General features: G+C 38.7%; 1 protein-coding gene and 2 pseudogenes across 1 annotated transcript; 2 read left to right on the top strand and 1 right to left on the bottom strand.

Moving 5' to 3' along the window:
- Positions 1-16,494: 16,494 nt before the first annotated feature.
- On the bottom strand, positions 16,495-17,793 carry LOC105541670 (annotated as a pseudogene).
- Positions 17,794-27,504: 9,711 nt separating this feature from the next.
- On the top strand, positions 27,505-50,594 carry LOC105541713 (annotated as a pseudogene).
- On the top strand, positions 49,935-50,417 carry LOC105541669 (60S ribosomal protein L36a-like). Its single transcript, XM_011982813.1, has one exon. It carries the CDS (start codon positions 49,984-49,986, stop codon positions 50,302-50,304), a length of 321 nt encoding a protein of 106 aa, XP_011838203.1. The 5' UTR covers positions 49,935-49,983; the 3' UTR covers positions 50,305-50,417.
- Positions 50,595-72,089: the final 21,495 nt, after the last annotated feature.

The raw sequence follows: 72,089 nt of genomic DNA, 5'->3' as shown, positions 1-72,089 counted from the left end.
GACAGTACATTTACTCTTCAGTCTATGGATCAAGAAGTAATTTTGACTATCAAGTCTTATTATTTAAAAGCTACGTTTTATAAGGCGATAGCTGCTTCTGATTCTCTGATCTGGCAAAGTAAGTTGAAAAACTTCTGGAAATAATTCACCATTCTATTATCACATGAGAGTTGGAATTAACTTCTTTCAAACTCCTGTTAATATGATGTTAACTCCTGATATTAAATATCAGGAGTTAATATCTTCCTGTGTATTTTTTAGAGTCACATATAAGTACTGGTGGGCATGGTGGTTTGTGCCTATAATCCCAGCACTTTGGGAGGCCGAGGTGGGCGTATCACCTGAAGTCAGGAGTTTGTGACCAGCTTGGCCAACACAGTGAAAACCTGTCTCTACTAAAAATACAAAAATTAGCCAGACATGGTGGTGGGTGCCTGTAATCCCAGTGACTTGGGAGGCTGTGGCAGGAGAACCGCTTGAGCCCGGGAGGTGGAGGTAGCAGTGAGCCACTGCACTTCAGCCTGGGCGACGAGAGTGAAACTCTGCTTCAAAAAAAATAAAAAATAAAAAAATTACAGAGGACTTGTATGCTGAAAAAAACAAAATGCTGATAAAAGAAATGGCAGTAGACATATATAAATGGAGAGACATGTCATGTTAATGTATAGGAAAACTTAATAAAAATATAAGTTTTATTAGAAGGATGGTTACCAGAGGCTGGGAAGGGTTGTGGGGAGGGGCAGTGGGGGGAGGTGGGGATGGTTAATGGATACCAAAAAAAAGAAAGAATGAATAAGACCTAGTATTTGATAGCACAACAGAGAGACTGTAGTCAATAATTATTTAATTGTACATTTAAAAATAACTAAGCATATCACTATATTGTTTGTAACACAAAGGATAAATGCTTGAGGTCATAGATACCCAATTTTCCATGATGAGATTATTATTCATTGCATGCTTGTACTAAAATATCTCATGTACCTCATGAGATATTTTGTGGGTTCTATGTACCCTCAAAAACTTAAAAAATTAAATGTCAGTTCTGCTTAAATTGATATATAGATTTAATATCATTCTTATGAAAGTCTCACAAGATTTTTTTCTAGATACAGACAATAATATTCTAAAATGTATATGGAAATGTAAATGAACTGCAGTGACTAAAATTTTCAAAAAAAAAAAGAAAAAAAAGAAATAAAGTTGGAGAAAACAGTCTACCTGACTTTAAGACTTATCACCTAGCTATACAGTAATCAAGACTGTGTGGTATTGGTAAAGGGACAGACAGAGAACAGCAGAATAGAGCAGAGAATCCAGAAACAGAGCCACACAAATACACCCAACTGACTTATGACAAAGGTGCAAAAGTAATTCAATGGAGGAATGAGAGCCTTTTCAACAAATGTTGCTGGAGCAGGTGGACAACCATAAGCAAAAAAGATTAACCTCAACCTAAATCTCACACCTTATACAAAAATTAACTCAAAGTAAATCAGTAATTAAATGTAAAATACAAAATTATAAAACTTTTAGAACAAAGTAGGAGAAAATTTGGGGGATCTGGGGCTAGAAAATACTTCTTTTTTGTTTGAGACTGAATCTTACTCCATTGCCCAGGCTGGAGTGCAGTGGTGCCATCTCCACTCACTGCAGCCTCTGCCTCCCAGGTTCAAGCAATTCTCATGTCTCAGCTTCTGAAGTAGCTGGGATTACAGGCGTGCGCCACCATATCAGGCTAATTTTTGTATTTTTAGTAGAGATGGGGTTTTGCCATGCTGGCCAGGCTGGTCTCAAACTCCCGCCTGCCTAGGCCTCCCAAAGTTCTGGGATTACAGGCATGAGCCACCACACCTGGCCTAGCAAAGAGTTGTTAGAGATTGATGCCAAAAGAACAAGCCACAAAAGGAAAAACTGATAAATTGGCATTCATCAAAATTTAAAACTTTTGCTTTGTGAAAGACCCTTTAAGAGGATAAAACAAGCTATGGACTGGGAGAAAATATGTGCAAACCACATATGCAATAGAGGAGTTGTATCTCAAATATATAAAGAAATCACAACACTCAACAGTAAAAAAGGAAAGACAACTCTTAACAACTGGGCAAAAGATATGAAGAGACATTTTACCAAAGAGGATATCCAGATGGCTAATGAGCAAATAAAATGCTATTTCAACATCAATAGCCATTAAAGAAATGTAAATTAAAACCATAATGAGATATTCCTATATACCTATCAAAATGGCAAAAATAAGAAATAGCGACACCACCAACTGCTGATAAGAATGTGGAAAAACAGGTTCATGCGTACATTGCTGGTAGAAATGTAAGATGGTACGATCCTTCTGAAAATAGTTTGGCAGTTTCTTAAAAAAAAATACATGCAGTTACCATATTACCTAAATAAATGACAACTTATATTCACACAAAAACCTGTACACAAATGTTCATAGCAGCTTTATTCATAATAGCCCAAAACTGGAACCAGCCTATATGTCTTTCAACAGGTGAATGGTTAAACAAACTATGGTATATCCATACCATGGACTACTACTCAGCAATCAAAAGGAAAGAACTATTGATATATATAACTATGCTAATGAATCTCCAGGAAATTATGCTGAGTAAAAAATGATTAATCTCAAAAGGTTACACACTATATAAATCCATTTATTTACCTTTTTGAAATGACAACATTTTAGAAATGAAGAACAGATTAACATTTACCAGAGGCTGGAGACATTGAGGGAGAGGATGAAAGTGAGTATGGTTATAAAAGGATAACATGAGAGATATTTATAGTGCTGGAATTGTTCTGTATCTTGACAGTGGTGGTGGATACATGAAACTACATAGATGATATAATTGTGTAGAATGTAATACTAATATTAATTCATGTTTCTAATACATAGAAACACCACACACACACATACACACACACACACACAGACAAATGGCTACCAGAAGTGGAGAAAATTGAATCAGGACTACATTGTATCACTGTCAATATCTTGGTTGTGTTATTATACTTTGTTTTGCAAAATATTATCATTGGATGAAACTTAATAAAGTACACAAAGATTATTGTATTTTTTATTACAACTGCATATGAATCAATTAATATCACAATAGCAGTTTAGTTAAAAAGTGAGATTGACAGTAGGATCCCAATTTTGTGATCTGCTAACAGTGATTATTTTGGAGTTGTGGAATTATAGATGATGGTTTTTTCCCTTTGTATTATGCTGGATTCTCAAAAATATTCATAATGAGCATCCAAAGATGGTACTGTGAGAAAAATAAACTATCTGGAGGACTGAAGCAAGATGGCTGAATAGAAGTCTCCACTGATCTCCCCACAGGGACACCAATTTAACAGCTATCTACACAAATAAAGCACTTTCGTAAGAATCAAAAGTCACGTGAACACTCACAGTACCTGGGTTTCACTTCATGTCACTGAAAGAGGTGCCAAAGAGGTAGGAAAAACAGTCTTGAATCACTGGTGCCACTCCTCTCCCATTCCCTAGCAGCAGTGGTGTGGTGGGGAGAATGGTTCTGTGCCCTGGGGAGAGAGGGACAGCTGCCAATTGTGAGGTATTGAACTCAGTGCTGCCCTTGTTATAGCAGAAAGCAAAACCTGACTAAACTCAGCTGATGCCCACCCACAAAGGGAACATTTAAACCAGCCCTAGCCAGAGGCAATTGCTGATCCCAGTGACGGGAACTTGAGTTCTGGCAAAACTTGCCACTGTGGGCTTAAGTGCTCTGAGGCCCCAAATAAACTTGAAAGGCAGTCTAGGCCACAATAACTGCTGCATCAAAGTGAGTCCTAGGGCTGAATTGGGCCCAGAGACAATGGATGGGTCGGGGAGGGGCAGGGAGAGAAGATGACCTACTGAGACACCAGCAAGGGCAGCAAAGAAAGTGTTGGCATCACCCCTCTCCTAACCCCAGGCTGCACATCTCATAGCTACAAAAGAGACTCCTTCTTTCCACTTGAGGAGAGGAGAGGAGAGACAGGGGAGGACTTTCCCTTGCATGTTGGATACCAGCTTAGTCACAGCAGGATAGGGCACTAGTCAGAGTCGTGAGGCCCCCTTTCCAGGCCCTAGCTCCTGGATAACATTTCTAGACACACTCTGGGCCAGAAGGGAACCTGCTTCCTTAAAGGAAGGGCCCAGTCCTGGCAGGATTCATCACCTGTTAACAGAAGAGCAGTTGGGTCCTGAATAAACAGCAGTGACACTAAAGTACTACGTTGAGGGCTTTGGATGAGACTCAGATTTGCAGGCAGGTGAGACTCAGCACATTCCCAGTTATGGTGGCTACAGATCAAGACTCCCACTGCTTGAGACAAGCAGAGGGAAAAGGGGACTCTGTCTTGCACCTTAGGTACAAGTTTTGCCACCAAGCAGGCTCTTGGGGACCCTGATTCGAGGAATTCAAGAATCACAAAATGGGTACACAAAAAATAAAAAAAACAAGAAACTAAATCATATCATCAGAGAAAACCACCTTTGCTAAAAGGAAAACAAGAAGGAAGAAAAGACCAAAAACAACCAGAAAGCAAATAACAAAATGGCAGGAGTCTTTACTTGCTACTAGTAAAATTGGATGTAAGTGGACTAAACTCTTCAATCAAAAGACATGGAGTGGTTGAATGGATGAAAAAACAAGACCTATTGATCTGCTGCCTATAAGAAACACACTTCACCTATAAAGACACAAGTGGACTGAAAATAAAGGAATTGCAAAAGATATTCCATGCCAATGGAAACCAAAAAAGGAGTAGGAATAGCTATACTTACATCAGACAAAATAGATTTCATGACAAAAACTATTACAAGAGAAAAAGAAGGTCATTATATAATGATAAATGGGTCAATTCAGCAAAGGGATATAACAATTTTAAATAAACATGTACCCAACACTGGAGCACCCAGATATATAAATAAAATATTATTAGAGCTAAAGAGAGAGGCCCCAATACAATAGCAGCTAGAGAATTCAAACCCCACTTTCAGCATTGAACAGTTCTTACATTGGACAGAAAATCAACAAAGAAGCATCAGACTTAACCTGCACTATAGATTAAATGAATCTAATAGATATTTACAGAACATTTCATCCAATGGCTGCAGAAAACACATTCTTTTCCTCAGCACATGGATGATTCTCAAGAATAGATCATATGTTATGTCACAAAACAAGTCTTAAAGCATTAAAAAAAATTGAATACCAAGCATCTTCTCTGAATACAAGGAAATAAAACTAGGCATTAATAACAAGAGAAATTTTGAAAACTATACAAATTTATGGAAATTAAACAATATGCTCCTGAATGAGCAGTGGGTCAATGAAGAAATTAAGAAGGAATTTGAAAAAATTTTAAACAAATGTTAATAGAAACACAGCATACCAAAACTTATGGGATACAGCAAAAGTAGTACTAAGAGAGAAGTTCATAGTTATAAGTCCCCACATCAAAAAAGAGGAAAAAAATGTCAGTGAGAAATCTGATGACACATCCCAAAGAACTAGAAAAGCAAGAGCAAAACAAACTCAAAATTAGTAGGAGAAAAATAATAAAAACTAGACAGAAATGAATGAACTTGAAATAAAGAAAACAATACAAAAGCTTGAGCTTGTTTTTGAAAGGTTAAACAAAATTGACAAACCTTTATTCAGACTAGGAACAAAAGAGAGAAGATCCAAATATATAAAATTGGAAATGAAAAAAGAGACATTACCAAACATTTAAAGAAGAACTAGTACCAATCCTATTCAAACTATTCCCAAAAAATAGAGAAGGAAATACCCAAACTTACTCTATGAGGCCAGTGTGACCCCGATATCAAAACCAGACAAAGACACGTAAAAACAAAAAGGAAACTACAGGCCAATATCTGTGATGAACATTGATGCAAAACTCCTCAACAAAATATTAGTAAACTGAATTCAACAATACATTAGAAAGATCATTCATCATGACCAAGTGGGATTTATCCCTGGGATGCAAGGAAGGTTCAACATAGGCAAATCCATCAATGAGATACATCATACCAACAGAATGAAGAACAAAAATCATATGATTATTTCAATTGATGCTAAAAAAGTATTTGATAAAATTCAACAACTCTTCATGATAAAAACCCTCAAAAAACTAGGTATAAAACAAACATACCTCAACATAATAAAAACCATACAAAACAGACCCATGGCTAGCATCATACTGAATGGGCAAAAACTGAAAGTCTTTCCTCTAATATCTGGAACACTACAAGGATGTAGTGAACACCCACTTTCACCGCTGTTATTCAACATAGTGCTAGAAGTCCTAGCTAGAGCAATTAGACATGAGAAAGAAATAAAAGGCATCCAAATTGGAAAGGAAGAGGTCAAATTATTCTTGTTTGCAGATGATATGATCTTATATTTGGAAAAATCTGAAGACTCTATGAAAAATCTATTCAAACTGATAAATTCAGTAAAGTTGAAGGATACAAAATCAACATACAAAAATCAGTTGCATTTCTGTATGCCAACAGTGAACAATCTAAAAAAGAAATCTAAGTAGTCTCATTTACAAAAGCCACACATAAAATTAAATATCTAAGAATTAACCACAGAAGTGAAAGATCTCTATAATGAAAACTATAAAACACTGATGAAAGAAATTGAAAAAGGTACCAAAAAATTGAAAGACATTCCATGTTCATGGATTGGAAGAATCAATATTGTTAAAAATTCCATACTACCAAAAACAATCTATGTATTCAATGCAATCTCTATTAAGATACCAAAGACATTCTTCACATAGCTAGAAAAAACAATCCTGAAATTTATATGGAACTACAAAAGGCTCAATACAGCCAAAGCTATCCTAAGCAGAAAGAACAAAACTGGAGAAATCACATTACCTGACTTCAAATTATACTACAGAGCTATAGTAACCCAAACAGCATGGTACTGGCATAGAAACAGACACATAAACCAATGTAACAGAATAGAGAATGCAGAAACAAATCCATACACCTACAGTGAACTAATTTTTGACATTAATAATCAGTAATCAATACATGATGCTGGGAAAACTGGACATCCATATACAGAAGAATGAAACCAGTCCCCATCTCTCACCATATGCAAAAATGAAATCAATAGATTAAAGACTTAAATCAAAGACCTCAAACTATGAAACTACTATAAGAAAATACTGGGGAAACTCCCTAGGATATTGGTCTGGGCAAAGATTTCTTGAGCAATACCCCAGGAGCACAGGCAACCTAAGCAAAAATGGATAAATGAGATCACAAGTTAAAAAGCTTCTGCACATAAAAGGAAGCAATCAACAAAGTGATGAGATAACCTACAGAATGAAAGAAAATATTTGCAAACTACCCATCTGACAAAGGATTAATAACCAGAATATATCAATAGCTCAAAAAAAACTCTATAGGAAAAAATCTAATAATCTGATTTAAAAAAGTGGGGAAAATGTTTGAATAGGTATTTCTCAAAAGAAGACATACAGATGGCAAACAGGCATATGAAAAGGTGCTCAACATCATTGATCATCAGAGTAATGCAAATCAAAACTACAATGAGATGTTATCTCACCCTATTTAAAATAACTCATCCAAAAGACAGGCATTAAATGCTGGCAAGTACGTGGAAAAAGGGAATAGTCATACACTGTTGGTAGGAATGTAAACTAGTACAACCACCATGGAGAACAGTTTGGAGGTTCCACAAAAAAACTGAAAATTGAGCTACCATAAAATCCAGCAATCTCACTGCTGGGTATCTATCCAAAAGAAAGGAAATCGGTATATTGAAGAGATATCTGCACTCCCATGTTTGTTGCAGCTCTGTTCATGATAGCCAAGATTTGGAAGCAATGTAAGTGTCCATCAACAGATGAATTGATAAAGAAATACAATGGAGTACTATTCAACCATAAAATATAATGAGATCCAGTCATTTGCAACAATATGGATGGAATTGGAGGTCATTATGTTAAGTGAAATAAGCCAGGTACAGAAAGACAAACATTGCATATTCTCACTTATTTATGGGATGTAAAAACCAAAACAATTGAACCCATGGAAGTAGAGAGTAGAAGGATGGTTACCAGAGGCTGGGAAGAGTAGTGGGGGTGTTTGGGGAGACGTGGGTTAATGAGTGCAGAAAAATAGAATGAACGAATGAATAAAGCCTAGCATTTTACGCACAGTAGGGTGACTATAGTCAATAATAATTTAATTGTACATTTTAATACAACTGAAAGAGTATAATTGGATTGTTTGTAACACAAAGGATAAGTTCTTGAGGAGATGGGTATCCCATTTTCCATTATATGATTACTATGCATTGTGTGCCTGTATCAAAACATCTAATGTATCCCATAAGTATATACACGTGCTATGTAGCCACAAAAATTAAAAATAGAAAACATAATTTTAAAAATAAAAGCTAAAATAAAGTATTTGATCTGACCATCATTGTAACAATGTTTTGGAGCAGTATAGAAAAAGTAAGACTGAGGCTAGGGAGACCAATTGATTCTAGTAATACCTCTATTTCAGCAAAGATGGACAAGAAAGAATTTTGAACTTCCAATGTCATTTCTGCCACTATGTAGGTCTGTGTTCTTTCCTGGTTTCACAGTTTTTAAAGACACCTTCTCTACTGAGTAGAAGGCATAATTCACTAGGTCATACTGTTAAACAGTTTAGCTTTTGAAACGAGATTACAATTGAGCTTTAACAGCATGGATTTGAGCTGCACAGGTCTACTTACATGTGGATTTTTTCCACCTCTGCCATCCCTGAGATAGCAAGACGAACTCCTTCTCTTCCTCCTCCTCCTCCTCAGCCTACTCAACATGATGACAATGAAGATGAAGACTTTCATGACGATCCACTTCCACTTAATGAACAGTAAATATGTTTTCTCTTTATTATGATTTTCTTAATAACATTTTCCTTTCTCTAGCTTACTTTACTGTAAGAATACAGGGTACAATCATATAACACAAAGTGTGAGTTAACTGTATTATCAGTAATGCTTCCAGTCAACAGTAGGCTATTAGTAGTTATGTTCTGGGGGAATCAAAAGTTATATCTGGATTTTCAACTGTGCAGGGGGGTCAGTGTCCCAACCCCCATGTTGTTCAAGGACCAGTTGTATTTGTGAACCTACATTTCTAAAATATATTCTTGTTTGAAGTACAAGTAAAGGAATACTAAAGAGATAGAGCCTACATATGTTATTTAGCAGGAGGAGGAATGGTAGAATGGAGTTTGAAAAGTGTGACCAGTAGCCCAGGTAAAAGGTAATGAGAGCCTGATATGTGTAAGGCAGTCGCTGTAAGAGGTGGACAGGAGGGAACAGCCGTAAGATGTGTTAAAGAACAGAGATTTGACTGTATCTGTAAGGAGATTTAATGCAGAGAGTTGGTTACACAAGTGAGAGAGGAGGTGGGAGTAAAACAGAGCTCAGTGAAGGACTCCAGAGACTGGCAATAGTAAGAAGCTTCCACCAGCCTTCAACTGATGAAACAAGGGCTTCAGCCACACTACTGAAGCCAGGATTGCCCAGAGGAAGCTGGAAGTACAGTAGCTTTCCTGGCAAGAGCTAAAGCCACAGATGTAGCCCCAACTGGAAAATCTGCCGACATCAGAGAGAAAGGGTGAAAGCACCCTAGGTTCTTTCTCCTTCTAGTGCTCCAGTCTCCTACCAATGCCAAGTTCAGTTGAGGTCAGATGACTTGAGAGCCTGGGAAATGGAAATGTAGCCCCTAAGACACAGAGTAGAGCTGGAGAAGGGCATGAAACAAATCTGATGGCAAACATGCCCAACACTGACATAGTCCATCTATTTCACTACTCAGCATTCATTCTTACCTCATATCCATGTCTAACAAATTCACGTCTTTGCCAGACATGAGACAACTATCCATGACACAACTCACCAGCTCTCTGCAACAAGGGGAGGAACAAAGTCTGATTTGTCATTTTTCTATCTCAAGTCCAGATCTCCAGGCATTATGGAATTCCTCCTGTAAATAGCAAGTGTGGCTCCCTGTAGTCTGGTGACTTATAAATTAAATTACCAAGTGCTTATTATTAACACTCCTTATACAAAATAGTAGGAAAAAGGTTGTTGATTAACACACACATAGTAAAATATGCCTGGTAGTTACAATTCTTGTTCTACAACTGGTCATGTGGCCATAGTATATACATATGACTTTCTTCTTCCACCACATGTTTTGTTTCTTCTTGCCCTTGTAACCAGCATGTTGGTTGCCATTCTTTGCTCAGTGGGGTAATCCAACCCTTTATTCTTACAAAGTCTGAATCTTCGGTGGTCCTGTACTTAATTGGGTTGCTGTAGATTTTAATTGACTTTGACTATCAGACATGGAAGTACTAAAAGATGCACCCATATATCTCCTGGATTTCAGCCATAGTCTTTATGCTCTTATTGTGTAGCAGCAAACCAATTTCCCATTATTAATCATGACCAATCACTTCAACCAATATAATTCGCCCTTCCTTTGCTTGTTGGTTCAGTGGTATAAGGAGCTCCAAATGCCAGGTGAGAGCCTCAACTTCTAGTTTATAACGAGGCTGGGTGGAAAAAATTTCTTCACTGGGAACAAAGATTTCTAGACTAGTAGAGCTGAAAGTTGTGGACAGGAAGTGAAAATTCTGCAAGTGGATTATTAGATATAATAGTGAGAAAAGCCATTCCCATTCCTGCCCCTTAATTCCTGAACCCATGCATTCTACATAAGGGAGAGACATACCATATATTCATCACTGGTTCAAAGCATGTGCTCCATCCTGGGGGATGTATACAAGCTCCACAGAATGTGACCTCCCAGGTGATACCATAAGCCATTTCACCATTTAATCAGGTCAGCAGCTCCTGAGTAACGGGGTGCATGCTAAGATCAGCAAATTTTCATGGCATGGTTTACTACTGTATTTTCTTTGTAACAAAATATGTCCCTTGGACAGAAGCATTGTTATGTGTGATAACATGGTGGTGGATTAGGCATTCTATAAGCCCATAGATGGTGGTTTTGAGAAGACATATCCACACCCATAATAGTAACAACAAACGGTGGCTCCTCCATGACAGGAAAGGGTCAAATGTAATCAACTTGTTACCAAGTGACTGGTTGGTTCCCCAAGAGAATGGTGCCAAGTTAAGAGCTTTAATGTTGACCTCTGATTTGGTGGGCTGGGCACTCAGTAGCAGAGTGGCAGAACATTATTGGTTAAAAAAAAAGTCCACATGCTTGAGTCTTGCTAGTCTCTAGCAGCAGGGTTTCTCATTGGATAAAACTAGCCACAGGCTGACACAAGAAACTGAAGGATGCAGCCTGCAGGGGATTAAATACTTTTGAGTAGAGCAGAGGATTGGCAGGGAGCAGTTCTGAAAGAAAATAGGCCTGGTTTTCTGAATGCAGAGTAAGAGAGAAAGTGGCTTCCCTATTTTCTATCTTGGGTGACTAGGTGGATAGTAATTCACTAAGCTGAGCACATAGAAATTTGGGAACGTGTTGAGTTTAAGGTGCCTGTGGGATGTTGTGGTAGAGCTGCCCAGGATGCAGTCTGAAGTTGAGGAGAGAAGTCTGTGATAAAGATATATAACCAGGTGTCAACAGAAAGTAAACAGTCATGCAAAATTATGGGAGTGAGTGAATTCACTCAGGGTCGATGTAGGATGATCAGAGACCAGAAACAAAGGTTAGCTATCACCAACATTTGAGTGAATGGTGATGAAAAAGACGGCGGTGAAGGAGAAGTTAGAGTGATGTTTCAGAAACTAAGGGAGACAGGGCCATCAAGAAAAAGTGGGTGATCAAAAAGGTCAAACTCATCTGCGAGGTCAAGTAAAATAAGCCTGAATATAATCAAGAGCAATAAGAGGCCACTGATGACCATTGCCTGGCTGAAATAGAAATGAATTATCTGAACCAAATCCTTGATTTTGCCTCTTTTCTTTACTTCTCAGAGCATCTGTCCTGAAAGTTTTATCAATTTGAGGGAAAATAACTTCCAATTCAAGGTTTAAGTGTACACCTCTGAGCAAGAACTCTGATGCTCTTGGTGGGGAGTCTGGGCAGGGCATGTAACAGGGAGAGAAGGGGATGGAGGCAAGAATCCCTCTCACCAATCTCTTTGCTGCCTACTGGAGAATGGAAAAGGTCAAACAAGCAATTAATTCCCTGTCCCTCCTGGGAGCTGTGAGAATTGTGGTCCTATTGTTCTAGCAACAATTTTCTTCTTAGGAAGAGTGCACGGAATGCACTTACTCCATCTTATTGAAAAGTTAAGATAATAACAATTTTTTTTTTAGTTTTTTAAAAGAATTTTTAAAGCTCCAAATCCCACCACAATACCATTATTTTTAAAATATGTTCTTGCATAAGTATACTTTGTACATGGTTGTAATCATAGCATGTGATTTTTTCCCCCAAATTAGAGTCATAACATAAAGAAAAAAATCTTTAGAATTTTGAACCATCTCCTTGAAATCCTTAGAACTAGGAAATCTTGCCTTTGAAAACTGAGAGTATGTTAAATTTTTAGTCCTTAGAAATCTGAAAGAAACTTTAGAGATGATCTTACCCAATCCTTTGTTTTAGAAATGATTTGATTGAGACGCAGAGTGGGAGAGTGGACTGATTTAAGGTCAGAAAGTAATTGATGGTAGGATCTTCTCTAGGACCTTGGTCTTTAGAGTCCAGTTTCCAGCACTCTTGCCACCATCACAGCTCGGACTCCAGCAGCAGTTTTGTTTAGCGCAATTGTGATTAAAGTGCCATGTATCACATGTACACCTCTTCTTGGAGATAGCAAAATTAGCCACAATAGTCTGTAGCTTTTACCTTCAAGAAATAGGATCTACTTACCCATCCTTTGAATCTTGTGACTTGCTTTGGAAGTAATATTACGGAAGTGATGTATAATTGTTAGCCTAAGTCTTAAGAAGGTTTGCGGCTTCTTCCCTCACACTCTTAGAACCCTAGGATCAACTCAGGGCTAGCCTGCTGAATCATGAGTCATCATTGTTGCCCTGCCAAACACCAACTATGTGAGTGAGTCTGTCCTAGATCATCCAGCCTCCAGCCAACCTGCCAGCAGAGATTAGTAGAGCCTGCCCAGACCAGAAAAACTCTTCCATCAACCTGTAGAATCAAGAGTGAAATAATTGGTTGTTTTAAAGCACTATGTTTTGAGGTGGGTTTTTTTGTTTTGTTTTGTTTTGTTTTTTTACATTGCAAAAGCCAACTGATGCATAGGTTTCTTCATTGTGCTGATAACCCACTCCATTAGAGTAAATCATACTTCATGTCTCATGGTTTCTTGAATCAGGAGGTGAGGAAATGTATTTTTTCCTGCCTTAATTTTTGTTTTATTATTTTCATTTAGATATCTAAGTTTCAAAAGACAATTTATAGAATAATGTTTTTGGACATGCAAGTCTATGTTCAGCTCCTTGCAAGCCATCTGCTTTGAAAAGAACGGTTGGTAGAGTCCTTTATTTTTACCAACAATCTCCCCTTCTCCTGCCCACATCTCAAGACATTCAACAAAGATCTGTACATATGGATCAAGGTGGGACTAAAAGGGGGAAGGAGGAGGAAGGTAGCTTTACTGTGAGTTAGGACACAGCAGGGATTTTTTTTCTTAGTTTGAATCTAGCCTGAAGCTTCTAAATAAACACTGCAGAAGTATCTCCCCAAGTGGTGCACTGAGGAAAACAAAACAGAATGCATATATTCCTGATCTGGAGCATGGCAGATGAACAGACTGGAAACTCCTACTCCTGTCAAAGGCTTTAGGGATTTATTACTCATAGCTCTTCATTTCCATGGTATCTCTAATTTGATACAAACTAACTCTTTATAAAAACCAGCTTATAGAAAATGTCCATATTTGGTGGACTAAGTAATGAAGTTCATGTACTTTCAACATTCAGTGATTCAATCTTGTAATCAAGTTTGATATTTAGTTCAATGAGATTGTACCAAGAACTGAGCCTGGGCTCTGCAGCACAGCAAAACATTAAGCTGGATGATATTTGAGTGTTGCAATTACACGCCTACACTCTTTCCCAGAAAGGAGAGGTGGAGGGGGGCAGAGGATTATTATCTTTTATACATTTAGTCCCTGTAATCACACTCTGGTTAGTAGAGATGTTTTCTTTTTATCATTTAAATACACTTCAAAGATAAATCAAAAGTCTTTAGACTACAAAGTTTGCAGTGAGCTGTTTCACCTCTTTCTTGGTTTCTGGTTCCACTTATCTCCTCTTTACTTCCACCAAGTTCCTCTAACAAGAAATAAGAAATGAAAAATGATGAGTGAGATGACAGATCACGTTGGTTAGCTTGACTTAGTCAGTTCACAATGTATACATCTATCAAAACATCATGTTGTACACTGTCAGTATGTATTATTTTTATTCGTCAAGTACACCTTAATAAAGCTGGGGGGAGACAAAAAATAATAAATGTTGTTGCTATATCAAAAAAAGAAAGAAAATAGTCACATTCAATGACACAGAATCTAATTAATGATAATCATTAAAGATCCCTCTTGCCACACTCAAGCTCTAAGCAGAGGTTCAGAAAACAAGAAAAACGACGAGTGTCCACCTTTTAGGAACCATCATTTATTCAATGGTTTATTGAGCACACGATCGTGTGCCAGATCAGGCATGATGCAAGATTATGAAGATTTAGAGGTGAACAAAAAAGATCCTTATCTCACTCCTAGGGAATAGTCGAGTTTTCCTTGCATCAACCTGATTTCCATAGTTCTTCCAGTTACATCTTTAGCTATAGGTCTGTACCAAAAGAAAAGTTGCCTAGTGACATAATTTCTTTACAAATAACAATAATTAATAACAAAAACAATAATAAAATAGCTAACACTTACCTTGTGCTTACTGTGTGCCAAAAAGTGTTCTACGCACGTTCATATATTAACTAATTTAATCTCCAACAATCTTTCGAGTTACTATTATTCTTCCTTTTAAAAAAATATAAGGAAACTGAGGCACAGAGAGGTTAAGTAATTCACACAGATTCAGACTATTTGCTACACTATTCTTATTAAGACAGAATACTCTAGAGTGTTGTTATTTTTTAATAACAAGGATTGAAAGAGAATGGGATGTTTTTAATCATAAGTAAATCAATAAATTTCGATGTCAAAATACCCTGTTCTCTAAGCATTCAGTCTAATCGAGATTTAATAATCTAGACCGAATCTTTTCCACTTAAACAGATGCTCATAAAAGCCACATCCAAAGAAAAATAAATTGCAGAGTGTGCTGACTTTTCTTAAAAACTGTGGCTGATTTTCAGTCAGCCTGTCCAAATCTCTTTTCAAACTTTCAGCCCATAAGCCAGTACATCTGCTCCAATATCGAAGTAGGATGTCAAGCCCCTAATATTCCCAGAAGAAATCAGGGGAATTTGGCCAAATGTTTACTAGGATTTCCTTGTAGGCATCTTCTTCCAAATATATGAAGATCCCCAGTTGGGGGTGTTCTAAAGAGGCTCAGATTCAGTGATTTACTCCAATTGCCAGAACATGTACCAGATGAACCATTATGTCCTGTCTCTTGCATGTGCATGTGTGTACCTGAGCCAGGTGGGTAAATACTGAAGAATGTTTTGCTTAAACTTACTCTGATCTCCTGTAAGTAACTGCAATCCTCCATCTGATACCTGGAGCCAAGAGCATTCTGTAGGCAACAACTGCCTACCTGATTTAATACGCAAACCAGCATACAACTTGCTTGCTCTCAAAGACATGTCAGTATGATATCTCCCAAACTCTCCCAAAGATAATCTTTGAAAATAACAATGATGCCTGGGTGCGATGGCTCTTGCCTATAATCCCAGCTATTCAGGAGCCTGAGGTAAGAAGACGGCTTGAGTCCAGGAGTTTGGGGCTGCAGTGAGCTAAGATCATGCCACTGCACTCCAGCCTGGGTGACAAAGTGAGACTCTGCCTTTAAAAAAATTAAAAAATTAAAAACAACGATGATGTTGGTGATGATAGTAAAAGCAAACCTTTATTGACCTCTTATAATATGTCAGGCTTCACACTTAATGCTTTATAGCATTTATAGTCTTTTAAAATTTAAATTTCACAATAATCTTTTTTCCCAAAGAACTTTATTTTTTATAATTTCAACTTTTATTTTAGATACAGAAGGTACCTGTGCAAGTTTGTTACATGGGTATATTGCATGATGCTGAGTTGGGAGTATGAATGATCCCATCACCCAGGTAGTGAGCACAGGACCTAATAAGTAGTTTTTCAACTTATGTTCCTCTCCCTCTCTCCCACTCTAGTAGCCTACAGTGTCCATTGTTCCTATCTTTTTTTTAACCTCTGAACTTTTTATTGTCCTCCTACTCTCCAAAGGGTCCCCTGCTTCTGCTGGCTTAATATCTCAGAACTTTGGTGTGGTTGGTCTCAGACACCACTTTGCCATCCACTATCTGGCGGGCGGTGGTCTTTTGGATGGTTTGGATGGAGTTGCTGTCCAGGGCATCACCACGGTTGAAGTTCTTGCCATCTTCCAGCAGGCGGCAGTAGGTGGTGATCTCAGCCTCCAGCTTGACTTTGATGTTCAGCAGGGCCACCTATTCCTGGACCTAGCGCTGTCCCTCTGCCCTGGTCTGCGCCGGCTCAGACTCCAGGTGCAGCAGGATTCCGTTGAGCTGCTCCTTCTGCAGGGCATAGCGGGCCTCCACCTCCCTCAGGCTGTTCTCCAAGCTGGCCTGCAGATTTCTCATGGAGTCCAGGTCGATCTCTAAGGACTGGACTGTACGTCTCAGCTCTGTGAGCATCATCTCAGCAGCTCCAATCTTGGCGGACTGTGTGGTGCTCTCCTCAATCTGCTGAGACCAGTACTTGTCCAGTTCCTCTCAGTTCTTCCAAGCCAGCACGTCATATTGGGCCCGGACGTCTGCCATGATCTTGGCAAGGTCCTGAGATTTGGGAGCATCTACCTGCACGGTCAACCCAGAGCTGGCAATCTGGGCTTGTAGGACTTTTACTTCCTCTTCGTTGTTCTTCTTCATGAAGAGCAGCTCCTCCTTGAGAGCCTCGATCTCTGTCTCCAGCTGCAGCTGAGTGACATTGGTGTCATCAATGACCTTGCGAAGCCCACAGATGTCGCTCTCCACAGACTGGTGCATGGCCAGCTCTGTCTCATACTTAACTCTAAAGTCATCAGCAGCAAGACGGGCATTGTCCATACTGTCCACCGTATTTGCGAAGAGCTGAGCCCTCAGGTCCTCCATGGTCTTGAAATAATGGCTCCAGTCTCTGACCTGGGGTTCCTTCTTCTCCAGGTGCTCCCGGATTTTGCTCTCCAGCTTCCGATTCTCGGTCTCCAGGCCCCTCATCCTGTCCAGGTAGGAGGCCAGGCAGTCTTTCAGGCTTTGCATGGTCTCCTTCTCGTTCTGGATGCCTCCCATTCCTGCTAGACCCCCGGCCATCCCCGTAGCCAGGCCCCTGGACCTCATGCTTCCCCGGAAGCTGGTGGAGCGGGACACGGAGATTCGGGAACCAGAGCCCCCCAGGCCTGCATAGAGGCTGCCTGCACTGCTGACTGGCCGGGTGCCATAGCTGGGCACCTGGACAGAGCCCCGGGACCGGTAGTTGGTGAAGGTGGAGCAAGTGGTGAAGTTCATGCTAACCGGGGAGGAGAGTGAGAGGACAGGACTTAGGCTTTGTCGACGACCCATTGTTTCCATCTTTATGTTCACGAGTAACCAATGTTTAGCTCCCACTTATAAGTGAGAACATGTGATATTTGGTTTTCTGTTCCTGAGTTAATTTGCTGAGGATTATGGCCTTCAGCTGCATCCATGTTGCTGCAAAGGACATGATCTCATTCTTTTTCGTGACTGCATAATATTCCATGGTATATATGTACCACATTTTCTTAATCCAATCCACCACTGATGGGCACCTAAGCTCATTCCATGTCTTTGCTATTGTGAATAATGCTGCAATGTACATACAAATACATGTGTCTTTATGGTAGAAAGCTTGATTTTCTTGGGGGTATATACCCAGTAATGGGACTGCTAGGTCAAACAGTAGCTGTTTTAAGTTCTTTGGGGAATTTCCAAACTGCTTTCCACAGTAGCTGAACTAATTTACATACCCAACAACAGTATATAATCATTTCCTTTTCTCGGCAGCCTCACCAACATCTGTTATTATTGGACTTTTAATAACAGCAAACAACCTTTAAGTAACCAGTACAGCAAGATTTTCAAATTTGGTATGTGTAAAAATTACCTGGGAAGCTTATAAAAATGTAGCTTTCCAGGCTCCACTCTAGAACATCTGATTCAGTAGGTTTAGGGAGTGGTGTGAACATCTTTTATTAAAAATAATAGAAAACTGGTGAAAGTGACTGAAATCAATCTAATCCAAATAAATAAAATGTATTGTGCTTCTACTAAGTCCATATGGAAATTAACAAGATAGAGTCTTTGTTGTTCATCTTATAAAAAGAATAACAATATTGAACAAATCCTTTCCCAAGAAGTAAAAAGTATGTGTCGATTGTGTAACAGATTTGGGAAAAAGCAAGTGAAACTAACAGGGAAGGAAAAGATGGGAAAAGGAGGGGTCAAAGAAGGGGAATGTTCTATCTCTTGCTGTATACAAAACCACTAAGAGACTTAATGGATTAAAAGGCAAAAATCATTTCATTTGTTTATGAATCTGAAATTTGGGCAGGGCTCAGTGGGGACAGTTTGTCTTTGCTCCATGTGTTGCCATCTGGGGTGGCTTAACCTGGGCCAGGGAATCTACTTCCAAGATGGCTCACTCATATAGCTGACAAATTGATACTGGCTATTGATTCCTCTTCATGTTGGGCTCTCCATAAGGTGGCTTGGGCTTCCTCACAGCATGGTGGCTGGGTAATGAGGGTGATAACCTCAAGGGGCAAGAAGTAGAAACTTCCAATTTCTTAAGGCCTAGCCTCAGAAATACGCACATTGCTTCTATCATACTCAACTGGCTAAGCAGTCACAGATCCCAGATTCAAAGGAAAGGGATATAGATTTCACCTTTTAGTTGTAGGAGTATCAGAAAACATTGGAGCCATGCTTTAAAATTGCACAGGGACAGACAAAGGAAAGACTGAGAACATGAAAAACAAACTTTGCCTATTTTGCTAAGGCCAGTTCAACCAGGAAGAAAGCAAACACTCCTTCCTTGGTTAGTCAAGAAAAACCATTCCAAGTAGAGTTAGCACACTTTCTAAGATCTTGTCACAAAAATGGGAAACATGGGAGATTTTCCCTACATACTTAAATGGAAAGAAAGTTCTTTCAAATGTCACTCTTATTTCCCAAAATACTTTCTTCTTCTTAGCAAATATTGAATGTGCTTACATGCCAGTCACTGTACTAGATGTAGGGGATATCAAGATGAATAATACATAGTCTTTGTCCTCAAATATGAATAGTTAGAGGAAATAATCATCAGAGTCATGCTACACACACATAAAGCTATTTTGGATGCCCATAGGAGAGACAGATAGGTGGGTGGACCAGCTCAAATCCCACTTTCCTTGGGCCATGGATCCCTGAACAGGATACCAGTTCAGGTATCCTGATCTATGCTGTCACTACTCCTTGTATCACAGTACTTTATTATATATTTGTGAAACTATTTGATTACCATCTCTTTCCCATACAGGATCATAGAATCCTCTTGAATATTGGGCCAGCTTTAGTGATTCACTTCTAATGAAAGATACACAGAACTGACTCTATGTGACTTCAGAGGTTAGGTTACCAAAGTGTCTGCCTGGCTCTCTTCCTAGCTATACACACCTTGGAGCTCTGGTGCTGCCATGCTGGAGAGATCACACTGAGAGATGAGAGAGACAGACAGAGAGAGAGAGAAAAAGAGAGAGAGAGAGAGAGAGAGCTTGAGAAGAGAGAGAGAAAGACAGAGAGGAGCTTGAGAAATCCCAGCTATTTTAACTTCAGCTGTTGGAGTCTTCCAGCATCAACCACCAGATGTGTGAGTGAACAAGCCTCAGATGATTCCAGTCCCCAGCCTTCAAGCTGCCTTAGCTGATGCTGCATGGAGCAGAGATGAACCTTCTTCTCTGTGTCTGCATCCTATCTGAATTCTTGACCAAAAGAATTCGTAAACATAATAAATGGTTGTTTTATGCTACTAGGTTTTGGAGCGTTGTTATGCAACCATAGTAATTAGAACAGAGAAAGAAGCAAGATTCAGACTTAGAGGCACTTTACATGAATGAGGGGGAGTTTGTACTTTCCCTAGGGCTATGGAGAGATATGGAGAGATTTTAGCCAGAAGAAAGGGACAGCTCTATTTGAGTTTTAGAAAATAACTCTGCCTGGGAACAGTGGCTCATGTCTATAATCCCAACACTTTGGGAGGCCAAGGCAGGGGTATCACTTGAGCCCAGAAGTGCGAGATCAGCCTAGGCAACACAGTGAGACCTTGTCTCTACAAAAAAAAAAGTCTTTTTTTTTTTTTTTTTGAGACAGAGTCTTGCTCTGTCACCCAGGCTGGAGTGCAGTGGCACGATCTTGGCTCATTGCAAGCTCTGCCTCCTGGGTTCACGCCATTCTCCTGCCTCAGCCTCCCGAGTAGCTGGGACTACAGGCGCACGCTACCACGCCTGGCTAAGTTTTTGTATTTTCAGTAGAGAGGGGGTTTCACCGTGTTAGCCAGGATGGTCTCGATCTCCTGACCTCGTGATCCGCCCTCCTCGGCCTCCCAAAGTGCTGGAATTACAGGTGTGAGTCACCGTGCCTGGAAAAAAATTTTTTTAGTTAGCCAAGTGTTGTGGTGCATGTCTGTAGTCCCAGTTACTTGGGAGACTGAGGTGGGAGGATTGCTTGAGCCCAGGAGGTTGGGGGTGCAGTGAGCTATGATCGCACCACTGCACTCTAGCCTGGGTGACAGAGTGAAAACTCGTCTCAGAAAAAGAAAATAAGAAAAGAACTCTGGCTACATGCAGTGGGACTCTCATGGGAGACTGCATAGGACATTGGTAAAGATTAACACTTAGAGTCAGAATGATGAGGGTCAAGTTCCAGTTTGCTACTGTGTAATCAATGGCATAGTCAGTTAACCTCTTTAAATCTCGGTTGTATCATCTATAAATTAGGAATAACAACACTCCCCTCTCAGTGAAGAATGTGAAGACAGCTCAAATGTGGTCACTGGACATGTATCATTTCAAGCCTACTTTTCCACTTTCAATTAAACTGGCTATTGGGGGAAGTTGGTCACATGACAATTCGAAATGATTGTTGAGATAATAATATCTCTTCATCACAAATAATGCCAGTAAAGACTAAGTCTCTGATTCTAAGTGGCTTATTCAAGTTGAATTACTTAGAAATATACTCAACAATTACAACAATGTAATTGTTAGGACCAAGAGTCATGGTTTTCCAGTGATGATAAGATAGGATGTCTTATGATGACTAAACCGTGATGTAAAATTTTCAATTCCAAGAGTTGACTCTTTCCCAACACTGGGTGATTTTCTTCACTTGTTAAAAAACTAGTCATTGACGTATCATGGAGCATATTTTTAAATCACCTCCAAGTACTGCATCTGAATATGATGAAATATGTTCAGAGAGGAATATGACGAAAGAACAGATCAGTAATATATTTAATGCTGCTTCCCAAGCTAAAACATTCATCCCTCTAAATTTTTCTGATATGTGATTCAGCTTAGCATCTGACAAAACATTAATTTTTAGTTAGAATCCTCTTCATAATTTTTTGGTCTATCTTTAATCCAGTATCAAAACAGGTAAATGCAACAAACACATGACGTCATTTCTACATCTCGAAATTGTGAATTAGGACCTTCTAAATGAGTATAAAAGGAGGAAGAAGAAGCAGCAGATAAATATGGTATTTTGCCTAAAACTCAAGCTATTCAACATTCAGTGAGATAGAGATATGGCAAGGAAAGGTTACAAATGTCATCACTTTCTCTGTTATGAAACTATTGTCAGTATCTCATTGGTAATAATTACGCATTTTTTCATTTTACAAATAGAAATGTATCTTTTAATTAAAAAATTGTTGGTCCTAGTGTGTCATTATTGCATTTGATTCCAAATGTTTGAGAAAAACTATACAGATGGTGATGACACAGGCAGTGGGTTAGATCGCTCCAAAATAGTGTAAATGAGAAGCAAAGAGAACCAAGGAAAGATCCCAGGGAACACCCACATGAAAGAAACAAAGAGTCAGCGAAAGAAACTGAGAAAGGAGAGGCCAGCAATGTAGGAGGCAATACAGGAGAAAGTGTACTCATGGGATCAAGGAGAAGAAAGGGTTCAAGGAAGCTTTGCTAGTCACAGAGAGGGAACAATGTCAAATGTTTCACAAGTCACCGGACATAAGTTGAGAAGGCTTACCGAAATGAGTTAGCATCACTGAACTCAGGAAGAGCAGTTTCAGCAGCGTGGTGTGGCTGGAAACCCTTCTGCTTGAATTGAGGTGTGGGCGGGAACAATACAACAGAAACAGTGAGTGTGGAATACCTTTTCTAGATTCTTGGCTAAAAATGGAAGGTGAAAAATGGGATATTAGCCAAAAAGGTATACAGGAGAGAGAGAGAGAGAGAGAGCACACAGCATTCCTAAAACAAAAATAAATTAATATTTAAATACTGACTGAAATCACTTAATATACAGGGAGTGTCTTAAATAGAACAAATGTTTCAAGAGGCTGGAAGGGATAGCATCCAGATCTTGATACAGAGAATAACCTCAGAAAGGAAACTTCTTTTACAGTGATGCTGTGGTTTGGATATGGTCTGTTGTCCCCATCTAAACTCATGTTGAAATTTGATCCCCCATGTAGTGGTGTTGGGAGATGAGGCCTCGTGAGAGGTATTTGGGTCATAGGACTGGATCCCTCATGAATAGCTTGATGCTGTTCTCCCGGTAGTGAGTTCTCACTAATGCAAAACTAGATTAGTTCTTGAGGGAATACATTAGTTCCTGAGAGAGCACGTCGTTATAAGGCAATGTTTTTCCTCTTGGTTGGACCTCTTTACCTCCTCCACCATGTTGTAATGCAGCACAAAAGCCCTCACCAGAAGTCAGGACCATGTCCTTGAACTTCTCAGCTTGCAGAACTACGAGCTAAATAAATCTCTCTTTTTTAAAATAAATTACCCAGTCTCAGGTATTCTTTTATATCAACACAAAGTGGACTGAGACAAATGATGGGAGGAAAGTAAGAAAAAATGATTAAAAAGGCAGTTAAAAATAAAATAAAAAAAAACTGCGATCAGTGTGAGCAATGAAACAATACTGGCTATGAATTGATAATTATTGAAGCTGGATGATACATACATGAGGGTTCATTATACCATCCCCTCAAGTTTTGTGTATGTTTAAAAGTTTCCACAATAAAAACATTAAAAAAAATGATTAAAAACCCTGGGGTAAAAAATTGCTGTTACTTGGGGGATAGCTTAAGTTTCTGATGCGAAGTTGAGGAAAAGTTGTCTGCTGAGAGTTAAGGTTGTGGGTTGAAGGTTTAATAAGATTGGTGAAAGTTTGAAATCACTGCTGTGGGAGAAAGAGTTGATGATCTAGCTGAGGTTAGAGGTCTTGAATTTCCAGTTGCAAATATTTGTGTGTTGTAAGATTTTCTCTAGGAGCTCTCAAGAGCACAAGTGTGAGAACTGTTGGGGAGATCCATAATTGATTTTTGATGGGCTGGTGCAACTGTAGATTAAGGGAAGCATCAATAAGAAAGATTTAATGTGATGGGGCATGTTGCTTCCCTCTCCCTTCATGAAAAAGTTATTGTGTTTTTTGTTTGTTTGTTTGTTTTTAAGTAGGAGAATACTTTAGTATAGTAGTCTTGAAGTTTTGAGTTTGATTCTGATGGGAAAGAGATAAAAACTAACTTGAGAGGTAAGATAGTTTTTCTTTAAAAAATATTGTCTCATGTATTATAATATTGATCATAACTGTTTACAAGGAAACTGAATGATAGTAAAATAAAATAATCCAAATGCAATTTCAGAAATATTTAAAAATTTAAACCAAATATGATTTTAAGTACTTATAAATTATTTATACTAAAAAACTAGTATCTATCTAGAGGAAAAACCATTTCAGATATTGACCTCCAAATTTAGCAATCTTTCTGGTATTTCCACTGATGGCTTTATTTCCCATTCTAGATTTCAAACTATTATTTTAACTCATATTCATTTTATTTGAAGTTTTCCATAAGTTATTGGGGTACAAGTGGTATTTGGTTACATGAGTAAGTATTTTAATGATGATTTGTGAGATCCTGGTGCACCCACCACCCGAGCAGTATACACTGCAGTGTATTTGTAGTCTTTTATCCCTCGCCCCCTCCCACTCTTCCCCCTAAGTCCCCGAAGTCCATTGTATCATTCTTACGTCTTTGTGTCCTCATAGCTTAGCTCCCGCATATTGGTGAGAACATACGATGTTTGATTTTGCATTCCTGAGTTACTTTACTTAGAATAATAGTCTCCAGTCTCCAGTCTCATCCAGATCATTGCAAATGCTGTTAATTCATTCCTCTTTATGGCTGAGTAGTATTCCATTGCGCACATATATATATATATATACACACACATATATATATCTCTCTCTCACAGTTTCTTTATTTACTCATTGATTGATGGACATTTCGGTTGGTTCCACGATTTTGCAGTTGTGAATTGTGCAGCTATAAACACGAGTGTGTGCAAGTATCTTTTTCAAGTAATGACTTCTTTTCCTCTGGGTAGATACTCAGTAGTGGGATTGCCGGATCAAACGGTAGTTCTACTTTTAGCTCTTTAAGGAATCTCCACACTGTTTTCCATAGCTGCTGTGCTAGTTTACATTCCCACCAGCAGTGTAGAAGTGTTCCCTGTTGACCACATCCACACCAACATCAAGTGTTTTTTAATTCTTTGATTATGGCCATTCTTGCATGAGTAAGGTGGTACTGCATTGTGGTTTTGGTTTGCATTTCCCTGGTCGTTAGTGATGTTGAGCATTTTTTCTTATGTTTGTTGACCATTTGTATATCTTCTTTTGAGAATTGTCTATTCATGTCCTTAGCCCATTTTTTCATGGGATTGTTTGTTTTTTTCTTACTGGTTTGTTTGAGTTTGCGGCAGATTCTGGATATTAATCCTTTGTCAGATGTATTGATTGTGAAGATTTTCTCCCACTCTGTGGGTTGTCTGTTTACTCTGCTGACTGTTCCTTTTGTCGTGCAAAAGCTCTTTAGTTCAATTAGATCCCAGCTATTTATCTTTGTTTTTATTGCATTTGCTTTTGGGTTTTTGGTCATGAAATCCTTGCCTAAGTCAGTGTCTAAAAGGGGTTTTCCAATGTTATCTTCTAGAATTTTTATAGTTTCAGGTCTTAGGTTTAAGTCCTTAATCCATTTTGCTAACTCAGATTTAAATGTACTTTTAAAGAAGATTAATTGTTGTACATCTTCCACATTCTACCAATATCTTCATAGCCTAAGAATCCCTTGAAACAGAATGACCTACACTCCATTTGGGACCAGTGACCACTGACAAAATCTCAATTTGCTATATATCCACCTTCCCTCCTTGTGTTTACATTTTGTAAACTGGATCCTGAGGTTTAAATATTGTGGGCAGTGGGTTACTAGTAACCAACATGGCAAAATACTATAATGCTTCATTAAACAAAGCTGTAAGATAAGGTTAATATAACTAGGGAATAAGGAAGCCTGTGCTATGAGCAAAATGAGGGTTAGTGGAAATCTTGGTGCACTGTAACTAGTTTGCTTATGTGTAAATTTATTTGTTTATATTGTTTCAAGATGGGCTGAATTGTATCGTTTACATGACAAAGTTGTCAGCAATTTCCAGTTTGCACTGTAGATTTTTGGAGGGTGAGACATCTGTGAAATTCTCTATAATGAAAGCCAGCAGCTTTTAAAATGATATGATTTCACTGCAGTTCAGATAATCAGGGACTAGAAAAGTCAAACCAACCCTCCCATTCATGACAATTAACAAAGCTGGACAAAATATAAAAACCATCTTCATAAAGGCATCAGAAAACTAAAAAAAAAGTGAAAAATTACAGTGCCAAGATGGGGTGAAAGCAGAGGTTCCAGAAAGTAAGACCGTCACTGGGACCTTGTTTTCTCTTGGGGTGTTTTCTCATTTCAGGAGAAGACTAAGTAGTTGAGACATTGAATAACATTATTAGCAGCTTCGCAGGGCTGGGTAGACAGGGATTGGAGTCTCCTTTAGGGTCCCTAAAGGGGACCTAAAGAAGATATTCATTTTTCAGACTTTAGCTCAGCTTTGAATCATTACCCCAATCACTAGACTTGAATTGAAGCTATTCCCTATTGCTAGTGCCAACAAGCACTTGATGGAATCAAACATAAATCCTCTCTGGAGGACAATAACATTCATTTCGACTTCAAATTACTTCTTACAACAGTTTTGCAAATACAATGTCCACAATTGTGAATTGTACTGCAATAAACATGCAGTGATGTCTTTTTTGTGGTGTCTTTTTTGATATAGTGACTTCTTTTTGGGGGGGGGGTAGATACCCAGTAGTGGGATTGCTGGATCAAATAGTAGATCTACTTTTAGTTATAGAAGAAATCTCCAAACTGTTTTCCATAGAGGTTGTACTAATTTACATTCTCACCAGCCATGTATAAGCATTCCAGATGAAGGGAGATTTAGTGAACTAGAAGGTAAATCAGAAAATATTCAAATTGAAATATGGAGAGAAAAAAGGATAGAAAATACAGAAGAGAGAATAAATGACATAGAGAACTCCATAATAATATTTGTTTACATTTAATTGAAGTCTCAGAAGAAGAAAAGAGAAATAACAGTATAGACACAATATTTAAAAATATAATAGCTGATAATTTACTGAATGTTTTTAAAAAATCATTTATAAAGGCTTATATACCCTAAGGAAGAAGCAGAAAGTGAGGCTGGAAAACTCATTTGGAGTCAGAGTGTTAAAGACTCCATCAATCCATGCAGCTAAATTTTGGCATGTGGGCAGATGGGAACATTGATGGAACAAATGTCAGGATGAGATCCCGGAAGCCCAAGGAGTCATATGAGGGGCCATTTGCTTAAAGAAACCAAGAGCAGAAAAGGGAGACACACGAGTACTTAGAGGACTACAAGAGTCAAATCTGGAAAAGCTGAGCTTAATTGCAAATCCAAGCAGACAGGAGACAGAAGAAATAGAAGAGAAACATCCCACAGGTTGGGACCTAGGCAGAGCTGAAATGGAATAAGAAACTAGAGCCAAGCAAAGTTGGGAAGTTACAACAATTTCATGGAAACAGTCTGAGTATCTGAGGCAAATGGTTTAATTTGATTTACGGGCATGGTACTGGGGTGGATGATTGAAGGCTTTAAGGAGGTGAATAATATGGTACTAAGTGTGCTTTACAAAGATCATACTACAAAGATCAGTGTGAAAGGTGAATTAGAGAACTTGTGATGGTTCCAATCTCGGGATTGGGGATCAGGCAGTCTTGAGTGCAAATGCTGATTCCACCTCAACTATCTCTGTTTCCTAGGGCATTTTGCATAAGCTCCCTGGGCCTTGGCTTTCACATCTGTAAATTGGGCATCTTCACAGGGTTGTTTTGAAGTTGATGAGATAATACATGTGAAGTACTTGGCCTAATGCCTGGTTTACAGTGAACATCCAGTGACCAGTGACAGGGCTCTTCTGAGGAGAAACCAGAGGCAGCAAGATCAACTGGGATGGTATTGAGATAGTCTAAGAGAGCCCGAGGGAGTGCAGGCATGGGCCAATAAACAGCTGTAAGAATGAGGAGGGGGGAAGATGTATCAGGGAATGTGTATGTGTGTGTGGGCAGGGGAGTATAGGGACAATGGAATAAGGCAAAGAAATAACACTGGAGTCCCCACCCCAACACTTCTTGAGCACATGCTGTGTGCCTAATTGTGTGCAGCTGATTAAGCCCTATGCCCAGATAACACTGAGAGCCCCAGGCCTCATTAAGCAAATTCATGCATGCTCCCATGGATGTACAAAAGATACATTTGGTCTTCAGAGTGAAGGGGCCTGCTATAGCCAAATATTCTGCAAGAATGTGCAAGCCTGGTGTGAACTTCGACCAGAGGCAAGCACTTTATTTGCAATAATCTCTGTCAGCCATACCGTGACCACCAACAATTTGCACAGGTCCAGTAGGCTGTTAATTTTTCCAAAAATTGAAGAAGCAATTGAGAAACAGTAAGGGAAAACTTACTTGTGTAGTTAATTTACTCCCCCTTTCCACATGAGCACTTCTTCAACCCAACCTAATACTTACGAGTAACAGCTCAGAACAGACGCTACTTATTTTCTCAGCCCAAGCAAGCTGTCTTGCAAAAGAGGTTAAGAATAGATTGCAACTCCCTCTAAGGTCTTGGTTTTGTCTCCTTGTTGCTTTCATTTAGACAAAAGGAAGTCTGTTTATCAAAGGATTTCCTGAGGCTCCAAATCCCTGGGTGAGGAGGTGAGGTGTGAAGGCCAAATGGCTCACTAGGAAAGATTTTAATCAGTGAGTACCAACGGTGGGTGCTTTCTCTTGGTTATGTTTGATTCCTCCAGCTTCACCACTGAGAAAAGTAGGCAAAGGGCAGAAAGGGTGACTAGTGAAGCAATGGGAAAGAGGAACAGAGGAGAAAACCTTCTCACTGCTCTAGCACCTTAGAGAGACTGAATAAAATCCTGTTTCCCCCAAGTTAACCACTCCACTGCCAGCTCCCCCATCAGCCAGCCCTAGGAAAAATAGTGTAATAGACGAAATGATTTCTGGTACCCTCATCTGCTTGCTTCTCTCACCCGTCATTACCTCCCTTCCCAACACTGAATCCCAACTGCCTTCATGCTGTACCCCTTCCTTTGCCATCAGACCAAATGTAACCTTATCTTGTGATCCGGGCCTTTCTTTCCCTTATTCAACTTTGTCCCACAGAGCCTGAACTAATGTGTGTGTTCATTCTAGCAGTGCCCAAAAGGGGCACATACACATTGGAAACTGGGAGCCTCAGGAAACTTAAAAAAAAAAAAAATGATATCTGGCCTCTGCCAGAAAATAAAATGGCACCTTGAAGGAGCTGCAACAATTTGGACAGATATAATACTTTGACACTTTTGTTCACCTCAGTTAGTCTAAATTCAGTACTAATTCAGGTTGCTTTCAGTTTTTGTTTCCGTGTATGGACAACAACTTGGGGGCTTATTTGGGAGAGCAGCCATGCCCATCTGGCTCATCGTTATGCCCACCCACGCACAATTCCCCCCAACACCTGTGTCTGGCACATAGAGTTCCATAATTGTTCCCCAGATTTAATGAGAATGAGCATATGATTGTTAATTTTTCTCCTGCTGAATCCAGAGATAGCAAAAAAAGCACTTTTCCATTTTAATAGCAGCCCTTGAAATATCAGTTTTAATATTTGCTGAGACTTATGTAATCATTCAATAATTAATTCTCATATTATCTTGTGAAATTGGTTATTCTTATGAAAGTTTTACAGATGAAGGAATTATGTTGAAATCCTGGTTTAAGAACAAGGGAGAGGCAAAATTTAGATTTGAATCAGATGGAAATTGCTTAAAGGTAGATTTAGCCCAGTTTATGCTTAAAGGTATTAATGACAGTGATGGTGAAGATTCTGAGATGTCTATTTTCTTTTTTGAGACAGAGTCTCTCACTGTCACCCAGGTTGAAGTGCAGTGGCGCGATCTTGGCTCACTGCAACCTCCACCTCCCATCTTTAAGCCATTCTCATGCCTCAACTTTCCAAGTAGCTGGGATTACAGGCATGTGCCACCACGCCTGGCTGTTTTTTTGTATTTTTAGTAGAGATGGGATTTTGCCATGTCGGCCAGGATGGTCTTGAACTCCTGACCTTGTGACCCACCCACCTCCACCTCCCAAAGTGCTGGGATTACAGGCGTGAGCCACCATGCTTGGTCCTGAGATGGCTATTTTCTAATTGGAAGTCCTCATCTGTGTACATGACACGTTTGTCTTCCTCCTAAAAAGACATATTTTAATAAAAGGGGAAAACAGTTGTCTTTTTAATGGTTTATCAGATTATATTCTCAAGTGTTTTCCTATCCCAGTCAAGGGCTTCATCATTCTTTTAGTCCGTCAAAGTCATTATGGCTTCCCTCCTTTTCCCATCCACACCCGTTCATCAGGAGGTACAATCACCTTGACCTCCTAGCCGTGTTTTAGTTTTTGATTGCTACCACCCTAGCCCCCGCTCTTGCCTAGAAGAATGAAATAGCCTCTTAAATATTCCCCTGCAACCATTCTTATTTCCTTACAATCCACAATCTTCCGATCAGTATAACTTTTATGCTTTTTTATAAACACAAATCAGTTCATGTCGCAGCTCTGTCTCCCATTGTATTTCAAAGAAAATTTAAACTCTTGTCCAAGCCCTTACATAATCTAGTTGCTCTTTGACCTCATATCTTTTCACTCTCTTACTTTCTATACTGGCATTATACTCCAGTCATTCCAGCCATCTTACTATTCCTTAAATATAGTGAGTTTATTTCTACCTGAAAGTCCTTTTACTTGCTGTTTACTGACCAGTGTTGCTAGTATCTTTGTTAATACATTGTTAATAGTTTGTTAAAACCTACTAAACTCTACAGGGTGCAAGCAAGAAGCAATTTTATTATTTCTTACTACTACTCCTCTGTCAATTTCTTCCTCAGCCCTGATGAAATCCTGGACAGATCTTATAACTTGTTTGATGGTTTTCAGTTATGAAAAGGTCCACTAAAATCTAAAATTGTGGTTTTCAACAGAAGAGGCCCACTCTCTGGGGGCATTTGGAAATTCATGGGACACATTTGGCTGTTGCAATGGTGGGGAATGAGATTTAATGGCATTAGCTATATACAGGTCTGAGAAACAAGGCTTCTGCCAGCAAATGAACTCTTGTTGCAGATATTGCATGGCTTTCAAATGACCTGCTGGACATTCATGTATACTTGAATAAAACCCATAAATATAAAATATTTTTGCCTTGATTGACTGTACACTAAATTTTCCAAAATCGAAAACACTGGATAAATCAAAGGACGATTATACATTGTTTTGTTCAGAACTTTCCCAAGAGTTGTTTGTCATTTCAAAAAATCATTTCACTAACAGACACACCATGTGTGGTATATAAATAACCAATATGACACACTTGTGTAAGACGTGATCAGTAGCTGTTGTAATTATGGTGGTTCTGTATGTATGTATAGGAATATACTTAATCTTTATTTCAAATGGTTAAATATAAAGAAAAGATATTGATTATGTTAAATTAAGTATTGTTACTCACTTCGATCCAGACTTGTTCACTACAAGTAGTTGCAAGCATTTCATTCATTATGTGATCTAGGATAGTCATGCCAAAGGATTTGTATACTGAAATGTTTATTATTTTATTATAAATTGTTTTTATTCATTTCACCTTCACATTACAGTTTGGTTTACATCTTTGTTTTTGAAATGTTGTGTGTAGGTAGCTTGTATTATCTATATATTTCATTTCAGGATATTAAAGAGATATGTTAGAATATTTATTATAAAAAGAGGGCATTAAGCCTGACAGGATTAAGGACCAGATTCTCAAGAAATCTTACTCTGGTGCATCCCATCAACTCGATGAGAATGCAGTTCACTTCTGCAGTAGCCTCTCTTCTCACTTTGCCCTCAAGGAAGTTTTATAAATCCAATTCCAGTTGAATCCCTGAAGCCCCCAAATTCCAGAGGGTACAGCTATCCAGGTGGTTTTCTTAAATTACCCCAACTTGACTTAAAGGAAAAGGAACAAGATGGGAAACATCACAGTATTGCAACAACTTGTTCTCTAAAGAAATAGTCCTCATCAACTCAACAATTTATCTTTGTTAATCTTGTATGTCCTGTGCATATAATAATCTGAGGGGAGCAAATCAACTTTTGCCACCTTGTGTGCAAGCCTTCCATAAATTTTCTGGCACCTTATTTTAGAATTTGACACAGTCAGGGCCTCTGTTACAACCTTGAGGCAAGATGGAGACCATTTTTAAAATTTGAGAAGATGAGGATTCCTCTAGGAATGAGTATGAGTACTAGGTGAATGTCATTTTTCTTTTTGCTTTTTGTTTTTTTTTTGATACAGAGTTTCACTCTTTCGCCCAGGCTGGAGTGCAGTGGCGCTGTCTCGGCTCACAACAACCTCCGCCTTCCAGTTTCAAGCGATTCTCTTGCCTCAGCCTCCCGAGTAGCTGGGATTACAGGCATGAGCCGCCACGCCCAGCTAATTTTTGTATTTTTAGTAGAGACTGGGTTTCACCTTTTTGGCCAGGCTGGTCTAGAACTCCTGACCTTGTGATCCACCCACCTTAGCCTCCCAAAGTGCTGGGATTATAGGCATGAGCCACTGCGCCCAGCCATGAATGTCATTTTTTAACTGCCAAATGTCAACTTTCTGGTGTTGATATTACAATATGATTATGTAAGATGTTACCACTGAGGGAAGCTGGACAAAAGGAATACAGAATTCTCTGTACTTTTTTTTTTTGAAAATTCTTTTGAATCTATAATAATTTTAAATTAAAAAGTTAATAATATGCTAATTTGATTCTTACATGTATATTATTAAATCTCATCATGGGAATGACATCAGCAACATGGCACAGTAGGAAGCTCCAAGCCCTTGTCCTCCTATGGAATCATTAAATAAACAACTAGGAATTGACTAAAATGACTTTATAGGAGGTCTGGAAATCACTCAAAGATCTACAGCAACCAAGCAAATAGCCAATTTTTTAAAAACCGAAATTACAAATGGTAGAAAATTTTGTAACATTTTTACTTGTCCTTGCCCCACCTGCCCCTAGCGTAATTCCCAAATTTGAGGCAATGCATAAATATACAAATATAAGAAGCTCCATGAACTCAGAGATCCACAGCAGGCACATTATAATCAAACTGTCAAAAGACAAAGAGAGAACCTTGAAAGCAGTGAGAAAAGCAACTCATCATGTACAAGGAATCCTTAATAAAATAGTTTCTCAGAAGAAGCCATGTAGGACAGAAAGCAGTAGGATGATACATTTAAGGGGTTGAAGGGGGGAAAAAACCTGTCAACCAAGAATTTTACATATGGTAAAACTGTCATTCAAAAATTACAGAAAAATTAAGAAATTCTCAGATAAACAAAAGTTGAAGGCATTTTTTATCACCATTACATGACATGCTAAAGGAAATCTTTTAGGTTGAAATGAAAGGATGGTAGATAGTAACCGAAAGCCATATGAAGATATAAAGTACAGGTAAATACATGGACAAATATAAAAACCAGTATTATTGTCATTTTAATACCTAATTCTGCTTTTTATTCTTCTACAACATTTTAGAGTTAAAAGAATAAAAAATCACAAATCTATATTAATGGGTAAACAATATATAAAGATGTAATTTGTGACATCAATAACATAAAGTGGGCAAGAAAGATATGTAAACAAGTACAGTTTTTGTATGCAATTGATGTTAAATTATCAGCTTAAATTGTTATAATGTTAGTATGTTACATGTAATCTCCATGGTAGCCATAAAGAAAGTATCTATGAAATATACCTAAATGTAAATGAAAATGGAATCAAAGTGTGTTACTACAAAACATCAACTACACACAAAGGAGGGCAGTAAGGGAGGAAATGAGGAACAACAACAGCAAAAAAAACTATAAGACATGGAGAAAACAAATAATTAAGTAGCAATAGTAAGTTATTTCCTATCAGTAATTGTTTTAAATGTAAATGAATTAAACTCCCAAATTGAAAGATACAGATTGGCTGAATGGACAGAAAAACAACATCCAACAATATGTTATCCGCGTGAAACTTTCATTAAACTTAAAAACATGCAGAGATTGAAAATGAAAGGATGAAAAATAATATTCCATGCAAAGACTAACCAGAAGAGAGCAGGGGTTGACTAAACTAATACTGGACAAAATAGATCTTAAATAAAAAAATTAGGCCAGGCACGGTGGCTCATGCCTGTAATCCCAGCACTTTGGGAGGCCAAGGTGGGTGGATCGCCTGAGATCAGGAGTTCAAGACCAGCCTGGCTTACATGGCAAAACCCCATCTCTACTAGAAATACAAAAATTAGCTGGGCTTGGTGGCAGGCACCTGTAATCCCAGCTACTCAGGAGGCTGAGGCAGACAGAATTGCTTGAACCCGGGAGAAGGAGATTGTGGTAAGCTGAGATCATGCCACTGCACTCCAGCCTGGGCCACGGAGTGAGACTCCATCTCAAAAAAAAAAAAAAAAGTAAAAAACATAAAAAGATGTAGAATATTATATAATGAAAAAGGATTAATTAACAAAAAATATACAATTTTTAATTAACCAAAAAGATACAATAATTATAAATATATATGCATCAAACTTCATAGCTTCTAAATATATAAAGCAAATATTGCAGAATTGAAAAGAGAAACAGGCATCTCTACAATAGTAGGAGGAGACTTCAATATTCCAATAGGCCCACTTTCAACAATGGAGAGAACAACTAGCTGAAAAAATCAACAAGGAAATAAGGAACTTGAACAACACCACAGAGCAATTGAATCTAAAAGACATGCAGGACACTCCATCCAATAATAGCAGAATACACCTTTTTTGTCAAGTTCACATGGAACTTTCTCTAGGACAGACTACATGTGAGGCCACAAAAAGTCTTAATGCATTTAAAAAGATGGAAGTCGTACAAAGTAACTTTTACAATCACAATAGAATGAAAATTAAAAATCAATAGCAAAAGGAAAACTGAAAAATTCACAAATATGTGGAAATTAAACAAGATATTCTTAAATAACCAATGGGTCAAGGAAGAAACAACAAGAGAAATTTTAAAATATCTTAAGACAATGAAAGTGAAAGGTCAACATTTAAAAAATGAAATACAGTGAAAGCAGCACTAAAAGGGAAATTTATAGCTATAAGGACATTAAAAAAGAAGAAAAATCTTAAATCAACAACCTACCTTTAAATGTTAAAGAACTAGAAAAGAAGAACAAATTAAACCCAAACAGCAGAAAGACAGAAATAATAAACATAAGAGCAGAGATAAATAAAATAAAGAATAGTAAAACAACAGAGAAATTAACAAAATTAAGAGTTGGTTCTTCAAAAAAATCAACATTGACAAATTTTCAGTTAGATTGACTAAGAAAAATGAGAGAAGACTCAAATAACTAAAATTATAAGTGAAAGAGGGGACATTACTACTCATTTTAAAGAAATAAAAATTATTACAAGAGAGCACATGTATATAAACAATTAAATACCAATAATTTGGCAAACTAGATGAAATGGACAAATTTCTAGAAACACGCAAGCTACCAAGACTGAATCATGAAGAAATGGAAATTTTGAACAGATCTATGACTAGTAAGGAAATCAAATCAGTAATCAAAATCCTCCCAACAAAGAAAAGCTCAGGAACAGCTGGCTTCACTGATGAATTCTACCAAATATTTAAAGGATAATTAACACCAATCTTCCTCTAACTCTTCCAAAAAGATTGAAAAGGAAGTAACAGTATCAAACTTCTTCTATGAGGCCAGCATTACCTTGATACCAAAGCCAGATGAAGACCCTACAGGAAAATTATAGACCAATATCCCTGATTAATACTGATGGAAAATCCTCAACAAAACATGAGCAAACCAAATTCAACTGTAAAGGAATTATATACCATGATTGAGTCATTCCTGGAATGTAAAGATGGTTCCCCAATTGAAAATCAATGTAATGCACCACATTAACAGAATGAAGAACAAAAATCTCATGATCATCTGAATTGATGTAGAAAAAGCAGTTGACAAAACTCAACACCATTTAATGATAAAAAATACGCAACAAACTGGTAATATGAGAAACTACCTCAACATAATAAAGAACATTTACACAAAGCCCACATTTGACATCATACTCAGTAGTGAAAGACTGAAAGCTTTTTCTCCACAGGAACAGAAATGACACAAAGATACCCACTTTCATCAATTCTATTCAACATTGTACTGGAAGTTTTAGCCAGAGAATTTAACAAGAAAACCAAAAAAGGCCGGGCGCGGTGGCTCAAGCCTGTAATCCCAGCACTTTGGGAGGCCGAGACGGGCGGATCACGAGGTCAGGAGATCGAGACCATCCTGGCTAACACGGTGAAACCCCGTCTCTACTAAAAATACAAGAAAATTAGCCGGGCGAGGTGGCAGGCGCCTGTAGTCCCAGCTACTCAGGAGGCTGAGGTAGGAGAATGGCGTGAACCCGGGAGGGGCGGAGCTTGCAGTGAGCCGAGATCGCGCCACTGCACTCCAGCCTGGGGCACAGAGCAAGACTCCGTCTCAAAAAAAAAAAAAAAAAAAAACCAAAAAGAAAAGGCATTCAAATTTTAGAGGAAGAAGTAAAATTATCCATTTGCAGACAATATAATCTCGTATATAGAAAACCCTAAAGATTTCACATACACACACAAAACTCTGTTAGAACTATTATAGGAGGTGGTTCACACTTGTAACCCCAGCACTTTGGAAGGTCAAGGTGGGTAAATTGCTTGAGCCCAGGAGTTTGAGACCAGCCTGGGCAACATGGCAATATCCCATCTCCATAAAAATATAAAAAATTAACTGGGCATGGTGGCATGTTCCTCCCAAATATTCCCAGCTACTTGGGAGGCTGAGGCAGGAGGATCACCTGAGCCTGGAGGTCAAAGCTGCAGTGAGCTATGATCATGCCACTGCCCTCCAGCCTGGGTGACAGAACTAGAGCCTGTCTTAAAAAAAAAGGAACTAATATAAAATAATTCAGCATAGTTGCAGAATACAAAACCAACACACAAAAATCGGTTTATTTCTACACATAAACAATGAAAAACCTGAAGAAAAAGAAAATTTAAGAAAGCAATTCCATCTACAATAGAATCAAGAAGAGTAAAATACTTCGGAATACATGTAACAAAAAAGGCAAGAGACTTCTACACCAAAACACTATAAAATATTGCTGAAAGAAATTAAAGACAGACGTAATGAAAAGATATCCCCTGTTCATGGATTGGAAGACTTAATAATGTTAAGATGTCAATACTACTCAAAGTGATCTACAGATTCAGTATAATCCTTGTCAAAATACCAATGGTGCTTTTTTTTACAGAAATAGAAAAATCTGTCCTATAATTCATATAAAATCTCAAGGAACCCTGAACAGTCAAAATAATCTTGGAAAAGAACAACAAAGTTTGAGGCCTCACACTTCCTGATTTCAAAACTTACAACAAAATTACAGAAATCAAAACAGTGGACTATTGCCGTAAAGACAGACATATAGATCAACAAAATAGAATAGAGAGCCCCTAAATAAGCTTATATATAATCAAATGCTTTTTGCCAATGCTTCCACGGCCATTTGAAGGGGGAAAGAATAGTCTTCATTCTTTTCCATATGCACATACAGTTTTCCCAATAGTTTGTGGAAAAGACAGTTGGGAAAACTGTATGTGCATATGGAAAAGAATGAAGTTAGAATTTTGCCTTATACCAGTCACAAAAATTAACTCAAAATGTATCAAAGACCCAAACATAAGAGCTAAATCTGAAGTCTTCTAAAGTCTTAAAATAAAATGTAGGGGAATACCTTCAATGACATTGGATTCGGCAATGATTTATTGAATATGACACCAAAAGCAGGGGCAAAAAAAAAAATGAATTACATTAAGATTAAAAACATATGTGCACTAAAGGGCACTATCAACAGAATGAAAAGGCAACCCATGAAATGAGAGAATATTTGCAAATAATATATGTGATAAAAGGTTAATGTCCAGAAGGTATTAAAAAACTCCCATAGCTAAAGAACAAAAAAATCAAACAACCCAATTTAAAACTAGGGAAACAAATTGAATAGATATTTCTCCAGAGAAGACATAGGAATACAAAAAGCACTTGAAAATATTCCCAACATCACTAATTATAAGAGAAATACAAATCAAAACCACAGCAAAATACCACTTCACACCCATTAGAAAGGCTACTATTAAAAAATCAAGTAACAAGTGTTGCTGAGGATGTAAAGAAATTGGAACTCTCGTCCATTATTGGTGGGAATGTAAAATGTGCAGCCACTAGAGAAAACAGTGTGATGGTTCCTTAAGAAATTAAAAAATAGAATTACCATATGATCCAGCAATTCATCTCCTGGATATACATCCAAAATAATTGAAAGCAAATGGCGAGTTGCATGTTTCATAGATATTTTTGAAAAATATTATTTTTTTAACTTTTATTTTTGGTCCATGGAAACATGTGCAGGTTTGTTATATAAGTACATTGGGTGTCACGGGGGTTTGGTGTACAAATTACTTTGTCACCCAGGTAATAAGCATAGTATCTAGTAGGTAGTTTTTCAATCTCCACTCTCTTCTCACTATCCACTCTCAAGTAGGCCCCAGTGTCTGTTGTTCCCTTCTTTATGTCCATGTGTACTCAATGTTTAGCCCCTGCTTATAAGCAAGAACATTCAGTATTTGGTTCTCTCTCCCTTAATTAGTTCACTTAGGATAATCACCTCCAGATCCATCCATGTGCTGCAAAGTACATAATATCAGTCTTTTTCAGGGCTGTGCATTTGAGAGGAAGATGAATTCTGCTATTGTTTCAAATAATTTCTTGATTTCTGTCTTAATTTAATTGTTTGCTCAAAAGTCATTCAGGAGCAGGTTCCCTAATTTCCAAATAATTGTATAGTTTTGAGCAATCTTCTTAGAATTGATTTCTGTTTTTACTGCACTGTGATCTGAGAGTGTGGTTGGTAGGATTTCGGTTTTTTGCATCTGCTGAGCATTGTTTCATGGCTGATAGTGTGGTTGATTTTAGAGTATGTGCCATGTACAGATGAGATGAATGTATATTCTGTTGTTTTAGGATGGAGGGTTCTGAAGATGTCTGTTGGGTCTATTTGGTTAAGTGTTGAGTTCAGGTCCCAAATATCTTCATTAGTTTTCTGTCTCAACAATCTGTCTAATTGTTGGGGCGTTGAAATCTCCCACTCTTATGACGTGGTTATCTAAGTCTCTTCAGAGGTCTCTAAGAACTAGCTTTATGACTCTGGGTGCTTCTGTGATGGGTGTATATATATCTAGGATAGTTAGGTCTTCATGTTGAATTGAACCCTTTACCATCATATAATGCACTTTTTTGTCTTTTTTGATAATTGTTGGTTTAAAGTCTGTTTCAAAGTCTGTTTTGCCTGAAACTAGAACAGCAACCCTTCCTTTTTTCTGTTTTCCATTTGCTTGGTAGATGTTTCTCCATTCCTTTACTTTGAGCCTATGGGTGTCATTGCTTGTGAGATGGGTCTCTTGAAGACAGTCTACAGTTGGGTCTTGCTCCTTTATCCAACTTGCCACTCTGCCTGTTAACTGGGGCATTTATATTCAAGATTAATACTGATATATGTGGATTTGTTCCTGTCATAATGTTGTTAACTGGTTATTGTGCAGACTTGTTTGTGTGGTTGCTTTATAGTGTCAATGGTCTATGTACTTAAGTGTGTTTTTGTGGTGGCTGGTAATGGTCTCTCCTTTCCATAGTTAGCATTCCCTTCAGGACCTCTCTTGTAAGGCAGGTCTGGTGGTAACAAATTCCTTCAGTATTTGCTTGTCTGAAAAGGATCTTATTTCTCCTTCGTTTATGCAGCTTATTTTGACTGGATATGAACTTCTTGGTTGGAATTTCTTTTTTTATAAGAATACTCAATATAGGTCCCCAATCTCTTCTGGCGTGTAGGATTTTTTTTTTTTTTTCTCAGACGGAGTTTCGCTCTTGTTGCCCAGGCTGGAGTGCAATGGTGCAATCTCTGCTCACCACAACCTCTGCCTCCCAGGTTCAAGCAATTCTCCTGCCTCAGCCTCCCGAGTAGCTATGATTACAGGCATGAGCCTCCACACCTGACTAATTTTGTATTTTTAGTAGAGACGGGGTTTCTCCATGTTGGTCAGGCTGGTCTCAAAATCCTGACCACAGGTGATCCACCTGCCTCAGCCTCCCAAAGTGTTGGGATTACAGGCATGAGCCACCGCACCCAGTGGCTTGTAGAGTTTCTGCTGAGAGGTCCACTGTTAGCCCAATACAGTTCCCTTTGTAGGTAGCCTGTCCTTCTCTCTAGCTGCCTTTAATATTTTTTCTTTCATGTCATCTTTGGAGAATATGTTTTCCAAATTGCTTCCTCTCCCTCTTTTTCAGGGATGTCAGTGAGTCATACGTTTGGTCTCTCTACATAATCCCATATTTCTCCAAGATTTTGTTCATTCTTTATTATTATATTTCCTAATTTTTGTCTGACTGAGTTAATTCAGAGAACTGGTCTTTGGCCTCTGAGATTCTTTCCTCAGCTTGGTCTATTCTGCTGTTAACACTTGCAATTGTATTATGAAATTTTTGAAGTAAGTTTTTCGACTCTATCATATCAGTTTGGTTCTTTCTTAAAATGGCCATTTCGTCTTTCAGCTCCTGTATTGTTTTATCGTATTCCTTAATTTCCTTGGGTTGGGTTTCAACTTTCTGCTGAATGTTGATGATCTTCCTTCCTATTCAACATTCTGAATTCTGTCTGTCATTTCAATCATTTCAGCCTGGTTAAGAACCATTGCTGGGGGGCTAGTGTGGTCATTTGAAGGTAAGAAGACACTCTGGAGTTTTGAGCTGCCAGAGTTCTTTTGGTAGTTCTTTCTCATCTGTGTGGGCTGACGTTCCCTCAGTCTTTGAAATTGCTGTCCTTTGGATGGAGTTTTTTTGCTTTTATCTTCTTTGATGTCCTTGGGGGATCTTATTGTGGTATAAGGTGGGTTCACCTAACTGACTTCATTTCTAGAAGATTTAGGGGGCCAAGTCTTAGGTCAGCACCCCTGATCTGCATGCTCTAACTCTAGGGTTCTGATTTGAGGCCCTTGGCTTTGTTCTCTGGCTCTTTGAGGTTAGGAATCTGCTGTGCTGGAGGGGCCAAGGTGTTCCTGGTCCACTGGCCACAACATTGTGGGTGGTGCCAGTCAAAGCACTTTGTCTGGGTGGTGGCAGCAGGATCCATGCTTGCTTGTGTGTGCCAGTAGCTGTGGCAACATGGTAGGGTTCATGCACTTTAGCTGGTGCAGGGCATAGGGGAGAGCAAGGCATTGTTCTTGCACACACTTGCTGCAGCAGTAGCAGCAGCAGGGGTGGGGCGCTGGTGGGAGTGGAGTTGCTGGCATCTCTGTGTGTGTTCACATGGGTGGCAGCTGTGGCATGATTGGGGTGGGGTTGCCAGTGTTTGTGTGTGCATTTGTGCTGGCAGTGATGGTTTGGTGGGGTGTCTGTGTGTCAGCAGGCAGGGGGACATTGTGGTGTGCTTGCACTGGCAGTGGTGGTGCAGAGAGGTACGTGCTGGTGGGAGGCCATGGGTGAGTGCATGCTGGCAAAGCACTGGGGGAAGGCCAAGGTGCAGGGATCCTGTGTGTGGGCTGGTGCATGTCAGTGGGGGCTGGTCTGCTGGAACTCTCCAATGGTCAGGCATGGTCTTCCAGCAAAGAAGCTAGGACGAGGGCCCCTGGGAAGCAGTCTGGTTGGGCATGTGGCTGCAAGTGGGTGTGGCCAGACTGGGATCCCAGGAGAGGCCAGCAGACAGTGGGGCACTCAGATGGGACTGGCCTTGTCCCACAGGCAGGACCACCCAGCTTTGCCCAGGTCTGACAGTCACCTTAAGGCTAAAGTCTCCTAGAGGAGCACAGAGAAACTTGGGGAAGGGGTGTTCCTGGCCATGCTCCACTGCAGATGTTCCTGCACCAAATGCTCTGGGCTCCATACAGGCTGGAGTCTTGCCCCTGCCACCTCTCTAAGCAGCTCCTCCTATGAGCTCAAGTGTCCGTGTGGCTCGTGGGATTTCCTGCTGCTAGAATTCCAAAAGTCGTCCATGGCAAAAGCAAGCCATTTCCTACCTGTTCAACTCATCCCTTCCCCAGGGGTCCCTGGGACCCAGGAAGGAGTTTTGGTACTTAGCAGCAATGTGCAGCCTTCCCAGCTTCCTCCCCTTTCAAGCCAACACCTGCGAACTTCTGTCCACTCTCAATGCCTTCCCTCTGAATATCTGCTCAGCGTGTGTCAGTGTTCCTGATGTCCTGGTCTCTCGCTGGGAGATGCTCCTCCTGGCTGTGTCTAGTGGGCCATCTTGGCTCCTCCTTCCTATATTTTATCACAATAAAAAAAACTCATGAATAATTTAGTTATTGTTTAGGACTTAAACAAAATATTGCACAGGGAGATTATATTATTACTGATATAGTTTAGACTTACTGGCTCATGGTAATAATAAACATAAGATTGTGGTAGTTGATTTTATTGTTTTTGTATTCTCAACAGACAATATACTCCATTACTGCTTGCATCCAGATCATATTGCTTTCCACCACCCAACCCTCTGTACACCACTACTGTTCAGTAGTCATTTATTGATGAAAGAAGGCATCCTGAAGGTGCATTAAAATATGACTCCCGATGGATTAGGAATTCTCAGCTATTATATTTGAGAAGTTACCTTTTTAATTTCTAAATTCACCCAACAAACTCCTTTGGTCAAGGATTCTTTGTGCCTCTGAAATACCTTGTGGATCATGAATAGACAAAGCCCCTTCTCTTGTGGAGTCTGCATGCCTTGTATAGGGGAGAGGCAAAGTTTTTAGATCACCTGACTAGTAATAGAGTAGGGAGTAAATGAGGATGAAGACATTTATGGAAACTCTTGAGGAGGAACCATGTTGGTGGTCTCCTCCTACATCCCTTTACATTTAGAAGAGTCATAGATCGTCAGTCATGAATATCCATCAGATACCATTCTATCTTTAGTAGAGTTGAGAGATGGATAGATTCATCACAAAGTAGTAGATCAGGGTCCTTCCTCTGATTTTTACAGGTTTCAAATAGATATTAATGCACTGAATTCAAATCAAAGCTTCATATTCCACCCACATCACTGATGTATTAATATTTCTGTTTACCTTATTAGCACTTATAGCCTGTTAATCTTTTTTGTGGGTTGCATTAGCAAACAGACCCATGTCAAAACCACAATGAACAGTGGCTTCCCATCTCACTCAGAGTAAAAGCATGTAAGGCCCTGTACCATCTGCACCCCTTTCCACCAACACAAAGTTTACACACATGCACACATACACACACACACAATACAACTCTTTCCCTTCAACTCTCTCCCTCTCTTACTTCTGCTGTTACTAGGTACATTGCCTAATCTGCTGTTCCTTGAACTTGCCAGTCATAATCCTGCCTCAGCGTCTTTGCACTAACTGTTCCCTCTGCCTAGAACACCCTTCTTCCAGATATCTAAATGGATCACTTCTTCAAATGTTTGCTGAAATGTCACCTCAATGTGGCCAACTCATCAAAGTTAAAGCTCCGTTCCCCACCCCACATACACACTTCCTACTCTCTTCCCTGCTGAATTTATCTCCATGGCATGTATCATCATCTAATAAACTATTTTTCTCCCCTTACTACAATGTAAGCTGCGTGACGGCAGGAATATTTGTCTATTTTGTTTACTGCCATGTCCTAAGCATAGAGAATACACCTGACCAAAAAAAAAAGGCACTCATTAAATATCTGTTGAATGAATAGATAGGAAAAGAAAAGGAAAAAATGAAAGAAGAAAAGAGAAGAAAAAAAAAACCATCAGACGATATTCCAGATTCAAGAAGATAAAGCCACCACCAAGAAAACTGATCAACACACCAGTTTTCTTCCTTCTCTCATTTTTGCTTCCTCTGATAGGTTAGGTAAGGAAGATAAGAATAAATAAGACATTTGTAAGAGCACTTTAAAATTCCAAAGAGCTATTTTTTTTTTTAAATGGAGTCTCACTCTGCCACCCAGGCTGGAGAGCAGTGGCATGATCTCGGCTCACTGCAGCCACTGCATCCCAGGTTCAAGCCATTCTCCTGCCTCCTGAGTAGCTGGAATGACAGGTGCACAACACCATGGCTGGGTAAATTTTGTATTTTTAGTAAAGATGGAGTGTCACCATGTTGGCCAGGCTGGTCTCGAACTCCTGACCCTAAGTGATCTGCCCTCCTTGGTCTCCCAAAGTGCTGGGATTACAGGCATGAACCACTGCACCCAGCCCAAAGTCCTTTTATATGTCAAACAATGTCTGGTTTGATAAAAATGTTGGACTACATTCCTGGAGAAGAGGTCTACTGGTAGAATGTGACAATTTTATGGTTGCATTTTATTTCTCATTTAAACGAATTAAATTTCTGCAAGAAACAGCCCATTTACTTATCAGAGAGCCAAGACCTTCCACTTACTTTGTTTTAAGGAATCTGCGTTCCTCACTGTTTTCTATTTAGTCCTGCCTTTATGCCTTTACTCGTGCTGTTCCTCTCATAAGGAAGGCTTTCCCTGTCTATCTATCTAAATGCTATGCATCCTTCAAGGTCCATGTTGACAGGGTAGAAGAGGAGCAACATACTAGTATGCATTAATAAATGAATTCTATTATTCTTCAATTACAAATTGCACCTGCATAACCTGCTTCTTGTAATGTGAAGAGAACTTTTAAATGTAGCATTCACTGGGAGGGAAATGCTTTGTCAGCTCTGTTTTCCCCATGCCCAGTGGTTTCACCATGAACCATTCCTGGCACATGGTGGGTACTCAATTAATATTTGATACTTGAATAAGTGAATGATTCTGAGTCTCTGTATAATCAGAATTCAGCTTAATTATACCTTGAACCATTAAGAAATGAGACTGCATCAGAGCTCATACACTGAGTTAGAAAGCCAGCACAATTCTATGACAAGGCATATTTTCATATTCCCACATCCTCTCAACATACAGCCTCCTAATTGCCTTCTGCACTACCCCACAGTATGCACATAATGCCATGCAATGGGCTTGCTTTGTGCAGATCTCCTTTGTGCGTAACCATGGCAATGCTGTCTACTTCATACTTGAAGTGTCTGGAGGACTATGGCTGTGAATGTTAACTCACTGTATGATGACTTAATGACTTGCTTTGCATGCAGGAGGGCCCAGTACATTTTGGAATTTTTTAATCATCATAATCAGAACACTTCCTCTGTTTCTTCCATGAAGTAAAACACCTATTTACCAAATAGGCTAGAATAAAACTTCTAGATTCCCCAAACTGACATACGAAGACAATGTCTGGCGCTAAAATCTGAGGATAAAAGACTCGGGGATTGTCCTCAGAGCTTCTATTATCATCTGATATCTACACATTGGCAGTGGAATTCCTGTCACCATTTTGCACAGAAAGAATCACGTTGTGGCAATGCTAAAAGTACAGAGGATACAAATGCAGTGCATCCTGTACATTTTGTCTCTCACAGGTTCTAGCTATGACATGTGGCCAAGTTCTCCATGCAAGAAGGCATATTTCCCTCCAGGGTTTGCATTTATTTCTCATGTGAATATTTGGATGCTGCCAGAATCCCACCCATATGCCACTAATCTGATCAATTTTAAGCCAACTCTTCCTTTACTGTTAATTGGAAATACAAAGTATGCTGAAATACCAAATAAGGCAAGCAGCCGTCTTTTAAAACACATACACACACACACAAACGCACACATTTCCATATTCTGACAAACTATACAAGATTTTGAAATCAAACCCACCTCTCACTTTTGATCTGTTCATGATTATGCCATTACGTAAACACTTTGTGAGAAATTCATAGATAGTTTATGTTTAAAAATAACTCAAATTTCAATTGCATTTTAATTAGTTTCTTTATAAACCTATTGCGGGTAAATTTTCATGAAAGTTTTTATAATTTCCTTTAGGAAGAATATACAGAATGTGGAAGTAGTCTAAAACTCAGATGAAGAACAAAACTGGTACGTTTCAGATTAACTTTAAAAAGTAATAAGAAGAAGTCCACGTTAAGGAAAGTTGATACATTATTCTAAACTTACAGCATCTTCAAAGAAAGGTGAAATACAGTTTGGTTCACTGTTGTGTCAGTCTTAATTTTTACTTGGAATATAGCTTATGTGTTGCAATTTCAGCACTATATAGAATGTAAATTCTTCACGGCAGAATTTCTTTTCTTTTTTTTTAACTATATAACTTACCTTCTTTAAAACATTGTGTATATTTATGATTCTTTGTATATGTGGTTCTAGAAATGGTGATTCATACTTTACAATTTTTCTTAATTTTGTTTCTTATTCAGTGAGAATATTTAAAAGAATAATAATCTGGCTTATCGTGTTTGGCTTCTAAAATAAAGATTTTCATTGACAAAGACATTCCAGCCCACAGCTGGGTTACCAAAACAGACAAATAAGAAGTACAAATAGGTAACTTATTCACGGCTTTAAAAATAAATGATTTTCCGTTATAAGATGAAGTCTCAAAAAACAACGAGGGGATAACATCAGTGAACATTTTGGAGTAAGGAACTCTGAAATGTTGCTCCTTCAGAAAAGCAATGCGAAAACTAACCAAAATTGTTAAAATCAACTTTTTCAGTTCTCTGGAAACTAAGCAATGGCTTTAACAACATGGGAAGTGTTTAGTCAAGAAAAACAGCTGCATCTCAATAAGAACAGTAAGCTTCACGGCATTTACACTTACACTAGTCCTATCATCTGTTTCCATGCTCCACACCACCATGAAAAATAACAGCCTGCCTTCCCAGTACTAGAGAAAGTAGAGCAGAGCTGGAGATCTTTCACAGCTCCACTCAAAAATAGGAATCACTACCAAACGGCTCCTTGGAAGATACCACTTGAAAGGCTTGTCATTATTAGAGCTCACTGAAACTCTCCTAATGCTAAACATTTCTACCCAGATGGTGGAGGGGCATTTCTCAAATGTTTTAACCTCACAGTTGCCTGAAGTGATGGATAGCAGTTAAGGCAAACAATAAAGTAGTCAGAAAGCTTAAAAGAAAAAGCTGAGGAATCAGATGTTTGTCGGGGTTTTGAAAAGTTTCAACATATTCTTGGGAATCTAAAAGGTCACAAATGTGTGTAGGGCTTTTCAGAAGCTCAAGAAAAACAATGACTATAATCGTTCACCTCTGACTGAACATAAGGCTCTGCACAAGCAGGAAGTGAAGGCTAAAACAGAGTTGTAAACTGACTGGTAGAGTGTTGAAGGCACGCCCCAGCACATGCACATACAGAGCCCCTATGACTGGAAGACTTGAAGACTTTTTGGTTCCAGGCATTTAAGAAAAATGCTGACTAATCATTATCTGACCGCTAAGCTAAGTAAGTGGAAACTTTAGTGCCACGAATGCAAAGATAAAGAATTTACAACATTTCTTCATAAAAGTAATTAAACAACTACTTAAAGCAGCAATGAGAAACTCTGGGAGGGTAAGCGACTGATTTTCAGAGCTGTCACATTATATTCTTTGAAATGTCCAGTTTTCTTTTTTTTTTTTTTTTTTTTTTTTTTTTGAGACAGAGTCTCGCTCTGTGGCCCAGGCTGGAGTGCAGTGGCCGGATCTCAGCTCACTGCAAGCTCCGCCTCCCGGGTTTACGCCATTCTCCTGCCTTAGCCTCCCGAGTAGCTGGGACTACAGGCGCCCGCCACCTCGCCCGGCTAGTTTTTTGTATTTTTTTTTTTAGTAGAGACGGGGTTTCACCGTGTTCACCAGGATGGTCTCGGTCTCCTGATCTCGTGATCCACCAGCCTCGGCCTCCCAAAGTGCTGGGATTACAGGCTTGAGCCACCGCGCCCGGCCTTTTTTTTTTTTTTTTTTAAATGTCCAGTTTTCAACAAAAAAATTAGAAGATGTGCAAAGAAACAAGGAAGTATGGCCCACACAGGAAAATAAGCAATCAGTAGAAGCTGTCACTAAGGCAATCCAGACATTGGACTTACTAGGTAGACTTTAAAATGGCTATTTTAAATATTTTCAAAGAGCCAAAGGAAAATATGCCTGAAGAACTAAAGGAAAATATGAGAAAGATGTCTCACCAAATAGAAAACAAAAAGAGTCAGGAATAATAAAAAGAAACCAAATAGAAATTCTGGAGCTTAAAAATGACAATAACTGACAGGAAATAATCACCAGGGGAGCCAATAGCAGATTTGAGCAGGCAGAAGAAACAATCAAAGAACATAAAGTGTGATTACATTATCCTTAGCAAACCAATGCAGAAACAGAAAACCAAATACTGCGTGTTCTCACTTATAAGTGGAAGCTGAATGATGAGAACACATGGACACATGGGGGGAACAACACAAACTGGGGCCTGTTGGAGGGTGGGGAATCGGGGGAGGGAGAGCATCAGGAAGAATAGCTAATGGATGCTGGGCTTCATACCTGGGTGATGGGCTGATCTGTGCATCAAACCACCATGGTACAAGTTTACCTATGTAACAAACCTGCACATCCTGCACATGTACCCCTGAACTTAAAATAAAAGTTGGGAATTAAAAAAAAGAAAGAGAGAGACCAATGAAGATGATCTGTTCTGAGGTGTAGTGATTGAAAAAAAAAAAATGAAGAAAAATGAGCAGAGTCTCAGAGATCTGCTCTGTGATGTGGGATACCACGAAGCATACCAATATATGCATAATGGGAGGGCCAGGAGGAAAGAAGAAAGAGAAAGAAATAGAAACATGTTTGAATAAATAATGGCCCCGAGCTTTTCAAATTGGTTTTAAAACATTAATCTGTGCATCCAAGAAGTCAACAAACTTCAAGTGGGATAAGCTCAAAGAGACCCACACCTACAAACATTATAATTAAACTATTGAAAGCCAGAGAAAAGAGATAATCTTGAAAGGAGCGAGAGAGCAACCACTCATCACATACAAGTGATCCTCAATAAGATGAACTCATCAGAAACCATAGAGGCCACAAAACAGTGGACTGACATATTCAAAGCACTGAAAGAAAAACCATAAACCAAAATTTCTATTTATAGTAAAACCATAATTAAAAAACGTAGGAGTAATTCAGACAGTCCCAGATAAATAAAAACTGAGAGTTTGCCACTAGTAAACCTGCACTAAAGAAATGCTGGCCAGGCATGTGGCTCACTCCTGTAATCCCAGCCGTTTGGGTGGCTGAGGTGGGAGGATCGCTTGAGCTCGGGAGCTAGAAACCAGTTTGGGCAACATAGTGACACCTTGTCTCTAAAAAAGAAAAAAGAAGAAGAAGAAGAGGAAGAAGAAGAAATGCAAAGGGAACTTCTGAAAGGACGCTAGACAATACCTAGAATTTATACCTAATTTACTTGAAGAAATAAAGGCCCTGTCATTCCAGACAGGAGACTCCACTAGGGAGTATGTTATCTGGGCAGCCACCAGGGGCCCAATCACCCCTGACAGGCCTCCTAGGCCAGGCTTCACTTCTCAGGTGCTCCAAGCCCTTCTAATAGTACTTTGGTGGATGACTTGGATTCATCTTTCAAGGCTTGCTTTGTTTCTCTGGTGAGTCAGGACTATGTCAATGGCACTGATCAGGAAGAAATTCGAACTGGTGTTAATCAGCGTATCCAGAAGTTTCTGGATACTGCAAGAGAGACAATGTTTTTTGTTTTTTGTTTTCCTGAAAAAGATTGCAATTATCTGTCCAGAAACCAGAGCAAGTTATCAAAGAGGATATCTCAGAACTAAGGAATGAATTACAGCATTAAGATGCACTGATTCAGGTTAGGCGAGAGCTGTGCTACGCGAGGGTGTCGGACGTCGTTTCTCCTTTTCATCATATAGACAACAGCCCTGCTGCAAAGATGGTCAACGTGCTTAAAACCCGAAGAACCTTCTGTAAGAAGTGTGGCAAGCATCAGCCTCACAAAGTGACACAGTATAAGAAGGGCAAGGATTCTTTGTATGCCCAGGGAAAGAGGCGCTATGATCGGAAGCAGAGTGGCTGTGGTGGGCAGACAAAGCCAATTTTCCAGAAGAAGGCTAAGACCACAAAGAAGATTGTGCTAAGGCTGGAATGTGTTGAGCCTAACTGCAGATCCAAGAGGATGCTGGCCATTAAGAGATGCAAGCATTTTGAACTAGGAGGAGATAAGAAGAGAAAGGGCCAAGTGATCCAGTTCTAAACTTTGGGATATTTTTCTTCTGATTTTGAAGAGAAAATGTTGAAGCCATAGAAAAATTACCTGAGGGAAAACAAATAGTGATATTCTTACGCAAAAAAAAAAAAAAAAAAAAAGATGCACTGATTCAGAAGCATTTGAGAAAGGTAGCAGGTGCTAAAGAACATCAACATGCAGCACAAAAAGCCAGCCGACATCCCTCAGGGCTCCTTGGTCTACCTTGAGCAGGCATCTGCCAGTATCCCTGCACCTCTGAAGTCAACCTGAGCAAAGGGCAAAGGCTGTCGGCCTGAGAGAGGCCTGGTGTGCAAGGTTTGCCGTACATCCCTTCTTGTGGACTTGGCATTTGGGAAGAAGTCTTTGCCAGAGAAGGAGTTGATTTTAGTTTTCTGCTCCCCACCAAAAATTTTTCCACTACTGTTACAAGCTGTTAATTCCTTGAGTACTCTATAAAATGCCTATAGCTTAGGTAAACCAAGTAAATTTTTTTTTTTGTCTAGCAAAGTTTAGAGTGTTAGTGTGATGGTACGGATTCTTTTTTATGGTGGTTGTGCTTGTTTTTAAGTTTTTGTATGACTTATTGTCTTTTCATGTGTGTTTCCCATTGTTTGTTTGATCTGAGGGAAAATTTGTAATAGCCTGAGAATCAGGGGATGAGGATTTTTCTTGTAGGCCTCTTAGGGATGACAGTTACCCTTCACTGGTAGTATAGAAAAATATATAAATTTGCTCTGTTTCAAGACTTCAAACTACCTCAAGAAAAGGAATCTAATGCAACAATATTTGTAATGCTTCCAGAGCTCTCAAAATGAGGATTTTTTATAAATAGGTCTGAAGAGGATTAAAATATCCTGGGTTAGTGTAGCAATATGACAGTAGGATCCTTAGGTTGATGCTGACTTTTATTTGGCATAAGTTTATATTTTGTGTGCTGTTTATTTACTTTTTTGACAGGGAGGGCTGTAGCGGAAGCTGTGATATGCTAAAAGTTGTTATGTTCTGCAGTAATGAATTAGTTTAAGTAATGAGGTAGACCCTGTTCTCAGCAGTGTGACAGTTGGGGCAGAGGTGAGCTATGAGGGGCTGAAGCTTGCTCTGATCATTTCTTTCTGTTTTGAGTTTTGTTTGCTTGTATAATTTTTGTTTTACATTATGGGAGGTGAGATATTTTCCATTAAGGAAGATTGTTGCTAATGGATTTCTTGATTAAAAACCTAAATAAACTGATTAAGTTTTAGGCATTCTTTCAAAGGGGTTCTCGGTGAAGAGATTGGGGACTATTCTATTTGGTGCTTAGTGAAAACATTTTGAGTTAATGCACGTGCCAGTTATTGCCAATTCTTTATTAAATCCAAAAACTTTTTTGTCAAATAAATAGCAATTTTCCAAAAAAAAAAAAAAAGAAAGAACACTAGTTAAGGTAATTACATAGGTGAATATAAAAGACAGTATAAACATGTTCTTTGTCATAACTTTGTTTCCCATATATGATTCAAAAGACAACTCATAATGCAATACATATAAATGTAAGCTGATGGGCACACAATGTATAAAGACGTAATTTGTGTAATTTGTTAGAAAAACAACATAAGGAGGGCAGGATGATGCTATTTAAGAGCAAAGTTTTGTATACTATTGAAATTAAAGTTGATATTAATCTGAACTAGATTATTATGAATTAAGATATTATTGATAACACTCAGGGTAACAACTAAACATTACTCAAAAATATATAGGAAAAGAAATGACAAATGAATTAAAATGGTACTATATCTCTCTATGTAACACAAAAGAAGATAGTAATGGAGAAACTGAGGAATACAAAAAACACAAGACATTGAAAACAAATAGCAAAATTATAGACATAATTCTATTTTATTATTCATTACATTAGAAATAAATATATTAAATTTTCCAATTAAAAGACATAAATTGGCAGAACTGGCTTTTAAAACATCATCCAACTATATGCTGCATACAAAATATATACTTTAAAGATACAAAAAGGTTGAAAATAAAAGGAAAGAACAAAATATTCCATATAAATAATAAGCAAAAAAGAGCTGAAGTGGCCATACTAATATCAGACAAAATAGATTTTAAAGCAAAATTGTTAGTAGAGAAAAAGGAGGACATAGTATAATGGCAAAAGGATCAACTCAAGATATAAAAATTATAAACTTATATGCTGAATTTTGAGGGTTCTAACAACAGAGCCCTCAAATTACAAAAGTAAAAACTGACAGAATTGAAGGGAGAAGTTAGCAAATCAACATTAATAGTTGGAGACTCCACCACTCTACTTTTAATGATGGATAGAACAACCAGACAGAAGATCAGCAGAAAAAATAGAAAACTTAACAACACTACAAACCAACTAGACCTGACAGACATCATAGAACATTCTACCCAACTATGGCAGAATACATATTCCTCTGAAGTGCACATGGAATGTTTTCCAGGATAGATGATATATTAGGCCATAAAACAAGTGTTAATGTGTTTAAAATGGTTGTAATCACACAAAGTATGTTTTCTGACCATAATGGAATGAAATTAGAAATCAATAACAAGAAAAGTTGGGAAGTTAGCAAATATGAGGAAATGAAACAAAAATAATCCTTAATAGCCAATGGGTCAAGAAGAAAACACAAGGAAAATTAGAAAATAAAGTGATATGAATTAAAATCAAAACATGAAAAAACAACTCATGGGCAGCAAATATGTGTTCAGAGGGAAATTTTTAGCTGTAAACCCTTACACTATAAAAGAAGAAATATCTCAAATCAACAACCTAAATATCTGCCTTAAGAAATTTGCTGAGAGTTTTTGTATACATGGATGTTGGATTTTGTCAAAAGCTTTTTCTGCATTTGTTGATATAATCATTTAACTTTTCTTCTTTAGCCAGTTAATGTGATAGACTACATTACTTTTCAAGCATTTAACCAGCCTTGCTATTTAGAGTTAATCCTAGTTGGTTGTAGTTAACATTATGTCTGAAAGTACCCTTTTCAACTGGATATAGCTGGTTCTTTATAGATCAGTGGTTCTCAAAATGTAGTCTTCAGACTGGCAGAATCAGCATCACATGGGAATTTGTTAGATATGCAAATTCTTGGGCCCCAGTCTAAACTAATGGAATCAACAACTGTGGGGGTGGGGTGAAGAAATCTGTTTTAAGAAGCCCTCCAGGTGACCCTGATGAACACTAAGGTCTAAGAACCACTGGCATAGATGGAGTGAGATAAGCAGCACAGGCAAATTCTACTATTTCTTTCCCACTTGACTTGTAACTCCAATATCTGTTTCCAAAGACCACTGTAGAGTCCAGTGGTTTTCAATCCTGGATGCACATTGAAATCTTGTAGAGAAGGCTCCAGGAACTCTGATTTAATTGTTCTGGAGTATAGCCCTTTCTCATTAGCACTTTAACAAAAGTTAGTTTATCAGATTAGGTGAGGACTCTTTGAACCACAGTTCAAATGAACTGCTTAAAAGGTCTGACATGGAGCCCAGCTATCTGTTTTAAAGAAGCATCCCAGACCACATTGTGTGGAAAACTACTCTAGAGCAATGATTTTAAACTTTTTGACCGGAACTAATAGGAAGAAATATGCACTAAATGCATGGTGACCTAGCAGACACATACTTGTATGCATGTATGTATGTATGTAGCTATATGTATGTTATACACATAGCTATATACATATAGCTACATACATACATGCATATATATATGTGTATACCTACATATAGATACATACATACAAAACCCTCTTGAAATCATATTTATCTTTACTACATACTATGCACTTTGGTATATTCTATTTCACATTTTAATGGTTGTTTAATGATTAAATGTTGATTTTGTGACCTGGTAAAGAGTTACAATGACTACTTTGAAAACAGCTGTGCAAGATTTATCCAAAATATTCAAATCCATCTCTGTGATGTCAAGTGACACCATCTTAACAGGATGGGGGCTCATAAAATTCAATGGGTGGGAGAGGGAAAGAATTGTAATGATCTTTCATGGGTGGCCAAAGGCTGAGTAAATGTTCATTGAAAGAGAGGGCAGACTTGGGAAATGGCTCCCCCAACTAAAAGGGAAATTATTGTGTGGAAACACCCCAAAAGGTTATTTTTTTGCAGTTTTCTAAGGGGAAAACCCTGTATTTGCTTTTTAGGGTCTTTTCACTGCTAAATTTCAGATGTTCAGTGTAATAGAGAAGTTATGAGTCTGAGTAGCTCAGGCTTTATGATGACCATACACTAACTTAAAAATGTAAAATGAGCAGTGGCTTATTTTTATGGATACCATTTTATTGCCACTCAACTTCTTTCCATTTTAGACTAAAAATATTCAATTGAAATTAATAAAGCAAACAACATGCATTTGTTGGTAAGAAACTGAGAGGAATTATTCCAAAGCTTGCACATCTGGTTGTAACTTAAAAGATTTAAAATATTACTAGGCTTCATTGGTGATTCAGTATTGTAATTACCCATGAAAAGGTATGTTAGTGCTTTATTGTGTGAATTAATTACCAATCCCATGAGACAACACCTGCAAGTCCATATTTAATGCATTTCTGTTCCCATTAGCAACATTCATGCAAACAGAGCATTCAGGGAGTAAATCTACCAAGTTATTTTTTGTAGTATTAATACAAATCTCCATAGTTTTCAGTTTTTAAATAGAGATGTTGAAGCACTACACCTACTGATTGCCCTTGTATTACAGCTGTATGAGTCAATAATGATAAACGAGACCTTAAATCCTGGATATCCACACCACTATATCATTCTTGCCATTGGCCTAGACTAGTAAGAAATGGAGGGAAAACATTCTATTATGTATGTTGATATACAGATTTGCAATCACCAAGGAGGAACAATATGATTTTTTAAAACTCTTCAACTTTCCTTAGTATACTATCCTGCTTAATATTAATAGCAGTACCAGCTCTTCTGTTGGTTTGGTCAGATCAGTTAAAAATTCCAAAAGACGGCCTGGCGTGGTGGCTCATGCCTGTAATTTCAGCACTTTGGGAGGCTGAGGCAGGCAGATCATGAGGTCAGGAGATCGAGACCTTTCCGGCCAACATGATGAAACCCCATCTGTACTAAAAATCCAAAACTTAGCTGGGCGTGGTGGGGCATCCCTGTAATCCCAGCCACTCAGGAGGCTGAGGCAGGAGAATCGCTTGAACCCGAGAGTCGGAAGTTGTAGTGAGCCAAGATCACGCCACTCCACTCCAACCTGGCAATAGAGTAAGACTCCATCTCAAAAGAAAAAAAAAAATTCCAAAAGACCCTGATTGTTGCCAGCAGATAAAAAAAAAATACACAGGTTTATAGTAGAATGATTTATAATCCTTTGGGTATATGTTTATTGTAGCACTATTTACAATAGCAAAGACTTGGAACCAACCCAAATGCCCATCAATGATAGACTGGATAAAGAAAATGTGGCACATATATACCTTGGAATATTATGCAGCCATAAAAAAGAATGCAGCCATAAAAAAGAATGAACTCATTTTATGCAGTCATAAAAGAGAATGAGTTCATGTCCTTTGCAGGGACATGGATGAAGCTGCAAGTCATCTAAAGCTGGAAGCAAACTGACACAGGAACAGAAAACCAAACATCACATGTTCTCACTCATAAGTGGAAGTTGAACAATGAGAACACATGGACACAAGGAGGGGAACATCACACCAGGGCCTGTGGGGCGCTGCGGGGCAAGGAGAGGGAGAGCATTAGGACAAATACCTAATGCATGTGGGGCTTAAAACCTAGATGATGGGTTGATAGGTGCAGTAAACCACCATGGCACATGTGTACTTATATAACAAACTGGCACGTTCTGCACATGTATCCCAGAACTTAAAGTAAAATTTTTTAAAAAGGCCCTTTTAATAAAGTAACTTTTGAACAGATATCTAAAGAAAATGAAGAATGAAACAAGTGGACATCTAAGAAAAGAGCTTTCTTAACAGAGGGAATTACAAGTGCAAAGGTCATGAGGTAACAGTGTGTGCGATGAGTTCAAGGAATGGCAAAAATGCCAATGAGTCTGGAATGAAGAGTTTGAGGGAGACAGTGGTAGGAGATTAGGTCAAAGAGTTATCACGGGATCAGACCATGCAGGCCCTTGAGGATCATAATAAAATCTTTGGGTTTTACTCCGAGATGGGAAATCACTGGCAAGTTTCGAGCAGAAGAATGACATCAAATCACCTGACTTCTGTGTGGAGAATAAGCTTTAGGGGGTTGGGGGGCAAGGGTGAAACTGGGAGACAGGTTAGAAAGCTACAGGAATTCAAGTGAGAGATAATAGTAGCTTGGATCTGGGTACTGGTGATGAAAAAGTTGACTAGTTATCAGAGCCTGGATTGACTGTTAGGGTAAACCGGCTTTTAAAAATAAAACGAAGAAAATCCCTTCCATTATGTCTATGCTATGTTCATGCAATTCCCCACAGAGATTTTCAGATTTGCCTAGATTTTAAGGCACAAGAGACTGTTTCTTCCTAGTGCTGGTACACACACTTAAATGCACTGAGCTGAGAAGCTATTGCTGTGATACCTTTCAAGACAACCAGAGCAGTGGTCTTTTGGGTGTAACAGAAAAGCACTACATTTGATAACATAATGTTGGAAAGCCAAAGTCTCAGAAGATTACTATCAGGCAATAACGTTGAAGAATCTATTGCTGGCTAAATCTGGAAACAAACTTTGTCAGGCACTTGTTAAAAAAAAAAAAAGAAAGAAAGAAAGAAAAGGAACAAAATGGCCTGCACTGCACCCCACCCTACAAAAGGATCTTGATATTTTGCATTTTTTTCTTTTCCATATTTTTAAACTAAGACATAATAAAGTAACAAACTCACATTTCTTACCAGATTATAGTTACCAAATACTGACCCTAAGAGGAACACTTTCACCAAACAACCATATTCAGCACATTTTCAGTGTACCTAGTGCATGTGAGGCATTGACTAATAATGCCAGAAGCAGTCAAAAGTCAGTAGTTTTCTCAGAACCTCTTTCAAGGTGGGCCTGTTCTGCGGTCAAGAAGGCAACTTCCATGTCCTTGATACCAACTTTCAAATCTCTCTCAGACCCAGGGATAGAAATTCAAACTATCTGGCTTTAAGGAAGAGGACAAGCTGAGAAAAAAAGTGATAGCCAGGCTATAGAAGATTTGAGCAGTACTATCAAACAATTAGACCTAATCGCCATGTATAGAACAGGCCAACTGAAACAGCAAAATATACTTTCTGTTCAAATGCACATGGAACGTGCACAAAGAAAAACCATATTCTGGGCTATAAAACCAGCCTCAACAAATTGAAAATAATAGAAATCATACATTGTATGTTCTCAGACCATAATGGAACTAAACTAGAAATCATTAACAAGAAGATATACATTCCCAAATATTTGAATATTAAACCACACACTCATGGAAGATTAAAAAATATTTTCAACTAAATAAAAATGAAAATACAACATATACATCTGTGGGATGTAGCTAAAACAGTGCTCTTAAAGGGAATCAGAGCTGGCCAGTAAAGCAGTGTTAAAAGTAATGGCCAAAACCACAATTACTTTTGCACCAACGTAATAAAAGCAGATTTTATTCAGGAACGATTGCAATAGGGAAAAAGAGATCTCAGTTTAGAACTGATCTGGTTTCTGAATACAACAAGGAAACGTGGGAATTTATAGCCCAGGATCAGCATGGAGGGTTGGTGGACAAAAAGTTACTAAGAGTAGGGCAATTCTTGCTAAACTGACCTAACAGGATTCTTGCTGAAGGCAGGCCAGGGGGATCATATATCACCTGGGACATGATGGAGGGTGAGGAATTTGACCAGATATTGAGAGTGATCAGATATCAAGGGATTCTCACTAAACTAACTTAGCAGAATGCTTGCTAAACTGTTTTCTGCAAAGACACAGTTTGGAGGCTTAAAGGTTATAGTGTAGCCGAGAAGAAGGCTCAGAGGACCCCAGTTAAAGTTTGGTCAAGGAGGGAGGCTTTGTCAGTGTTTAGAGGGAAATCTATAAAATTAAACAAAAAAATAGAAATAATAAAATATGTCCAATTGAAAACAGAAAAGCAATAAAGAAAAATCATGAAACTAAAATCTGGTTCTTTAAAGAATAATGAAACTGATAAACCTCAAGTGAGACTGACCAAGAAAATACAAGGCACAAATTATCTATATCAGGAATGACAGTGGGGAATTTCACTAGAGACTACACAGACATTAAAAAGATAGTAAGAGAATACTATGAATGTCTCTATGCCCATAAATTAGACAACTTGGATGAAATTGATTAATTCCTTGAAAGCCATAAACTATAAGACATTATTGAAGAAAAATATATAACCTGAAGGGTCCTATATCTATTAAAGAAATTTTGTAGTTAAAAATCTTCCAAGAAAGGAATCACCAGGCTCAGATGATTTCACTGGCAAATGCTACCAACTATTTAAGGGAGAAATAATGACAATTCTACACAAACCCCTCCTGAAAATAGAAGAGAAAGGTACAATTTCCAATTCACTTGATAGGGCCAGCATTACCCTAATGCCAAAACAAGATAAACATATTACAAGAAAAGAAAACTATGAACCAACGTCCCTAATAAAAATAGATACAACAATCCCTAACAATTAGTAATCAGCTTCTGCAATATATAAAAAGAAGAGGCTGGGAGCAGTGGCTCATGCCTGTAATCCCAGCACTTTTGGAAGCCGAGGCGGGTGGATCACCTGAGGTCAGGAGTTCTAGACCAGCCAGGACAATATGGTGAAACCCCGTCTCTACTAAAAATACAAAAATTAGCTGGGCGTGGTGGTGGACACCTGTAATCCCAGCTTCTCGGGAGGCTGAGACAGGATAATTGCTTGAACCCAGGAGGTGGAGGTTGCAGTGAGCCAAGATCATGCCACTACATTCCAGCCTGGGCGACAAAGCAAGACTCCGTCTCAAAAAAAAAAAAAAAAAAAAAGATTACATCATGGCTAAGTGGAGTTTATTCTTGAAATTCAAGGCTGATTTAACATTCAACAATCAACCAGTATAATCCACCGTATTTAACCAAAATAAATTTAAAAACCATATAATCACCCTAATGAATGTGGAAAATGTATTTGACAAAATTCAACAACTATTCATGATTTTTTAAAAATTCTCGGCAAATTAGGAATGGAAGTTAACTTCCATAACCTAGTAAAAAGGCATCTATTAAATACCTACAGATGACATTATACTTAATATTGAGGAACTATTTGCTTTCTCCCTAAGATAGAAACAAGGCAACAAGAAACTAGCATCTAGAGAACAAGGCAAGGGAATCTTCTCTCACTACTCCTATTAAACTACATACCAGAAGGCCTCACCAGTGCAATAAAATAAGAATATCTTGAAAAGGCATACAGAAAGAAAGAAATAAAACTGTCTCTGTTTGAAAATGACATGGTTATCTATGTAGAAAATATTTTAAAGTCTCTAAAAAAAGCTTTTAGAACTGATAAATATATTTACAAAGACAGGATTATAAGGGCAATATACAAAAGTCAATCATATTTCTAAATATCAGCAATGAACATTGGAATTTGAGTTAAAAAAATAACATTTACAATTGCAACCAAAAAATGAAGTACTTAGAAATAAAATCTAATAAAATATATGTAGGATCTATATACCAAAAACCAAAAAACAGACAAACAAAAAACTCAAAAAAACTAATAAATCAAAGGAGATAGAAAATAGTGAAGAGATATATCATGTTCATGGGGTGGTAGAATCAATATTAAGACATCAATTATACTCTATTGATCCTTAAAGTCAATGTAAATCTAACCAACACACTGCAAACTATTTTGTAGACATCAACAAATTGATTCTAAAATGTATATGGAAAGACAAATGAACTAGAATATCCAAAGAATCCTGGAAAAGAAGAGCAAAATTGGGGGATTCACACTACCTTATTTCAAGACTTACTATAGATTTGCAGAAATTAAGACAGCTTGGTATTGGCAAAGGGATAGACAAATACATCAATTGAATAGAATGGAAAGCCCAGAAATAGAGCCACACAAAGAAGGAACTGATACTTGACAAAAGGACCAAGGAAATTCAAGGATAGTCTTTTCACTAAATAGTGTGGGAACAACTGTACATCCGTATTTTAAAAATTAACCTTGGCACATACCTTACAATTTATTAAAAAATTAACTCAAAATGGATTATAGACCTAAATGTAAAATGGTGGGTTTTTTTTTTTTTTTTTTTTTGAGATGGGATCTCACTAAGTTGCTCAGGCTGGAATGCAGTGGCGTGATCTTGGTTCCCTGCAGCCTCGACCTCCAGGGCTCAAGAAATTCTCCCCACTTTCGCCTCCTGAGTAATTGGGACGACAGGCACAAGCCATCATGTCGGGCTAATTTTCCTTATTTTTTCTAGAGATGAGTTCCCACTATGTTGCCCAGACTGGTCTCAAACTCCTGGACTCAAGTGATCCTCCCACCTCAGCCTCCCAAAGTGCTGGGATTACAGGTGTGAGCCACCATGCCTGGCCCTAAAATGTAGAGCTATAAAATGTAAAATGTGAAATGTAAAGCTATAAAATTTTTAGAAAAAAAGGTAAGAAAAAAGAAAGAAAGAAAGAAAGAAAAGTAAGAAATCTGTATTAACTTGGGATTAATGATGAATTTTCAAATGTAACACCAAAAGCAGGATCCACGGAGGAAAAATTATTAACCACAATCTATTAAGACCACTATTTCTTTTGACTCTGATATCTCTTCTATCACACTTTTCCTCTTGTCCTGTGGCATTATAATTACTGCGAGCATTTTCTCTAAATTAATATATATTCCCTTATCTAATTTTGTATTACTAATTTTACATTCTTTTGCTTAAAGAAGGCTTCCCAAATTATGTAAGCTTCAAGACCCACAAAATCGGATCTGTCCCTAAATGTATATAAACATAAAATTAAGCACATTTTAAATGACACGTGTATATATATAGTAAAACCAAAATGGGAAATAAAAAACACGGGACTGATAAATATAAAAATAAAAACTTTACATGGTGATGCACACCTGTAGTCTCAGCTACTTGGGAGGCTGAGGTGTGAGAACCACTTGAACCCAGAAGATTAAGGCTATAGTGAGCTATGATTATGCCCTGTACTCCATCCTGGGCAACAGAATGAGACCCCATCCTTACAAACATATATAAATAAGGCCGGGTGCAGTGGCTCACGCCTGTAATCCTAGCACTTTGGGAGGCTGAGGCAGGTGAATCTCTTGAGGTCAGGAGTTTGAGACCAGCCTGGCCAACGTGGTGAAACCCCGTCTCTACTAAAAATACAAAATTAGCCAGGCCTGGTGGTGCGCGTCTGTAATCCCAGCTACTCAGGAGGCTGAGGCAGGAGAATCGCTTGAACCTGGGAGGCAGAGGTTGCAGTGAGCTGAGATTGCACCATTGCACTCCAGCCTGGGAGAATGAGACTCTGTCTCATAAATAAATAAATAAAATAAAAAGGAACAGATGAAAATAATGATAATAATATATTTTATTTATCACAATATATCTAAAATATTATTTCCATAATATTTTTAATCAGTATTTAAAATATCAGTGACGGCCAGGCGCGGTGGCTCACTCCTGTAATCCCAGAACTTTGGGAGGCTGAGGTGGGTGGATCATGAGGTCAGGAGTTCAAGATCAGCCTGGTCAAGATGGTGAAACCCCGCATCTACTAAAAATACAAAAAATTAACTGGGTGAGGTGGCGGGTGCCCGTAATCCCACCTACTCGGGAGGCTGAGGCAGAGAATTGCTTGAACCCAGGAGGCGGAGGTTGCAGTGGGCTGAGATCATGCCACTGCACTCCAGCGTGGGCAACAGAGTGAGACTCCGTCTCAAAAAAATAAAAAAAAGAGGCCGGGTACGGTGGCTCACGCCTGTAATCCCAGCACTTTGGGAGGCTGAGGCAGGTGGATCTCTTGAGGTCAGGAGTTTGAGACCAGCCTGGCCAACGTGGTGAAACCCCGTCTCTACTAAAAATACAAAATTAGCCAGGCCTGGTGGTGCGCGTCTGTAATCCCAGCTACTCAGGAGGCTGAGGCAGGAGAATCGCTTGAACCTGGGAGGCAGAGGTTGCAGTGAGCTGAGATTGCACCATTGCACTCCAGCCTGGGTGACAGAGCAAGACTCAGTCTCAAAAAAAAAAAAAAAAAAACTCAACCTAACGAAGTTTCAAGGAGCTTCTCTCCCTGGCAGATTTTTGGGGTATCTCTCCTGGAGAATTTCCCTTATGTGAAGAAGAAAAGAAAAGAGAACAATAGAAAAGGAAAGAGAAGAGAGGAGAGGAGAGCAGGGGAGGGGAGGGCAGGGGAACGGAGGGAAACAAAGCAGTTACCATTTATATCCACATGCTTATGTGCATCTGGGTGTTCAACATATTGTGTCTGTCTAGAAATTGCAAGGGTTTGTCTCATACTGAATCTTTCAGGTAATTCTTGCTAACTTGAGCTCAGCACAATTCTGTTTGGAATTAATAAACTCAACTCAGCAGCAGCCTGCCCCTTAGCTAATGAGATAAGTAGAAAAGAATTCACATGTTTTGTTTCCTTAGTGTCAATTTAAAACATCTTTAATACTAAAATACAGCGATAGATTATGGGGCAAAATTCAAAATTTGGCTGGACGCGGTGGCTGGCGCCTGTAATCCTAGCACTTTGGGAGGCCAAAATTCATAGAGATTTTTGAGATTAGCATGAGTTTATCTTGTAGTGAATACTCCCATTCTATGCATTCCATACTCCACATCCCACCACCCCTTTCAGTTAGGGCTTCAGTTACAGAAACCTTTGAGAAGTTCTGTTATAAGGCCCATCAGAATCTTCAGTCCAAATTTCATTTAGCAGCTTTTCTGTGCCAGAGACCCTGCTTACTACTGGACAAAGAGACTGCTCTTAGGAACACATAGTAAGTAGAACGTAGGAGATAGACAAAAGCCGGTAGTTATAATTTGGCTTACCATGCTTTAAAACATGGATGAGGGAATTGTGTGATTCCCAAAAAGTAAGATACCAAGAGGTTAGATACTTTGGGGGAACATCTAACATAATAGTTAACATTTGAGCTGGGCTTTAAAATATAGTAAGAGTTTTGCAGAAGAGGAAGAGGAAAAACGAAGGAAAAGTAAATTTCAGGCTTGGAGGAAAGAACGTATAAGAGCAAGGAGAGATGAAAGATGTGCAGTGTAGCAAGACTGTGAGTTCCAAAGTGAGGGATATCTTGAGCAGATGGTAAAGGGTATTATATGCTATGCTAAGTTGTATGGACTTTAGCCTATGTACATTAGGGAGTCAAGAGAGGTTTTTGATGGGAGGAAGGAAGAAGGGATCCTAACTCTAGTAACACCAAGAATCTTCTGGGTTCGGGTTATAAAATAGTAGTCCTTGTCACAAGGACACTTGATGTCTTTATTTTGCCCCTCACTCCCACCCTCCCATGCAAAGCGGACCCTGAATCAAGGGTTTGGGTATAGGCAGTTTATTTGGTAAGTGATCCCAGGAAGCATGATGAGGGAGTGAGGAAGTGAGACAGAGAAGAGAGGAAACCAACAAAGGATTTGCTAATGAGCTGGTTACACCTCTTGGCAACTGTCTTTAATTTTTCTCAGAATTTTCTGAGACAGTTCAGAAAAGTGCTGTTCAATAGAAATAAAATGCAAGCTACGTTTTTAAATGTAATTAAAAATTTTCTAGTTAAAAATTTTCTGGCTACGTTTTTAAAACTAAAAAGGGCCGGGCACGGTGGCTCATGCCTGTAATCCCTGCACTTTGGGAGGCCGAAGTGGGCGAATCACCTGAGGTCAGGAGTTTGAGGCCAGCCTGGCCAATATGGTGAAACCTCTTCTCTACTAAAAATGCAAAAATTAGCCGGGCGTGGTGGCAGACGCCTGTAGTCCTAGCTACTCAGGAGGCTGAGGCAGGAGAATCGCTTGAACCCAGGAGATGGAGGTTGCAGTGAGCCAAGATTGTGACATTGCACTCCAGCCTGGGTGACAGAATGAGACTCTGTCTCATAAATAAATAAATAAAATAAAAAGGAACAGATGAAAATAATGATAATAATATATTTTATTTATCACAATATATCTAAAATATTATTTCCATAATATTTTTAATCAGTATTTAAAATATCAGTGACGGCCAGGCGCGGTGGCTCACTCCTGTAATCCCAGAACTTTGGGAGGCTGAGGTGGGTGGATCATGAGGTCAGGAGTTCAAGATCAGCCTGGTCAAGATGGTGAAACCCCGCATCTACTAAAAATACAAAAAATTAACTGGGTGAGGTGGCGGGTGCCCGTAATCCCACCTACTCGGGAGGCTGAGGCAGAGAATTGCTTGAACCCAGGAGGCGGAGGTTGCAGTGGGCTGAGATCATGCCACTGCACTCCAGCGTGGGCAACAGAGTGAGACTCCGTCTCAAAAAAATAAAAAAAAAAATAAAATAACATAAATAAATAAATAAAATATCAATGACATTATTTACTTTCTATTTTTCATACTAAGTATTTGAACTACAGCATGTATTTTATACTCACAGCACATCTCTAATCAGACTAGCGGACAGTGTAGGCGCTATAGGACATCCCTTAGGATATACTTCATAAATACTCCTCTGTGGGGCAAGGACGCTAGGGTATGTATCCCCCAATTTTTGTCCCACATTAATTCCTGAGGCATTAACACTGTAGTATTTCTGGACCACCTCAAGTGATGGTGAAAGTGGTCAGAGAACACTTGGGTAGACACAGAAAGCTATGTAAGGAACTTTCTGGGAGTAACCTCCAGCATGGGCAGAGGGGATATGGGTAGGGCAGTGACAGCATCTGCTGCACTTGAACTTTTCTAAAATTCTAAACTATTTTCATCACAAACATGCATGACAGTTTCAGTGATGTCTTGTATTCATTTGTGATTATGCTTCCACTAGAATTTGTGTTTATCGCTTTAACTTTGTTTTCTCTGTCCTCGCTCCCACAGATTTTCATCATCTCTTTCCTCTGCCAGGGAAGGGTGGAGAGGTGAATTGAAACAGTCTCTCCTCAAGTATTTCATTTTGTAGAGACACATAATTTTATGAGGTTTTCCAAATGAGACACATCTAGACCGTGTTTTATGATGTTCATCTCACAAAGTGAGAGACAGTCAAGTTGGCTCTGGCCCTGACAGTCGCTCCGTAGAACCCAGAGAAAATTAAAAAGGAAGGTGTAGTGAATAATCTGGTGCAAGATCAGATCCTCTCTTTGCGCTGGAGGTACTAACTTTCCCAGCTGCTAGAAGTGTTGGCTGCTGAAGATCACAGTTGAGTCCTTCCCCAGGCCTTAACCTGGGCTAATGATTGCTGCCTCCCCAAAGATCACACATACTCCCTGGGTATAACCCATATCGAATCACTGGTTTGTGGTGGAGAGAATGGTGAGGGTTCATGTAAAGGCCTAGTCCATCCACCTCAGTTCATGACAACTCTAAAAGGTCATTCCAGCTCCAGGGCTTCCCATGGGATTGGCTGAGACCTCCTATTATGACTGTATTAGTTCAACCCCTCCCTCTGTCCAATCCTGCTTCCCTTGCTTCCTCACAGAGGTTGTTCCTGGAGCATTCCCCAATAAATCACCTGCACCCAAATCTCAGTGTCCCAAAATCTGCTTTCTGGGGAATGCAGTCTACAACAGGAGAGGACTTCACCAATTTCCCCATGTTTTAGTGTTCTAGTTTAGCTAAAGTTGGACAAAATTAGGGAACAGTCCCCAAGACCACACTCACTTCTGATACCAATTGCAAGTCCATGGGTCCCCCAGGACTACACTCAGGTTGATAATTAGCTAACAGGACTCACAGAACTCACTGGAAGTAGTTATACTCATGGTTAATTACAGTGAAAGAATACAGATTAAAATCAGCCAAGGGAAGAGATGCACGGGGCAGACACCAGGAAATTTCCACATGTGGAGCTTCCAGTTGTCCTTTCCCAGTGGAGTTGTAGACAGTGCTAACTTTCCTAACAACAATGTGTGGCAATACACACAGAACATTGCCAACCAGGGAAGCTTGCCTGAGCCTTGATGTCCAGAGTTTTTACTGGAGCTGAGTCATACAGACCTGTCTGTCGACTCTTGTGGCCGATTTCAGTCTCCAGCTCCTCTAGAGGTCCAGCTCCTGTGATACTGCATGACCCAAAGCCCCCACCATAAATTACATTATTAAACTATCAAATGTGGCCCACAATCCCCAGAAAAAGGAAGACACTTTTGTCAGGTAGGGTATTCCAGGGCCTGAAAGAGTCCCAGGAGTCAGGGGCAAAGGCCAGACATTACTTTGGGTAGGGTTAAATTCTTTACAAGTTGCCAGGTAACATTTGAAGGAAAAAAAATAGAGATTTAAACTCTATAAGAGCATATTATCTGGAAGTCTTTGTCATAATTTAAATGAAGTTATTGCAGATATTGTATAACATGCAGTCTCTCATTCTCTTAATATTAACGTTTTATAAGTATGTATGTTATGATAGTAAAGGGAAATGTATCTAAATTTGACTTTGAAGGAAGCAATAGCTGCTTCTTCCTACTTTTACACAACATAGAAATAGCTTTGCTTAGAGAGAGAATGAGTTTGTCCAGAAAACAAGTGATATATTTTCTGTTTTATTAAGGTAACCATCAACTTTTATTCACTTGTGACGACAAACCTTCCCCCAACTCCATTTGTGTATGCTGCCTGCATATCTCCCTGGTAGGCTTCACTGGGGTATCTGGTTGCATTTCCATTCAAGATTAGATTCAGCATCAAATAATACAGTTAAACACGTAGACATGAGAGATACAAAGATTCCAAATGAACACCATCAGACAGTCAGTTCTCGGCTGCGTACACTGTTCTCACCTTCTACCCTATGACCTTTCATACCATGAGTAAGATCTGCACAGTAACAAGCAAAAACAGCCCCCATATTTATGATGTCTAAAAACAATACAAACCCTGAAGTCACCATGGAAACTGCCTCCCACTAGCGTTTGCCTTTCAGAGGTTTTTAGAAGCATTTATCCACAACAAATCAGCAGAGAAAAAAATGCAAGACAGATGACCCTAATTATGAATGCCTATGCTTACTAAAGGGAGATTTACTAGGAAACAAGAAGGGGTCTTGATTCCAAACTTCATTAAACATGTATTTTAAGAAGGCTTCCCTTACCTATCTTCCAGCAAAATCCTCCAAAGGAGCATTTAAAATGCAGCGTTTATAAGTGCTTGGTTTTACATATTTCATAAATATTCATATTTTAAAGCAACATGTATTTTTTTCTTTTTGAAATTTGTTTTATTGATACATTTGATATTTTATGAAGCAAAATAAGTTGTCAGGAAGAGAGAGCCAAATCATTCCATGGTACCCTTAAAAATTACAAGATACACATACCACAATTGTACTTTAATCAGGAACCAAGTAGGCTGGTATATTTAAGATTGTTCTCCTCAAGAGTGTCCACCTGTAGAAGGGAGGTAAAGAGGAAGCTTAAGAAAAAGTCATTATTTGCTGAAGCTATGTCAGAGGTGAAGATCAGCTTTGTTTGCAAAGTCACCAAAGTATCAATAATTCTACCTAAGGCAGATATAAGATTTAGATAAGATTTACTACCTTCAGTAGCCAATAGAGCTTAAGGAGGTCTCAGTCTGTATCAGGAATTAAAGCTAGGTTGCATTTCCTCCTGGAGTTTTCATATTCTCTCCAACAGAAATTAATCTCTCCAGCATTCAAGTTCCCAAAGCAGGTTGTACCTCTCTTAGTTCATCTTGTGTTGCTATAACAGAATACCCAAGACTGAGTAATTTATAAAGAAAAGAGATTTATTTGGCTCCCAGTTTTGCAGGCTGAGAAGTCTCAGAAGCACGGTACAGGCATCTGTTCAGCTTCTAGTAAGGGCCACATGCTGGGTCAAAACATGTAAGAGAGGGCCAAAGGGGAAGTGTCGCTATGTGAAGAGCGAGGACCCAAGTGGCATCCTGGCTTTATAACAACCTACTCTGGTGGGAACTAATTCATTCCCACAAGAACTAATCCAGTCTCAGCAGAGCAAGAACTCACTCACTACCTTGAGAAAGGCACCAAGCCATTCATGAAAGATTTGCTCCATGATTCAAATACCACCCACGAGGCCCCATCTTCCAATACTACCATGCTGGGGATTACATTTCAACATGAGTTTTGATTAGCACAAAGCAGACCCAAACCATAGCAGCCTGCCTTTAGCCACCTATTATCATAGTTATTTTTTGTGTCCTTCTTTGGTACAAAACCCTTTGAAGGTAGAGAAGAGTTCTTGTATATTATTTATTATTTATTTATTTATTTATTTGTACTTTTAGTAGAGACAGCGTTTCACCACGTTGGTCAGGCTGGTCTTGAACCCCTGACTTCGTGATCCATCCACCTTGGCCTCCCAAAGTGTGGGATTAAAGGTGTGAGCCACTGTGCCCGGCCTTATATATCTTTTAAACTCCATAGCCCCAGTACAATTCCTTGCACACTGTGGGAGTTCACATGTGTTTGTGAAATGTATTAAGAAAGCCCTCCTAGCTCTTCTTAGTGCAAGGTTAAGCTTAGGATACTCTTAGTTCACAGGGAGGCTCTTTTTGATTCACCAAATGTTTCCCTGACAGAGTAACCATAAAGTGATATGCTTAATGGGAAGACTCACCAATTAACTTTGTAATTTGCTGTTTTTCTCAAGAACATTTAATATGGAAAGCAATACACTTGCCTGTGTGGAGTATTTGGCATAAGATAACACACATACAGCACAGTAAAGATCAAGGAGGAAATTTACACCATTTCCTGCTAGAATTGACTGCTAGAATATTCATCAGTGAGGTAGTGAAGACAATGACCTTTCGGTTGATTCGAATTCATGAATCTTTTCCAGATCATAGATAGGTTTTGAAAATATGACAGCTTACAAATTGTCCACCAATTGACTTCACCTGGATGATCACTGTTAGGCCATATATTATAGCAGTCAATAAAACAGCCTGAAGAAGAAAATATAAAACAAATGTTAATTTTTCATCTCACTAAACATTTACTGATTACATATTTTTGTACACAGTGCTGAGTTGGGTGCTGTGCGATGGAAAAAACAAACCTGTATCAAATAATTGCTACTACGTATTAAGTACCAGCTAGAGGTCATGGACTTACTGTAGTAACCTTATACCATAGATACATTGTAACCCCCAATTTCCCAACAAGAGAATAGAAGGTCAGGGAAGTTCTATAGCTTCCCCAAAGTCACAAAGCTAGTAAATGGTAGAATCAGGATTTGAACCCTGGTCTGACTTTAGAATCTATGTTATTCCTATGAGCCAAAGTCCTTTCTTTCAAGGATTGCTAAGTCACTTTTATCTTGATTTGCAAAATAAGATACAAGTTTATGTGATAACATTTATTAAAAAAAAAAACAAACAAAAAAAACACCATATTCTAGGCCGGGTGCAGTGGCTCAATCCTGTAATCCCAGCACTTTGGGAGGCCAATGCGGGTGGATCACCTGAGATCAGGAGTTTCAGACCAGCCTGGCCAAGAAGGCGAAACCCCATCTCTAATAAGAATACAAAAATTAGCGAGGCGTGGTGGCGGGCAAAGATCATATCATGATTCTGTAACTTTTATCAAAGCACCTATTATGGTGCTGAGTACATAAAAGACCTTCCAGATGTACTAACAGTTTGAAAAAATTTTCCTCAACCTGGTTTCTGGGGAATAGGCCTAGTAATACTTGTTATCCAGGGCTAAAAGAGGAAGAAAAAATGAGTATATCATAATAGCTTATATTAACTGAGCATTCACTTATATTTGATGTACATTATCTCATTTAATTCTCAAAACCCTAAAAAGTAGGTTTTATTATCCCATTTGTGCAAATGAGAAAGCTGAGGCTTAGCAAAGTAAAGTATCTGGGCCAAGGTCACAGAACCAGTAGTTTACGAAGCAAGAATTCAAACAGTTCTGATCAGAGTTCACAATCTTAATTGTTTCACTATCTCTTCTGTTCTAAGACCCCATAGATTGTAAGATACACCCTCAATTTAATAAGAGATTTTCAAAGAAATAGAGAATACTACCTCATTAAATGAATAGGTTGATTGGAAAATGTATACCAGCCTGGGCACGGTGGCTCATGCCTGTAATCCCAAGACTTTGGGAGGCTGAGGTGGGTGGATTGTTTGAGCTCAGGAGTTTGAGACCAGCCTGGGCAACATGACAAAGCCCCCATCTCTACTAAAAATACAAAAATTAGCCAGGTGTGGTGGCACATGCCTGTAGTCCCGGCTGCTCAGGAGGATGAAGTGGGAGGATCACTTGAGCGGAGGTTGTAATGAGCCAAGAACATGTCACTGCATCCCAGCCTGGGCAACAACAGCGAGACCTCCTTGTCTCAAAAAAAGAAAAAATAAATAAATAATTAAAAAATAAAAAAAAGAAAGAAAGGGAAAAAAAATGTATTATCAACTTCAGAATGAGAAAATAAGTATCTCAAGAAGCAAGAAAATGAGGTACATTGTATTTGTAATACATTTTAGAGTTTCCTTTGAATGCTGATGTCAAAAAGACAAAGAGAACTTCCACAGTGTGGCATTAATGACATTTAGCAAAGTGCTAAAAAGATTCAAAGACTCTAGGCATCAAATGTATACTTGTTTGAATTACAAACTTCCTGTGCTCCCTGAATGAGTAACACCGGTCACGTGACCCATCTCAAAGGGGTGAAACTGATCTGAAAATTTGACAAGATAATTTTTAATGATGGTTTATAGTTCCCCCATAGTTTTTTGGATTATTTCCTCTTTTTTAAAAGAATGCCTTCGAGAAATCTTTTTAAAATAACTGTCCTCCCAGCCTTGGATGCTTCCCCTCCACTACTTCCACATCATGCATTCTACAATGGACCCTAATTATCTCTAGCCTGACCTACAACCCCTAGCCAGCTCAGACAAACCCTGCTCCAGACTTTAGTATAGTGTCCTGGTAGGATCCACAGGACTGTGGGAATTGAGTGGGATTCTCCACTGTCTTATTACTTCAGGATACTGTCCCCACCCCCTCAAAAAAGGGAATCCTTATTCTTTCCTGGCCCTTGGAATTTGTAAATTGATCAGACCTAAAGTTTCTCTTAGTTGTGAATTGAAGGTAAAAATAGATCTCTGAATAGGGTTTTTAGATGCCCTACACAAAAGTATCAGGTCTCTGAGGATGGTGTGGGCAGGGAAAGCTAAGAAGGGAATCTTTCTAGTTTCTTGGTGTATTTAAATGCATTCGATACCCAATAATATGCTGTAAAATAAGAAGAATAGCTCTCCAGTAAAAGCCACTATAACAGAACAATTTACAATTAGCTTCAAAGCTCCGTTTGATTCCACAGTTATCACTTTTAGGATAACTTTTCTGATCCCAGTTCCTAACTTGCTTAACATCAATAGTAAATATTATCCCCTTGGAGTGCTTGCCAGACACTATGGACACCTATTGCCTTGTGAATTGAGATTTATAACCATGGGCATTACATCCCTACGTAACTTGTACTCTCTTTTAAACGATTCTTGTAAATTACTCCACCTCAATTTTTTTTTGTCTTCCATGAACTTTGAGTAAATTATTTGTCTATCTCTCATTTA

This window comes from Mandrillus leucophaeus, unplaced genomic scaffold, assembly GCF_000951045.1.
Source record: "Mandrillus leucophaeus isolate KB7577 unplaced genomic scaffold, Mleu.le_1.0 Scaffold243, whole genome shotgun sequence".
Taxonomy (NCBI): Eukaryota; Metazoa; Chordata; class Mammalia; order Primates; family Cercopithecidae; genus Mandrillus; species Mandrillus leucophaeus.
This window is presented reverse-complemented; position numbering and strand designations above follow the sequence as displayed.

Bases quoted from the DNA above. Each gene is read 5' to 3' on its own strand.
- LOC105541669 (XM_011982813.1), top strand. From the start codon at position 49,984: ATGGTCAACGTGCTTAAAACCCGAAGAACCTTCTGTAAGAAGTGTGGC.